At 43.8% G+C, this 72,089-nt stretch overlaps 1 protein-coding gene and 1 long non-coding RNA gene across 2 annotated transcripts; one reads left to right on the forward strand and one right to left on the reverse strand.

Moving 5' to 3' along the window:
* Window positions 1-3,275: 3,275 nt before the first annotated feature.
* Window positions 3,276-7,911, reverse strand: FZD7 (frizzled class receptor 7). Its single transcript, XM_017643668.3, has one exon. It carries the CDS (start codon window positions 7,101-7,103, stop codon window positions 5,379-5,381), a length of 1,725 nt encoding a protein of 574 aa, XP_017499157.1. The 5' UTR covers window positions 7,104-7,911; the 3' UTR covers window positions 3,276-5,378.
* A 23,959-nt stretch (window positions 7,912-31,870) lies between these two features.
* LOC140844991 (uncharacterized) lies at window positions 31,871-43,171 on the forward strand. The gene is made up of 3 exons (XR_012123608.1): window positions 31,871-32,082; window positions 36,901-36,984; window positions 42,082-43,171. It is a non-coding gene; the product is annotated as an uncharacterized lncRNA (long non-coding RNA).
* The last annotated feature ends 28,918 nt before the right edge of the window (window positions 43,172-72,089 follow it).

Consider the following 72,089-nt stretch of genomic DNA (forward strand, 5'->3'; position numbering starts at 1 on the left):
GGATGATTCACAAATGGACAAGCTGGTTCATACTGCCTCCTGGCTACTTGGATTCACAGGATGAAGGCCTTCCTCTCACAGGTCCCCTTTGGCTGAGGAGGAAAGCAGGGCCCATGGAGGTGAAGGAATGCAGCAGTGAAGAGCGCACAAATTCGGAGGATCACGTAGTCTGGGTTCCTGGGAAATGCATTCTTGCTGCATAGCCCCCACTGCGATTAGATGAGTCGTTTCCACCACTGAACCTCCACAGCTCTTTTCAAGAGAGGCTGTGTGGCATATAACAGAAAGTACACCGTGTTCAGAATCTGAGAACAGGAGATTGATCCCTTTATCTTCCACTTCACCTCACTGAACTAACTGTTCAGCTTCTACCTCTTTAAATCAGGCATTGATTCCATATTACAGAGTTGTTATAATAAATAATTACAAGGATAAAATAAATGATGAATGTGAAAGCAGCTTTTAAAAACAGTAAGTGCCACCAAATGTCAAGTAATATTATTCCAAATAGCATTTGGGCCTCTATAATGACACTCGCCAAGTTCTGTCTAGAAATAAAATTAGTTGCTTTTTCTCCCTTGGGGGGATGCTGTCCTCACCCTGACCTATGTCACAAGTTACTTCAGGTGTTCTGTATCTTTCCTACCTTTATCTGTAATCCCTCCAGTCCCTGACAGGGCAACTTTTATGTAGTAGCTGATCGATCAGTACTTCTTGAGCTGGATCACTTATGATAATCTACTGTTGTCTGAGGCAAACATCCTTTGCTCTATCACTGTGGTACTAATTGATAAAATTCTAAGTGACTGTGAACTTTTTTTCAGCCAAAGAGAATAAGAGGCACAATTTATGTTCACCAGAGGCCTGGCATTTTAATAGAGTCTTTTAACTAGTTCACTTTTATATGAGATATGAGGAATGGATTCATATGTAAGAAATGTCACAAATTGGAAAGGAAGAGTTAAAGAACCAAGTTTTATGAGATCAGTTTAATTCCACTGAGGATGAAGTAAAAGAAAAAGAAAACAGATCAATGAATTGTTTTAAGCACATGGTGGTATGCTTTTGGTCCCTTCTAGGATTTCTTGGAGCCCTGTAGACTTATTCACTGTCCATATATGCATATATAAAAATATACCATCTATAAATAGCCACCTGCCTTTTCAGTGAAATTAAAGATGGGAGAGTTAGAAGAGAATTTCCCAGTATAATTACAGGGTTTAAACTACAGCTGTTATACTCCTATGATTTTACCCAGAGAATGTCTAATACCACAATCTTCTATCAGGCACATATAAAAAAATTCTGCCTGTTCCTTCATGGCAAAATGTTGTCAACAGGACCTTTATTTATTTTTGCCAAGATTTCTCACATACCTACTTAAAAAGATTACGTGTTGTGTGAATTACGGTTTAGACTAGTTTGTTTTATAAACTGCAGAAAATTTTCACACAAGTGTTTCTGCTCCTTATCTAGGGATTAACACCAAAATCCTGCCAATGCTTTTCTTAAACGCTACACATGCCCTTTCACAAACACTCTCCCTCACATATTTTCTGCTGAAATGGGCCTCCTTAAAAATCCATGAGGTTCTAAAATTCTTAGGGAAAAATTGACTGCATAAGGACCCACTACAAATGGAAAGAATTAAACTGAACACTTTTATCTTTGCTTACAAAAAAGCAAGTAGTCATTTATTCATACATAAGTCTTTGTTCCCTCACTAAAGACCAATGCTCTTCCATCTAAGAGAGCCCTGAAGGATGAGGCAGCACTGACAAGAGGAAGGGTACACATTTATAATAGTCACACAGTTCTCTCCACAGAAGGGCCTAAGTGCTTTAACAGTTAATTTGTGAGCAAAAAACCCCGTTGGGAGCTTTCCACCCACTCTAAAAGCAAACATTCTTAACAGGAGGTATTAGTGTGGTGTTAAAAGAGGCATGCTTCAGCCTAAAAGGTGTCATTTTATGAGCAGAAACTGGATAAACCTTAAGGACTTGCAGTCACTGTTTTGTTCCTTTCTTGATGCTAAAACCTCACAGGTTAGATGACCTTCACACCCATTGTGATGTTCAAAACCCAGGAGGATTTTAAAGATGCTTTCCACTGAGCGTAGAGGCATAGCCTCCTGGTGGGGACTGTCACTGGTTTTCATTCTGTGTTTGTAAAACACACCAGCTATGTGTGTGAGCCTGTTAATTAAAACAAAAACAGCACTGTTTGAGCTTTAGAAGTACAGAAACTCAGAGTCCAAACAGGTAAGGAGAAACAGCAGAGTCCAGCCCACTGCTGGATCTTGATAGCTGCCAGAGGATGAAGTGACTACATGTTATGAAAAGCCAGAAAATGGGCACCTGAATTAAGAGGTGAATTTAAAAAAAAACAAAAAAAGCTAGGAGGCTAGGATTTGGAAGTATTTAGAATGCCTTTATCATTTCCCTGAGAGACTGTTCAATATCAAAGTGTCTGGATAGCGAAGGCTTCTCTGTCTAATCTGATTCCAAAGTTAGCCTCTCCGACAAGAGGAAAGAATAGCTTCAGTGGCTTCTGAGGCCATCCCGGGGTCAGGCACAGAGTCTATTCCTGACAGAGCTGCTGAGTCACTGCCACCTCGGGGAATCACTTGACCTCTGGTTCAGTTGACCTAGAAGGTAGAGTGAAGCCTATAGCAGACAAAGCTCCAGACGCAAGGCCCCTGCTATTATCTGAAATCATGTACTGACTTTCCCAGCCACCTGAACCAAAAGGATTTAAGTATTAACAACTTAGATAAGGTGCATTAGAACTCAGAAACACCAATCAGCAATCAGCTAAACCACACACAACACCCCCAACACCACAATTCACTAAATTCTTCCCAAGGAAAACACTGCCAAAAGACCAAAAATATCTTCTAGCTCTCTTTCAAATACGGACTTCATCTCTGAAGGGCAGTGAACACGTGGCTCAGACAGCACCTCTCTAGAAGAGATACTTATTTGGTCCTTCAGTAAGTTATCCAAAGCAAGGTGGGAAAAGGCTTAGGATTGTGTGGCAAGGTGTGGAGGGAGACAGGAAGCAGCAGCAACAGAAAAAAAAAAAATGAAAGAACAGTTAAGATACCCATTATACTGTATTTATCAAGGCCAGGAAAATAGACCTCAATAATATATCACATCTATATGAGGGACACAGCTAATGGCTCCCTTCATACCTTCATTCCATGACACAAAGTTCTGTTCTTTGGTTTAACTATATACAGGAACCGTTAACCAAATAAACATTCATTTTGTATTCAAAAAAAATTTATTCGTGATCTGTACATGTGATAAAGTGGGGCTTCCTTGCAGACTTTTAAAGGCAAAACGAAACAAAAATCCAAAGTAAAAATGTATAAATACAATATATATTTTCTTACAAAAATGGGAGATTTACAAAATATACATACTGCACTTGTCTCTATTTTACAAATTTCACATGCAAGAGATACACAAAAGATGCCAAAACCTGTGAAGTAGGAGTTTTTAAAATGTGACAAAATAAGACAATTTTGTTGGCTTAAGAAACACAAGGTCATTGTTAACTTTAATATAAAAAGCAGCTCCACTCAACTGAATACTAGATTTATAAAGTAACTTGCACTCCTGAAGTACCCTCTATGATTTAAAAACTGTTTAAAACATATTTAAGAACTGTTTTGAGAAATGGGATAGTGTTGCAAGATTGGAGGATGGCGTCAAAGGTGAAGTAAAGGTTAGCTTCTATGATTCTCTGCTCAGCTTTAGACCATTATGCAAAAGAATCAGTTCTATTATAGAAAAAAAAGTACATGATTTAAGATTAATAAATTTAAGTCATCCAGCACATTTCAAAGAACTCCAGAATTACTTTGAAGTTTACATTCTTTTAATGACCTTCCTTAAAAATGGGGCCCGTGGTTTGAATTGTCTGCTTCATTCACTATCATTTCTGCAGGTTACCTCCCCTCCCAGTCACACAAAGACAGGGTCAGCATACACGCACTGTTTTATAAGCGGATTTCTGGAACTAAGAAAATGGGACAAAATGTGTTTTGTTTTTTTTTAACTTTAACTTTCCTTTTTTATGGAGGCTGAAGGCATTATGCTTCTCCTTTCATCTTGAAGGAGTCAAATTAGAAATGAAGAAATAGGAGAAAAAAACCCAACAACCTAAATGTAGTCTTATAGGAAGAGAAAAAAATGAAAGGAGAGATTTCCCTGACCATTTTAACACTGCCTGTTGGATCATGTGTTGCGAATTAAATTTATTTAAAACAAACACAACAAAACCCCTTGTATTTCCTTTAGCCAAGTTAGAACCTCCAACTGAACCGGGTATGGAAGCACACTGGCCTTCACTTTTCCTTAAAAAGGAATGTTTATCTCAGCCAAATTAACATCCAAAGGGAAACCTCAGATTTTCACTACTTTGCATACATAAATTGCTGTCTTCAGTTTAGGGAGACACTTTTGTTTCCTCTTTTGTCTCTTACAACAAAGACAAGGGAAAAAATGCATTCCTGTCTTGAAAAGTAACAAGTCATCACTTCTTTTGAGGGTTTTAAACCAAATAAAACGGCGTACTTTCTTCCTCCCGCCTTCCCCACAAAATAAAGGAGTAGCAGAAGTACCTACTACCCGTCTCCTTTGCCTCATCTCAAAATGTTATCTTCATTTCTTTTGCATCTTCACATTAGGATTCTAGGAGGCAGGCCTCCCAAGTCTTCCAAATGCTTATTTTACAAGACTTGAAAGGAGTAGAAGAGGAGAAACAGGCGGGGAGGGCAGGGGAAGGGGCTGTAATGTCTGACCCTGGAAATTAACCCATCTGGGCTCCAGTTTGGCCCCAGTGAAAAGAGATTATGGTTTGATCACCGCTAGACAAGGACACCGCGGGGCGTCCTCCCTTTTCCCAACAAAGCGTCCGCTGCGGCCAGAGCCGGACCTTTCCCCGGGCCTCACAGGAGTGAGCAGAGGCCACTTGTCTTGCAGCAGGGGAATCGCTCAGTCCCAGCTCAGCCTCGGAGCTGGGAAGAACTCACAGCAGTATCTGCTGGTCTCAGTCTTCTCGATAGGCCTAGGGCGGCCCGGACAGCACATGATTTAACATCACCTTTATTATCATCACCATCATTATCCTGCAAATCTTTGCCAGAAGTATTTTCATCCAAACTGTCTTTCCACCCAGGCCCTTTTCCAAACCCATCCCTGTCCCAAATTACCTATATCTTCTCTCTCCCGGTCACTTCTCACTGGAGGGGGAGAACTTACAGACACCCCCGCCACCCACCCCACCCCCCATCCAGCAGCTTCTTCCCCACCGCGCCTCTCCCGGCTCCGGGGAGAGGGAAGGAAGCGTGGGGTAGGGCTCGGGGCTCATACCGCAGTCTCCCCTTTGGTGCCGTGGCTCAGTCTGTGGTAGAAGCGGCGCCACGACTGCAGAGTCTTGCCGGACCAGATCCAGAAGCCGGTGGTGATGCCCACAATCATGGTCATCAGGTACTTGATCATGAAGACGGTGAAGTCGGGGCTCATGGGCGGGAAGTGGCCGGGAGGGCAGGGCACCGCGTAGCTCTTGCACGTCTGCAGGAGCCAGGTGCGCTCCCAGTGTTCGCGGAAGGCCTGCTCATAGAAGTAGCAGGCCAGCACGATGGTCGCTGGCACGGTGTAGAGCACGCTGAAGACGCCGATGCGCACCATGAGCTTCTCCAGCTTCTCGGTCTTGGTTCCATCGTGCTTCATGATGGTGCGGATGCGGAAGAGCGACACGAAGCCGGCCAGCAGGAAGGACGTGCCAATGAAGAGGTAGACAAACAGGGGCGCCAGCACGAAGCCCCTCAGCGCGTCCACGCTGGAAAGGCCCACGTAGCACACCCCGCTGAGCAGGTCCCCATCCACCTGGCCCATAGCCAGGATAGTGATGGTCTTGACTGCGGGCACCGCCCAGGCAGCCAGGTGGAAGTACTGCGAGTTGGCTTCGATGGCTTCGTGGCCCCACTTCATTCCTGCCGCCAAAAACCAAGTGAGCGACAGGATGACCCACCAGATGGAACTGGCCATGCCAAAGAAGTAGAGCACCATGAAAAGGATGGTGCAGCCCTCCTTCTTGGTGCCCTGCGCCACCGTGCGGTAGCCGTCGTCTGAGAAGCGCTCCACGCACACTGCTCGGTCCTCTAGCAGGAAGCCGGCCACGTGCGCCACCGCTACCATGAAGTAGCAGCCCGACAGGAAGATGATGGGCCGCTCCGGGTAGCTGAAGCGCCGCATGTCCACTAGGTAAGTGAGCACGGTGAAGAGCGTCGAGGCGCAGCACAGCACCGACCACACGCCAACCCAGAGGCGGGCAAAGCGCCTCTCCTCCTCCTTGAAGTACATGAGGCCGTTGGCGCGGCCTGGCTCGCATGGGGCACCGCAGTCGCGCTCGCCCAGGAAGCGGTACCCCAAGTAGGGGGGCACCTTGAGCTGCCGGGGGCAAGAGAAAGGGAAGGCGGAGCGGCTCCTTCCGTCAGCGGACCCCGGGGGCAGCGCAGTGAAGGGCACGTCCGGCATGTAGGGTGAGGTGGGGTAAGCGGTGGGGCCGCCGCCGGGGCCCCCAGAGCCGTCGGACGTGTTTTGACCCACGCAGATCTCGCCGGCGCCGTGCACTGGGAAGTTCTCGCAGCGCAGCCGCTCCGGCCACTGGAAGCCGAACTTGTTCATGAGCGCCTCGCAGCCCTGGCGGGCACGCTCACAGAGGGAGCGACACGGCGGGATGGCCTGATCAAGTACAGTGCACACGGGTGCGTACATGGAGCACAGGAAGAAGCGCAGCTCAGGAGAACACTGCACCTTCACTAGCGGATAGAACTGATGGACTTCGAGGCCAGCGTCCTCTTGGTTCGTGTGGCCCAGCAGGTTGGGCAGGATAGTCTGGTTGTAGGCGATGTCGGTGCACAGCGGGATGGAGATGGGCTGGCAGAAGCCGTGGTCCGGCACTGAGATGCCCTTCTCGCCGTGGTAGGGTTGCGCCTCGGCGCCCGAGGGCAGCGCGCCCAGCAGTGTTAGCACTAGGGTGCACAGGCCCAGGGGCGAGCGCGAAGCTGTCGCGCCGGGCCCCCGCATCGCCAGTGGCCGGTGCAGCGGCGCTCTCAGCCCGAGGAACGCGACAAGGCAGCTGGGAAACGCTTGGATCCGGGGAGGCGCCGCCGCGCCTGGGGCATGAGAGTCCTCCCGGCGCCGGGGCCGGGCCGTGGGCGGTGCGGAGCCGAGGGTGCTGTAGCTGGGGTGCCCGCGCCGCAGGGGCGCCGCAGCCGCCTCCGCCCAGCACTCGGGAGGCCGCTGGGGGCCCAAAGTCGCCTGCCTGGGCCGGGGGCGCGAAGGGGGGCCGCCTTCTCCAGCCGCCACGTAACGGTGCGGCTTTTTCTGCGGCTAGGAGCAACAAGCGTCTCCGGATACCCTTCAAAGTTTGCCCAAGTCTCTCGACCCACAGCACACAGTAACGCACGAGCCCCTCACACCAAGTCGGGTCCCCGGCAGGCAAAAGCCGGAGCCGGCGCCTGCTAGCAGATCCCGCCGCCTTGGCGGTGCAGCTCCGCCTCCTCGCCTCGAGGCTCCACTCGTCGCCGCCGCCTCCTCTGCGTCCTTCACTCCCCGCTCCTGCAGATCCAAAAGCTCGGCCCCAAGTTTCAGCCAAATGGCTGATTCTCGCTGAGTCTGATCGGTGCCTTGGAGCCAAGAGCTCAACTAGTTCTTTTTGGAAATCCAGTTACACTGGGTCCGAAGCTGCGAGGCCTGGGCCTGGCCTCTCCAGCACCGCGTAACCCTGGCCCTAGAGTCCCGGCGCCCGCCGTCGCCCGCCGCCGCCCGCCGGGAGGGAGCGCAGAGTAACGCCTCGGAGCCGAGCAACTAGCCAGAAGAAGCGTCTGGCTTGCTGGGCTCCAGGCCGCCCCGCCCCGCCCCGCCCTCTCCCCTCCACCTCCCCTCCCCCCATTCACAAACCACTCCTGGGGCGGGCCCTAGAGCTCCAAGGTGGCCCAATGGCAGCCTTTGTTTTCTGTGTGTCCCTCTCCGGATTCGGTGGAAATCGGAAGGGGCGGACGAGAGAACCTTAGAGGCGGAGTCTGCAGCCCTCTGGGCGGATTCCTAAGGGGAGGGGCAGGGCTGGGACGAAAAAGTTAACGAAAAACTTCTACTTTGGGTCCGCTCGGGGATCGGTGTGTGTACGGGTAAACGCACCAGAAAGGGAATTTGCCTGAAAGATTTGCTTTTCTTCCAGGTATCTAAAATACACATTCACGAACAGGGGGCGCATCGGGAAATGCTTTTGCGCGGAGAAGCTGAGAATAGCGCAGCCCCTCAGTGTACAGAGACGTGACCTGGAGTCACGTTAGCCCTGCCTGGGCTGAAAGTGCTGGGTTTGGCGCTTTGGGGTAGCCGGATCCTAAATGTCGGCAGGGAGAGAAGGCGAGTGCTCCTCGCTGACTGTTTTGCTTTCCTGGAACCCATGCCGACCACGTGAGGCCACAATCCCCTCTCCCTCTCTCCAGGTTGTAAAAAGGAGGAGGGGCCGCGTCCGAGGAGAAATAAGAGTGCGGTGGAGGCGGTGGATTTAGGGCGGGAGGAACTGCAGACCCCTCCGAAGGGACACAGCCCTGGAGGGGCGGACGCGGGGGACCCCGGCCACGCCCACGGCCCAGAGTCTATAGGGATCTGTTGCGGCTTTAGTGAGATGATAAGAAAACGAAGACAGTGTTGGGGGGAATGGTTATAAAAGTAACCCTATACCAGTGCCCCGGAACATCTGCAGGGCTAAAAGTGCGTCTTGGATTGCCGTGTTTTTCTTAGTTTTGCAGCGTGTGGCCCTTTGGGATCCCATCATCTTTGCAGAAGCTGTGATTTGATCCATTAGTTGGAATCTGCATAGAAAAAGTTTTAATGCGTATTAGAAACCAGGGCATTTGCTCATTACAGAGTTTTCAAAACAGGAGGAGAGTTCATCTTAGTTCTCTGGTAGCGTTTTCTGGTTGGCCAGAGTTCTTTTGTTCCCGGTGAAATCTTCGCCCAGCTCGAGGTTCTGGGCACTCCCGCGCGCTCACTGTCTCCCCCCGCCCCGGGAGGTCAGAAGTTACCGGGCCTCTCCCCTCGGTGTGCACTGAGGAATATGAATTCCCATGCAGGAAAAGAACATCTTAAGAAAGGAAAAATTTCTGTCTGTCCTTGTTTCTGGCCCTCTGATATATACATACACACAGCAATCCTATGCGGTAAAAAACGTCATTCCTGTCTGCCTGTCCGTCTCTCTGTCTCTCTCACACAAACTCACACACAGCAATTTTATGCTATAAACCTTTTTAAAAACATTATTCCTGGCCAAGCCCTTCTGCCAGTATCAGTTCTGATCAGGTTGAGTGTTTGTTTGGGGCCTCTACCGCCCCCGGTGAGCCTCTCTAGCAAGAAAAAACTGATTCTGCAACTCAGGACAATTGATTGGGTTCCCTTCCCTGGGACGCTTTGGCTTCCTCTGCTTTTCTTGTATTTATTTTCAATTACTGAAGTTCACTGGGAATCTTTCCTTCCACTTCACAGTTCTTTGTTGTTTCCCACTCCTGTTAATGGGTCTGGAGAGCGGAATCCTTTGGGCCAGGATAGGGTGTCAGACTGCTCACATTCTCCATCTGCCCCTCAACAGGAGTCCTCATCTTTTTTTCCCTTCAAAGCAGTAGTTTCAGCCTCACACTTGGGCTGTGTTTTTTTTTTTTTTTCTTTTGGAGTATCAGTACAAAGTAATATGAAGAACTAATGATACTTGGTTTAAGTGTTTCACTCTTGTATTTTTTAAAGGACTCCTCTTTTTCTCTCTAAATTGTTATTCTTGTTACCTAACATGGGGGAGCATTGATACTGCATTGAAAGATGTTTAAAGACAATGCTGCTGTTTTGCTTTGTCATTTAAAGTGTGTGGTCAGGGGTTGGAAATCCTTTTTTCTTCTCTTTGAGCCAGGATATCCTCCTTCTCTAAATCAAATTTTCATGCTTATTCATCAGGTCACTGATCTAAGTCATCTTTGCTGCTTATTAAGGGAGATATTGCAGGAGAAATTTCAATTAAAATAAAAACTGACAGGATAAAATACTATGTTTCAACAACAACTAAAACCAGTTTAGTTGATGAGCTTCTTACTCCACATATTACAGCCCCATAACTAGAAAGAAAAAAAAGGAGAGTCCTTTAAAAAATTCGAGGGACGAATGAAATATTTTTAAAGCAATCTGTGCCTAAGATGCAGAAAACCTGTCCCAGATGGAAAGTATCACAGATGTGAGTCCTCTTGCTCTGTCCCAGGCAGACAAGTGCAAAAGCAGAGAAGCAAAGGCCAAATTTTTTGGACAGTGTTTTATTTTTTAAGATGATTTTTAAAAATCCACTCTAAAATTACTCTGAAAAATAAGAATTTGCTGTTTGTGAGGGCATATGGTAGCTTTCTGTGCCTTGCCTGATACAGAATGCTCTGATTTCAAGGAGTTAAGTAATCGCAGGGAGTAAATCAGAAAAGTAAGCTCACAAAATAGTCTGTTTTAAGCTCTATGGTAAGTGTAATAACATTGGTTCACATTCTGTTCAGGATCAATTTAATTCTCTTTTCCAAGCAACACTTTCCACACCCTACTCCCAAAGGCACTAACTGGTATCTTCTTTGGAGAACTAAGGGTGGAAAATTTTGTAACTGTCTGCAGCAAAACTTACAATTGTCCCTGCCCTTTAAAACAACAAAGGCTTTTATTTCTTCACATCATAGTCATATGGTCTTGCAGAAAAGTGATGATACTCGTTGGCTCCAGTTATTTAAATGCTACTTACTTTGGCCAGGTCCCAGGTTTATCTAGTTGAATTACATTCTGATGTCAGGCTCCATTTGAAAATGGCCACCTTCGTGGTGCCACAATTCTGTGGTTGTAGTAAAACTCCAGCTGCAAGAATTACTCATGCAAGACCAGAAAGGGCAGCTTTTAGTGCATACCTCCCTTCCTGGCCTCTCTTTTCTAGACAATTTGTGATTTTATAACATTAAGGATTTAGAATTTCCAGTTTGCTAGGTTGCCACTGAATTCTTTTCATTTTAGTTTGGGGTGTTGGATCCTTCCCAAATGGGAACATTCCTAACCTTAAGTGAGAGATGTCTAGATTGAATAAGAGGAGGGCCATGCTGAAGTCCTGTTAGGTGTGTAGGACCCACTCAGTAGAGGTGGCTTATATTATTGAATCTGACCATTTCCCTTGTGGCTTGGGGGTTGTATTAGTTATCTATTGTTGTATAACAAATTAACCTAAAACTTAGCACATTTAGTATTTTGTATTATCAGGGTACTGGGTGTGCTCAGCTGAGTCCCCTCGCTTGGGGCCTCTCACAAGACTGCAGTCAGGGTGTTGGTTGGGGCTGCAGTTACCTCAAGTTTAACTTGGAGGAGGGTCTACTTCCAAACTCATGTGCCTATTGTCTGGCTTCAGGAGTATCTATTTCCAAGCTCATCACATGGCTGTTGGCTCAGGTTCTCACTAGCTGTTGGCCAGAGACATCAGTTCCTTGACATGTGGACCTCTCATAAGGCTACTTATAACATGACACCTTATTCCCCCAGAGCAAGTGCTCAGGGAGAGAGCAAGAGGGAGAGAAAGGGCAGAAAAGATGACTACAGAACTCATAGTCTTTCTGTAAGCTATCTTGGAAGGGACATCCTGTCACTTTTGCCATATTCTATTCATTAGAAGCAAGTCACTAGGTCTACCCACACTCAAGAGGTAGCAAGGATTACTGTATGGTGTGAAAGCCCATTGGAAGGTGAGGATCACTGGGAGCGGTGTTAGAGATGATTTATCACAAGGGTATGGACTGATTCCCAAAGTATTATGGAGATAAAGCCAAAGAGAAAAACAACTCTTAGGTCTCTACCCTTGGGGAGTCCAAAGAAAGGGCCACAGATAAAGCCCCATGTTGATTGGTTATGATACCACTTGCATCTGGTAATCAGAACAGAACCCTAATTCTGGCCAACTCTTTTTCTAGACACATGCCATTGGACTTGAGGGAGAAAGAATGTGGAAGAAATTGATTAATAAAAGACCAGCAGCAATCCTGGGGAAAAATTTCCAAGTGGAAAGGGTGGGGCATTCAGGGGAGTCAGATTTGTACTCAAAGGACAGAGCATTTGGTACATTGTTTCGGTTATTTGGGTTATTAGGTAAAAGCACTGTTGGTAATTGCTACCCATCTGTACAGGATGTGGAAGAGGATTGGAAGAGGTATTAATACAGACTGTTTAGTTCTGCTTTTCACCATCAATTTCCTGTCCTGCCTCACACAAGTCACATAACCTTCCTTGTTCCCTTGGGGTGCTGTGAGAATTAGTGAGATAATATTTACAAAATGCTTTGTGATCTATAGTCAAAAAATCATGAGAGCAGAATCCTGGCTTGGTTAAATGCATGCCAATCATAGAGATAAAAGAGGAAATTAAGTGCATATTTTGCAGCTCTGGTTCTTTGCTGAGGCTGTGATTTTTTTTATAGTGGTATGATGGTAAACTTTTAACAACCAGCTCTCCGTGAAAAAAACTCTGATCTGTACATTGCCAATTTCCGTGGTGTAAATACTGCTGCCATAGCTGATTTCAAACTGACACTGTGTTACTAAACTAAGAGTTTGGAAAAGACGTACACAATCAGTTCTGACAAGTCCCTAAGAGCTGGCTCTAGCACACCACTGAGTTTATAGAACTTACTCTCTTCTGATTATTTTGAGCACCAAAATAGTTCTAATTTTAATAAAGTGAGAACCATTTATAAAGTGCCACATGCTTTAGGTACGATATCCCTAATTTTATAATAATCCCTTGAGGTTACAGGTTTAAGTTCCTTTATTTGTTTGTTTGTTTGTTTTGGTATAAAATCTACAATTATATGAGGAATATTATGTTTACTAGACTCCCCCCATCACCAAGTCCCCCCCACAAACCCCATTACAGTCACTGTCCATCAGCATAGTAAGATGCTCCAGAATCACTACTTGGAAGGGACATCCTGTGTTGCACAGCCCTCCCTGTGCCCTCCCCCCATTATACATGCTAATTATAATGCCCCCTTTCCTCTCTGCCCCACCTTATCCCTCCCTTCCCACCCATCCTCCCAGTCCCATTCCCTTTCGTAACTGTTAGTCCATTCTTGGGTTCTGTGATTCTGCTGCTGTTTTGTTCCTTCAGTTTTTCTTTGTTCTTATACTCCACATATGAGTGAAATCATTTGGTACTTGTCTTTCTCTGCCTGGCTTATTTCACTGAGCATAATACCCTCTAGTTCCATCCATGTTGTTGCAAATGGTTGGCTTTGTTTTCTTCTTATGGCTGAATAGTATTCCATTGTGTATATGTACCACTTCTTTATCCATTCATCTACTGATGGACACTTAGGTTGCTTCCATTTCTTGGCTATTGTAAATAGTGCTGAGATAAACATAGGGGTGCATATGTCTTTTTCAAACTTGGTTGCTGCATTCTTAGGGTAAATTCCTAGAAGTGGAATTCCTGAGTCAAATGGTATTTCTATTTTGAGCTTTTTGAGGAACCTCCATACTGCTTTCCACAATGGTTGAACTAATTTACATTCCCACCAGCAGTGTAGGAGGATTCCCCTTTCTCCACAATCTCGCCAACATTTGTTGTTGTTTGTCTTTTTGATGATGGTGATCCTTACTGGTGTGAGGTGATATCTCATTGTGGTTTTAATTTGCATTTCTCTGATGACTACTGATCTGGAGCATCTTTTCGTGTGTCTGTTGGCCATCTGAATTTCTTCTTTGGAGAACTGTCTGTTCAGCTCCTCTTATGACTTTTTAATTGGATTATTTGCTTTTTGTTTGTTGAGGTGCGTGAGCTCTTTATATATTTTGGATGTCAAGTCTTTATTGTATCTGTCATTTATGAATATATTCTCCCATACTGTAGGATGCCTTGTTGTTCTACTGATGGTGTCCTTTGCTGTACAGAAGCTTTTCAGATTGATATAGTCCCACTTGTTCATTTTTGCTTTTGTTTCCCTTGCCCAGGGAGATATGTTCATGAAGAAGTCACTCATATTTATGTCCAAGACATTTTTGCCTATGTTTTTTTCTAGGAGTTTTATGGTTTCATGACTTACATTCAGGTCGTTGATCCATTTCGAGTTTACTTTTGTGTGTGGGGTTAGACAGTGATCCAGTTTCAGTCTCTTACATGTAGCTGTCCAGTTTTGCCAACACCAACTGTTGAAGAGGCTGTCATTTCCCCATTGTATGCCCATGGCTCCTTTATCATATATTAATTGACCATATATGTTTGCGTTAATGTCTGGAGTCTCTATTCTGTTCCACTGGTCTGTGGCTCTGTTCTTGTGCCAGTACCAAATTATCTTGATTACTGTGGCTTTGTAGTAGAGCTTGAAGTTGGGGAGCAAGATCCCCCCCACTTTATTTTCTCTTCTCAGGATTGCTTTGACTACTCAGGGTCTTTGGTACTTCCATATGAATTTTAGAACTATTTGTTCCACTTTGTTGAAGAATGTTGTTGGTAATTTGATAGGGATTGCCTTGAATCCGTAGATTGCTTTAGGCAGGATGGCCATTTTGACAATATTAATTCTTCCTAGCTAAGAGCATGGGATGAGTTTCCATTTTTTAATGTCCTCTTTTATTTCTCTTAAGAGTGTCTTGTAGTTTTCAGGGTATAGGTCTTTCCTTGGTTAGGTTTATTCCTAGGTATTTTATTCTTTTTGATGCAATTGTGAATGGAATTGTTTTCCTTATTTCTCTTTCTGCTAGTTCATTGTTAGTGTATAGGAAAGCAACAGATTTCAGTGTATTAATTTTTTTTTTTTTGAGAGGGCATCTCTCATATTTATTGATCAAATGGTTGTTAACAACAATAAAATTCTGTATAGGGCAGTCAATGCTCAACGCACAATTATTAATCCATCTCAAGCCTAATTCTTCTCAGTCTCCAATCTTCTGAAGCATAACGAACAACTTCTTACATGGTGAACGAATTCTTACATAGTGAATAAATTCTTACATGGTGAACAGTACAAGGGCATTCATCACAGAAACTTTCGGTTTTGATCACGCATTATGAACTATAAACAATCAGGTCAAATATGAATATTCGTTTAATTTTTTTTTTTTTTTTAGTTTTTTTATTTTTTTATTTTTTTATTTTTTGAGAGGGCATCTCTCATATTTATTGATCAAATGGTTGTTAACAACAATAAAATTCAGTATAGGGGGGTCAACGCTCAATGTACAATCATTAATCCATCTCAAGCCTAATTCTCGTCAGTCTCCAATCTTCTGAAGCATAACGAACAAGTTCTTACATGGTGAACACATTCTTACATAGTGAATAAATTCTTACATGGTGAACAGTACAAGGGCATTCATCACAGAAACTTTTGGTTTTGATAATGCATTATGACCTATAAACAATCAGGTCAAATATGAATATTCGTTTGATTTTTGTACTTGATTTATATGTTGATCCCACATTTCTCCTATTATTATTATTATTTTTATTTTTAATAAAATGCTGAAGTGGTAGGTAGATGCAAGATAAAGGTAGAAAACATAGTTTAGTGCTGTAAGAGGGCAAATGTAGATGATCAGATGATCAGGTGTGTGCCTATGGACTAAGTATTAATCCAGGCTAGACAAGGGCAGCAAGACATCCACGGATGCAGAAGATTTCTCTCAAAGCAGGGGGGGTGAGGTTCTGAGCCTCACTTCTGTTGATCCCCAAATTCTCACCTGATGGCCCCCCTGCGACTGTGCCTGTCTTAGGTTGTTCCTCCCTTGAGGAATCTTACCCGTCTCTGGCTAACCAATCATCTTCCGGGGCCATACAGGGAAATGTAAAGTTGGTAAGTGAGAGAGAAGCCATATTGTTTGCAAAGGTTAGCTTTTTACTTCTTTGCAGATTTATGCCCTGTGGCTTCTATGCCCAGCACTTGTCTCGAGGTATCTTTACCACCTGGAGGAATTATGATACTCGGTAAATTCGATATGAGGCACGAATTCTATTTAAGGGTTGTAATTAGGAAGGAAGAAGAAAAGCTATAGATGTAGCATATGAAGGAAACATGGGAGGATTGATTATTTCTTTGACATATCTTCTTGTATAGTACCTTAAGTATGTATAGGTTTTAAACTACTAACTAATTTGCACACACATATTAACATAATAGGAATACGGTGACATAAACAAAGCAAATCTATAATTACCATCCATCTCCAGTGAAGCCAAGAAAACCATTTAGGCATCCTAGGCATTTGTGAAAATTTGTCTATGATATGATGGATATTGTCCAACTGTACTTGAACCATCAGACAAATTAAAGCAGCCCATTTCTGGGATCTGTTCACATCCCATAAGTTCTTTTAACCATAGATAGTCTATAGTCATGAGATTTTGGAGTGCTACAACTTGCACCCCTCCCAACTCCTGGTTGAGTTCCAACAGTACAGATCCGGTCAAATTCATTGTCTCACTGTATGCAGATGCCAGCCTAGACATCTCCTTCCTCATTCCTATGGCAAGTCCAGGAGATGGTGGGCTGGATGCAGCCACAACCTCAGCATCGTCCGGATACCTGTGGAGGCTTTTTGATGATCATCCCCCGGCACAAGTCCTCCAGAGAGTGCTGATGCCGGAAGCTCCTCCTCATATCGTATCTTACTTCATTTTCTGGGTATCCAAGGGTATTCTGCATAGAAACAAACAGACCCTTTGCCCACACTTTGACATGCCCTCTATACCACTGTGCAGAACTCATTGGAGGTCAGCACACAGTAACTGCTTTTTTTTTTTTTTTTAATTAAGAGAAAGGAATATTATCAGAAAAGAGTACCTCCATAGCTGATCATCTGACACCCTTTAAGTGATCAACATTAAGGATATTTAAAGCATGCGTTGATCTTTGATTTACCAATAGTTTTATCCTGTCAAGGAGTAATCCCCCTTTTCTTTCTTTCTTTCTTTTTTTTTTTTTTTTTTAGTTTTTAATCTACACTTACATGAAGAATACTATGTTTACTATGCTCTCCCCTATATCAGGTCCCCCCTAACAACCACATTACGGTTATTGTCCATCAGCTTAGCAAAATGTTGTAGAGTCACTACTTGTCCTCTCTGTGTTGTGCAGCCCACCCTCCCCTTTCTCCCTCCCCCCCATGCATGCTAATCTTAATACCCCCTTCTTCTTCCCCCACCATCCCTCCCTGCCCATCCATCCTCCCCAGTTCCTTTCCCTTTGGTACCTGTTAGTCCATTTTTGGGTTCTGTAATTCCGCTGCTGTTTTGTTCCTTCAGTTTTTCCTTTGTTCCTATACTCCTCAGATGAGTGAAATCATTTGGTATTTCTCTTTCTCCGCTTGGCTTATTTCACTGAGCATAATACTCTCCAGCTCCATCCATGTTGCTTCAAATGGTTGAATTTTTCCACTTCTTATGGCTGAGTAGTATTCCATTGTGTATATGTACCACATTTTCTTTATCCATTCATCTACCGATGGACATTTAGGTTGTTTCCAATTCTTGGCTATTGTAAATAGTGCTGCGGTAAACATAGAGGTGCATCTGTCTTTCTCAAACTTGATTGCTGCGTTCTTAGGGTAAATTCCTAGGAGTGGAATTCCTGGGTCAAATGGTAGGTCTGTTTTGAGCATTTTGATGAACCTCCATACTGCTTTCCACAATGGTTGAACTAATTTACATTCCCACCAGCAGTGTAGGAGGGTTCCCCTTTCTCCACAGCCTCGCCAACATTTGTTGTTGTTTGTCTTTTGGATGGCAGCTATCCTTACTGATGTGAGGTGATACCTCATTGTAGTTTTAATTTGCATTTCTCTGATAATTAGCGATGTGGAGCATCTTTTCATGTGTCTCTTGGCCATCTGTATTTCTTTTTTAGAGAACTGTCTGTTCAGTTCCTCTGCCCATTTTTTAATTGGGTTATTTGTTTTTTGTTTGTTGAGGCGTGTGAGCTCTTTATATATTCTGGACGTCAAGCTTTTATCGGATCTGTCATTTTCAAATATATTCTCCCATACTGTAGGGTTCCTTTTTGTTCTATTGATGGTGTCTTTCGCTGTACAGAAGCTTTTCAGCTTAATGTAGTCCCACTTGCTCATTTTTGCTGTTGTTTTCCTTGCCCGGGGAGATATGTTCAAGAAGAGGTCACTCATGTTTATGTCTAAGAGGTTTTTCCCTATGTTTTTTTCCAAGAGTTTAATGGTTTCATGACTTACATTCAGGTCTTTGATCCATTTTGAGTTTACCTTTGTATATGGGGTTAGACAATGGTCCAGTTTCATTCTCCTACATGTAGCTGTCCAGTTTTGCCAGCACCATCTGTTGAAGAGACTGTCATTTTGCCATTGTATGTCCATGGCTCCTTTATCAAATATTAATTGACCATATATGTTTGGGTTAATTTCTGGGGTCTCTAATCTGTTCCACTGGTCTGTGGCTCTGTTCTTGTGCCAGTACCAAATTGTCTTGATTACTATGGCTTTGTAGTAGAGCTTGAAGTTGGGGAGTGAGACCCCCCTACTTTATTCTTCTTTTTCAGGATTGCTTTGGCTATTCGGGGTCTTTGGTGTTTCCATATGAATTTTTGAATTATTTGTTCCAATTCATTGAAGAATGTTGCTGGTAATTTGAGAGGGATTGCATCAAATCTGTATGTTGCTTTGGGCAGGATGGCCGTTTTGACGATATTAATTCTTCCTAGCCATGAGCATGGGATGAGTTTCCATTTATTAGTGTCCCCTTTAATTTCTCTTAAGAGTGACTTGTAGTTTTCAGAGTAAAAGTCTTTCACTTCTTTGGTTAGGTTTATTCCTAGGTATTTTATTCTTTTTGATGCAATGGTGAATGGAATTGTTTTCCTGATTTCTCTTTCTATTGATTCATTGTTAGTGTATAGGAAAGCTACAGATTTCTGTGTGTTAATTTTGTATCCTGCAGCTTTGCTGTATTCCGATATCAGTTCTAGTAGTTTTGGAGTGGAGTCTTTAGGGTTTTTTATGTACAGTATCATATCATCTGCAAATAGTGACAGTTTAACTTCTTCTTTACCAATCTGGATTCCTTGTATTTCTTTGTTTTGTCTGATTGCCATGGCCTCCAGTACTATGTTAAATAACAGTGGGGAGAGTGGCCATCCCTGTCTGGTTCCCGATCTCAGAGAAAATGCTTTCAGCTTCTCGCTGTTCAGTATAATGCTGGCTGTGGGTTTATCATATATGGCCTTTATTATGTTGAGGTACTTGCCCTCTATTCCCATTTTGCTGAGAGTTTTTATCATGAATGGATGTTGAATTTTGTCAAATGCTTTTTCAGCATCTATGGAGATGATCATGTGGTTTTTGTCTTTCTTTTTGTTGATGTGGTGGATGATGTTGATGGATTTTCGAATGTTGTACCATCCTTGCATCCCTGGGATGAACCCCACTTGGTCATGGTGTATAATCCTTTTGATATACTGTTGAATTCTGTTTGCTAATATTTTATTGAGTATTTTTGCATCTACATTCATCAGGGATATTGGTCTGTAATTTTCTTTTTTGGAGGGGTCTTTGCCTGGTTTTGGTATTAGGGTGATGTTGGCCTGATAGAATGAGTTTGGGAGTATTCCCTCTTCTTCTATTTTGTGGAACACTTTAAGGAGAATGGGTATTATGTCTTCTCTGTGTGTCTGATAAAATTCCGAGGTAAATCCGTCCGGCCCTGGGGTTTTGTTCTTGAGTAGTTTTTTGATTACTGTTTCAATTTCTTTGCTTGTAATTGGTTTGTTTAACTTTTGTGTTTCTTCCTTGGTCAGTCTTGGGAGGTTGTATTTTTCTAGGAAGTTGTCCATTTCTTCTAGGTTTTCTAGCTTGTTGGCATATAGGTTTTCATAGTAGTCTTTAATAATTCTTTGTATTTCTGTGGAGTCTGTCGTGATTTTTCCATTCTCATTTCTGATTATGTTGATTTGTGTAGACTCTCTTTTTCTCTTAATAAGTTGGGCTAGAGGCTTATCTATTTTGTTTATTTTCTCGAAGAACCAGCTCTTGGTTTCGTTGATTTTTGCTATTGTTTTATTCTTCTCAATTTTGTTTATTTCTTCTCTGATCTTTATTATGTCCCTCCTTCTGCTGACTTTAGGCCTAATTTGTTCTTCTTTTTCCAGTTTTGATGATTGTGATGTTAGACTATTCATTTGGGATTGTTCTTCCTTCTTCAAGTGTGCCTGGATTGCTATATACTTTCCTCTTAAGACTGCTCTCGCTGCATCCCACAGAAATTGGGGCTTAGTGTTGTTGTTGTCATTTGTTTCTATATATTCCTTGATCTCTATTTTGATTTGTTCATTGATCCATTGATTATTTAGTAGCATGTTGTTTAGCCTCCATGTATTTGTGAGCCTTTTTGTTTTCTTTGTAGAATTTATTTCTACTTTTATACCTTTGTGGTCTGAAAAATTGGTTGGTAGAATTTCAATATTTTGGAATTTACTGAGGCTCTTTTTGTGTGTTAGTATGTGGTCTATTCTGGAGAATGTTCCATGTGCACTTGAGAAGAATGTATATCCTGTTGCTTTTGGATGTAGAGTTCTATAGATGTCTATTAGGTCAATCTGTTCTAGTGTGTTGTTCAGTGCCTGTGTGTCCTTACTTATTTTTTGCCCGGTGGATCTATCCTTTGGGGTGAGTGGTGTGTTGAAGTCTAAAATGAATGCATTGCAGTCTATTTCCGTCTTTAGTTCTGTTAGTATTTGTTTCACATATGCTGGTGCTCCTGTATTGGGTGGATATATATTTAGAATGATTATATCCTCTTGTTGGACTGAGCCCTTTATCATTATGTAGTGGCCTTCTTTATCTCTTGTTACTTTCTTCGTTTTGAAGTCTATTTTGTCTGATATTAGTACTGCAACCCCTGCTTTCTTCTCACTGTTGTTTGCCTGAAATTTGTTTTTCCATCCCTTGACTTTTAGTCTGTGCTTGTCTTTGGGTTTAAGGTGAGTTTCTTGTAAGCAGCATATAGATGGGTCTTGATTTTTTATCCATTGTATTACTCTGTATCTTTTGATTGGTGCATTAAGTCCATTTACATTTAGGGTGACTATTGAGAGATATGTACTTATTGCCATTGCAGGCTTTAGATTCATGGGTACCAAAGGTTCAAGGTTAGCTTCTTTAGTATCTTACTGCCTAACTTAGCTCGCTTATTGAGCTGTTATATACACTGTCTAGAGATTCTTTTCTTCTCTCCCTTCTTATTCCTCCTCCTCCATTCTTCATATGTTGTGTGTTTTGTTCTGTGCTCTTTTTAGGAGTGCTCCCATCTAGAGCAGTCCCTGTAGGATGCCCTGTAGAAATGGTTTGTGGGAAGCTAATTCCCTCAGCTTTTGCTTGTCTGGGAATTGTTTAATCCTGCCATCATATTTAAATGATAGTCATGCTGGATGCAGTATCCTTGGTTCAAGGCCCTTCTGCTTCATTGCATTAAATATGTCATGCCATTCTCTTCTGGCCTGTAGGGTTTCTGTCAAGAAGTCTGATGTTAGCCTGATGGGTTTTCCTTTATAGGTGACCTTTTTCTCTCTAGCTGCCTTTAAAACTCTTTCCTTGTCCTTGATCCTTGCCATTTTAATTATTATGTGTCTTGGTGTTGTCCTCCTTGGATCCTTTCTGTTGGGGGTTCTGTGTAATTCCATGGTCTGTTCGATTATTTCCTCCCCCAGTTTGGGGAAGTTTTCAGCAATTATTTCTTCAAAGAGACTTTCTATCCCTTTTCCTCTTTCTTCTTCTTCTGGTACCCCTATAATACGAATATTATTCCTTTTGGATTGGTCACATAGTTCTCTTATTGTTGTTTCATTCCTGGAGATCCTTTTATCTCTCTCTATGTCAGCTTCTATACGTTCCTGTTCTCTGGTTTCTATTCCTTCAATGGCCTCTTGCATCTTATCCATTCTGCTTATAAATCCTTCCAGGTTTTGTTTCACTTCTGTGATCTCCTTCTTGACATCTGTGATCTCCCTCCGGACTTCATCCCATTGCTCTTGCCTTTTTTTCTGCATCTCATCCCATTGGTCTTGCATTTTTCTCTGCATCTCTGTCAGCATGTTCATGATTTTTATTTTGAATTCTTTTTCAGGAGGACTGGTTAGGTCTGTCTCCTTCTCAGGTGTTGTCTCTGTGATCTTTGTCTGCCTGTAGTTTTGCCTTTTCATGGTGATAGAGATAGTTTGCAGAGCTGGTACGAGTGACCGCTGGAAGAGCTTCCCTTCTTGTTGGTTTGTGGCCTTTCTCTCCTGGGAGAATAGCTTATGCTTTTTCGCTGTGCACAGAGAGGGCTTCTGCTACCTGCCCGTTTGCTATGGAGTTTATCTCCGCTGTTGCTGTGGGCGTGGCCTGGCTGGTGTTGCTCCTCCAAAATGGTGGAGCTCCTTTGGAGGGGTAGCGGCTGGGAGGCTATTTATCTCTGTAAGGGGCCTCTGTGCTCCCTGTTGCCCAGGGGGTTAGAGTGCCCAGAGATCCCCAGATTCCCTGCCTCTGGTCTAAGTGTCCTGTCCTGCCCCTTTAAGACTTCCAAAAATCACTCTCCAAACCAAAACAACAACAGCAACAATGAAAGAGGAAAAAGAAAAAAAAAAAGGAAAAAACGCGCTATTTTCTTTGTCCTCAGGCGCCGATCCCAGGCACCCGCCCACCGGTCCTGCCACCCTGCCTCCCTAGCACTGGGGTCCCCGTCCCTCCAAGGCCTCCAAAAAGCAGTCGCCAAAAAAAAGAGGGAAAAACGCGCGACCCTCTCTGTCCCCAGGCACCAGTCCCAGGCACCTGCTCACCGGCCCTGCCGCCCTGCCTCCCTGGCACTGGGGTCCCTGTCCCCCTAAGGCCTCCAAAAAGCACTCGCCAAAAGGAAAAAAAAGGGAGAAACGTGCGATTTTCTTTGTCCTCAGGCGCCTGTCCCAGGCACCCGCCCACCGGTCTTGCTGCCCTGCCTCCCTGGTATTGGGGTCCCCGTCCCTCCAAGGCTTCCAAAAAGCACTTGCCAGAAAAAAAAGGGAAAAACGCGCTATTTTCTTTGTCCTCAGGCACCGGCCCCAGGCCCCCACCCACCGGTCCTGCTGCCCTGCCTCCCTAGTATTGGGAAAAACGCGCTATTTTCTTATTTTCTTTGTCCCCAGGTGCCAGTCTCAGGCACCCGTTCACCAGTCTTGCTGCCCTGTTTCGCTGGTATTGGGGTCCCTGTCCCTTTAAGGCTTCCAAAAAGCACTCGCCAAAAAGAAAAAAAAAGGGGGAAAAACACGCGATTTTCTACGTCCTCAGGCGCCAGTCTCAGTCACCTGCCAACCGCTCCCGCCGCCCTGCCTCCCTGGCATCTGGGTCCCCGTCCCTTTAAGGCTTCCAAAAAGCACCCGCCAAAAAAAAAAAAAAAAGGGAGAAACGCGTGATTTTCTTTGTCCTCAGGCGCCGGTCCCAGGCACCTGCCCACCGGTCCTGCTGCCCTGCCTCCCTAGCATGGGGTCCCTGTCCCCTTTAAGGGTTCCAAAAAGCACTCGCCAAAAAAAAAAAATCGCTCCGGTTTCTTTTCACCCGCCAGGAGCTGGGGGGAGGGGCGCTCGGGTCCCGCCGGGCGGGGGCTTGTATCTTACCCCCTTTGCAAGGCGCTGGGTTCTTGCAGGTGTGGATGTGGTCTGGATGTTGTCCTGTGTCCTCTGGTCTCTTTTAGGAAGAGTTTTCTTTGTTTTATTTTCATAGGTCTATGTGTTTTGGGGAGGAGATTTCCACTGCTCTACTCACGCCGCCATCCTGGCTCCGCCCCTGTCTGTGTATTAATTTTGTATCCTGCAACTTGGCTGAATTCCGACATTAGTTCTAGTAGTTTTGGAGTGGTGTCTTTAGGGTTTTTTATGTACAATATCATGTCATCTACAAATAGTGAGTTTGACTTCTTCTTTACCAATCTGGATTCCTTGTATTTCTTTGTTTTGTCTGATTGCCGTGGCTAGGACCTCCAGTACTATGTTGAATAATAGTGGGGAGAGTGGGCATCCCTGTCTTGTTCCTGATCTTAGAGGAAAAGCTTTCAGCCTCTTGCTGTTAAGTATGATGTTGGCTGTGGGTTTATCATATATAGCCTTTATTATGTTGAGATACTTGCCTTCTATACCCATTTTGTTGAGAGTTTTTAGCATCTATGGAGATGATTATGTGGTTTTTGTCCCTCTTTTTGTTGATGTGGTGGATGATGTTGATGGATTTTCGAATGTTGTACCATCTTTGCATCCCTGAGATGAATCCCACTTGGTCATGGTGTATGATCCTCTTGATGTATTTTTGAATTTTGTTTGCTAATATTTTGTTGAGTATTTTTGCATCTATGTTCATCTGGGATATTTGCCTGTAATTTTCTTTTTTGGTGGGGTCTTTGCCTGGTTTTGGTTAAGTTCCTTTTTATTCTAGCAAAATGAGGGCTAAAACCGAGATCTGTATAACATTTTTCACTTTTGCACCATACTGGTACTTGATGTCTTCATGGTAAACATCACTAATTTATGCCTTTTTCTGTGTCTTATCAAAAGTCATTCTAAAATTTAGAGAAGCCCCCAAATTCCTAGGCATGGGATATCAAGCCACATTGGTGATGACCCTCTGAATATCACACCTATATAGGTTTCAAACCCAGTTGGTAATGTCCACTAATTTTTTCTAATTCTCCATGGAATAATCTAATTCCCATTGCTGCAAATGCAGTGTGGATCTAGATTATATGTGGGGGCTCTGCTCCTGGCCAGTAGGGGAGGTGGGAAACTTGTGTGACAGGTCCTCTCCATCAGAGTATCTTGGCAAGTCATGGCACTTTGCATGAGCTATGAGGAGAAGCTGCAAGAATGAGACACAGTAGTAATGAAGGCCCCCAGGGGACCTTCAAGAAGAGTGAGGACAAGAGCTGGAGCAGCGGATCCAGGATCTGGCTGGTTATAGAAGCACCTAAGGAGTAAAAAAAAAAAAAAATTCAGAAGTCTGGGCCCCCTGCCTTAGGCATTTTGAGTCAGAATCTCTGGTATTGAACTTGGGGATTTAATTTTTAAAAGCTCACTAGGTGGTTCTTTTGAATTAGTCAGGTTTGAGAACCACTGACCCAGACTCATATTCCAAAGCAGAGTATTGTGTTCCTGGTGCCCTGTACATTGTCTCTAGTCTTGCAGAAAGTCCTCACTCTACTCGATTATGTTTTGAGCTGAGGGATGGAATAATGAGAAGCATAAGGGAGGATGACGTGTGTGAGGGGTGTGTGTGTGTGTGTAAGAGAGAATGGGAGAGAGAGAAGTGGTTGGAAAAATGTCTAGTAGCATGGTGTGATGTTGGGTCAGGGACTTATCTATGAGTCTCAGAAAGTTCACAGGGGCTATTCTAAAAGTAACAGCTGCTACTCCCACAGTTCTTTCAGAGTATTTCCTCAGACTGACGTTACCATCCTGTACTTTTACCACATGAACCCTCACCTCAGGTGATTGAGCTAGGAATAGGCAAGTATCCGAGCCAGCCATGAGGTTGCCCGGCTTGAGACCTTGGTCCAACAGATGTGCCCACTGGATACAGAATGGCCACCCAATCAGATCCTTTCATCTGGGGAGTCTGAGTTTAAAATATACAGGTGGGAGCTGAGAAACATTGAGTGACAAGGGAACAAGCAGAAACCAGGAAGCAGGAGGAGCCTGGTGGAAGCAAGAGACACAAGGCAGCGAGGTGTGAAGAGAGAGCCGTTTGATGGTGGCAGTAGAACCAGTAGATGGAAAGGCAAGACAGTGAAGCCCTGCTGCAGCAGAGCACTATGGGAGGAAGGAAGGAAGGGGAGAAGGGACACCTGTTTGAAAAGGAGGAGGCAGGAAGGCCAGGTCACACAAGTTATTTCTTAGTTCCTTTCCTCAGAGTCCTCCCATTAACATTAATGAAGCCACCTGTTCCTAGCAAGTAGCGAGAACCTCACTAACCATAGGAAAAGGATAGAATCAGGTCTCTTCTGATTTTTTCCCAGGGGACAGGCCCACAGCTTTGGAAGGCTACCTTTGAGGATCATCGCCAGCCCAGGAGAGGCATCCATTTAGGGTTGACTGACTAATAAGCTCAATCTTCTAAGCTCCTTCTTGCTCGATGGCTTGGATGAAGAATTTGAGAAGATACCTTTAGGTCTACAATTGTCCTTGAGTTGGTGCAACTGAGTAACTGAGTGACTGCAAAAGTGTTGCAAGATAGGAATTATCTAGAAAGACCCAAGAGACCTCTTTTTCCTGAGTTGTTATGAGAAATAAATGCTCTAAGCATATCAAGTCCTTAGCATGGTGTGGAGGCTGCTAGTTATCCCCAATACATGTTCTTCCTTTCTTCTATAGTAATGCATTCTCCAGTCTTTAGCGGGATACACGACAACTTGGAACAAAGACCCTATGTAACAGCCTCTTATGTGATCCACTAGGCTCTGGCCAATGGAACACCAGCAATTGTGTTGTATGCAATATAAAGGGAGTAAATGTACCTTCCTTTCCCTGCCCCCCCATGACTGGAATTCTAAAAGCTAGTGTAGACCATGAGGTGACCTTGGAAAAGAGAAGAAAGATAGAAGGATCCTGGTCCCTAACACTGTGGTGCACCATACTAGCCTGAAATGGACCCCTTTGGACTTCTCAAATGAGATCAAAATAAACTATTATCTTGTTTAAGCCCACATTATTTTAGGTTTTCTTATGCCTGTAAGCCAAACTTAATCCTGATTTTCTCATGGTGCCTGGCACAACCTAGGGACTTGTTAAATGTCATTTCCTTTCACCATCTTTCTTTGAAGGTTCTATAATTCTTTTGATATTACTTGTATTCTCTCATATTTTTGTGCTTACCTTACCCCACCTACTTATTGGAAAGGTCCTTGAGAGTAGGAATTGCATCTGTATCTTATTTTTCTCCTTTGCCTTTTGCAAGGTAGGTGTTCAATTTATTGAATAAAATTGTGCAATTCATTGGTTAAATGAACTTCAGTGAAAATGAAAAACTATAAATTACCGAAATATAGGATGGCAAGATGGTGAAAGGCTAGCCAGGGACAAAAGACTTAGGGCTCATGAATGCCCACAAGCTAAACACATGTCCCAATTGTGGGTAAAACTGTAATATTTCCAGAATATCTCACCTGGCTTTAGTACATCTGCATATCAATAGGCATTCAGAGGTGGAAAGAAGTATGGCTTTAGTGCATTTGTATTATTCCTCAGGGTGGAGAAAAGTTCATCTCTATATCAATGGGTAATTACCTGGGCAAGGAGGGCTTATCTGTACCCTAGAGGTGAGGGGAAGGCCGATTTTGCTTCTTCTGGAGCAGAAAGAGAGATGGCCCAGGACTGCAGTTTGTGAGGAGTAAACAGATTTTAAACTTTATTTCTCCCTTTGACTGATTTCTGTTTTTAGAGGTATTTTGCCCCAGGATTTCCTTTCCCTGGACTTACAGCAATATACCATTATTGTTCTTCAACTGAACATAACTTGGCATGCATGAATTATATTAAGTAGCACAGAGGCACCCATAGGAAGAATAAACCAACTAAACTGAAAAGGTGATTCTCAGAGGGAAGTGGGGGTAGTTGGCAGAGAAATTTTTTTTTAAATCTACTGAAAAAAAAAACACTTCCTAATCTCTGCCATTGCCGAATCTTCCTAAAATCTATCCAAGTGCATCTAATGTGCAGCCAGGATCAAAAATCACTGATGAGAAGACACGGTGAAAATAAAATATTTGGCTGTTTCACTTGGAAAAATATGTGAAATCATTTAACTGTCTTGTCAAGTGTACAAAGGTTTGTTTTGAAATGGATGTGGTGCATTTCTCTCTCCAGAGGATGAAACAGAGGAAAGGCCTCAGTTCCAGCCAGGCAAATGAGAATTCTGGAGGTCCTGGTCTAGCCACTAACCCTTGGGCACCATGGTTAACCTCTCTGGGCCTGTTTCTTCGTGTGTAATGTGAGGAGCTGGGCTCCGTGATCTGGCCCTGGCTCTTAGAACCTGTGGCTCCGTGTGGGCATTCCTCACCTGGACCAAGACTTCCCACAGTAGGGGCTGTAAAGTGCAAGTTATCCACAGAGTTGAGCCAGTCTCTTCCCAGTTCCTGATGACTGGCACAGTGGAGGATTGTGGCTCACTGTGCTGGGCACGTGTTATGCGGAGTGTGCCCTTAAGGGCCACTTGCCTGATGCCTTTCTTTCCTTCACATTTCCACTTAGTCTCCTCTCCTTCTCCCTCTCCCTGCCTCCTCCCCATTCGTGTAAAATAGCACTTTAAACTCTAGAGCCAGCCTCTTCAATTAAGGTGTAGACAAAGTAGTTTGACTCCACTTGATTAAAAACTTTGTGAAGGGGGAGAACCCAAACCTCAAAACACTGGGCCTTTCAAAGCCAGAAGAGGGGGGCAATAGAAACTGTTTGGCGATCTCAAATTTGGCAGATGTCTGTTTAAAAGGGCTAAAGAATTCCTAAGCCTTTGTTTACTAAATCCTCCCTCCCCTCAGTCAGAACCTCAGTGAAGCCAGGGTCTATGGCTACCTGGCAGGAAAGGCCGCCTGAGAGGCCAAACTGGAAAGGGAAGGGGCGGGCTGAGGGTTGGGGGAAGCATTTGAATTTTGTTTTTCCCTCTTAATTGTCTGGGGCCCTTTGAGAAATCTGTTCTCTTTGCGTTGGGAAATTAACTCTTAATCTCCACAAATGAGGGCAATCAACCCATTTACTAAATAAACACAGATCATTGCAGACTGGCTGCTCCTCTTTGTGATTTAATTGGAGAATGGCTTCACCTGAGGGAGGAGCCGAGCCACTCCAGGCCTGTGTAACCTGGCTGGGTCCCCAAAGGGAGGTGGCTGACTGTGGAGAAGGCCTGGAGAGGGCAGAGGGAGCTGCGCTGAGACTAGAGAGGGCTTTGCGATTTCCTTTCCCTTAGTAAATCAGAGGCCCTCCCTGGCTCAGGCATTACCTTCTGAATTTATTTGGGGCCTTCTGTCCTATGGTGCTAATTTTGGCTTTGAAAGTGTGAAGCTGGTTAAAGCAACTTTTATTAGAATGCTGACTTATCAGAAGTCTTTGGGGTGGGAACAGAGAAGCCCTTTATTTCTTGGCTCTTTCATTAATATGTTGAGGAATCTCACCTTGCTTTTCATTCCCTTTGTCAGTCACCAGTTATTTGGTTTATCATTAGTCACAGAAGTTTCTTCAAATCCTGGGTAGTGGTGCAAGGTGCATAGCGGATGCTCAGGAAATGACTGAGAGAATGCACGTGGGAATGAATAAGTTAAGGTGCATCTTAAGTTGAAAAGGATGAAATAAAACCATGTGGCCTTCCTTTATTTAAAAAAAAATGTACTTAGAGATAACCATGTGCCTGGCACTGTTCAGACTGCTGGGAATGTAACAAGTTCCTGCCATCATGGAACTTACAGTCTTGAGCAAAGGAATCTGATTTTCTGTGATGACCTTCAGTTTGTCTCAAAATTAGAATGGGAGTGTGGTTGTGGTATCAGGAGCCAGCCCATCCTGTGACTGAAAAAGTAAGGGCTGAGTTGGTTAATGGTCTGGGGATTCATTTTTCAGAAATGACATCAGTTCAGTAATTCTTCATGTTACAGATGAGAAAACCACAGCCCAAGATGGTGGACTGAATTGTCCAAGGCTTCACAGAAAGAACTGGACCTAGCATCTACCTTTAGCCTGTTCTTTAACCAAGAACTTTGCACATAATAACCCAACTTTATTTATCTCTCTATTTATTTATTTATTTGCCTCTGCTTCCTGCTCATCTCACACTGGCAGCAGCTTGTGGGAGCCTCAGAGTGAAAGGTCAGTGTGACGGGCTAAGCGAGGAGCGGCAGGGCGGCCTGCGCCCGCTCTAGAGATCCACAAGGTGCTGTGAGTATGGCTGCTCTGCTCAAGGGCCACTGCCTGAACTGATCCCACCGCCCAGCTTTGTCTGGAAGGAACTGGACAGGGGAGCGACCTGGGACTATTCCAGCTGGGAAACGGTGGTGGGCCTGTCCCTGTGGCCTCCAGCAGACTTGTGAAGAGCTGCTACTAAAACGGAGGAGTATTGAAAACAGCCCAGGAGGCGGGAGAGGAAACATTTAGAGAAGAGATAAACAAAAGAGGCGACAGACTTCTCACTCTAGCAAAAGGGGCTTTGGCTTACCTGTGAAACTTCACTCCTTCTCTTCCCCTAGCCTAAAATTTGTAAAGCTAGACCATAGCTCCCAGAGTTTACCCATTATTTTAAGGCCTTAGTTCTGAGGACCATATTGGTCTCGCTGTGTCTCAGAAGCCAGGATTGATGATATCCTGGTTTAAGTTCCAGTTGAACAGTTAAGAGAAAGCCAGCTGATGGTCTCCCATGTCTGGTATTAGTTGTATCGTTACTATTTTTATTAGCAGCTAACATTTACTGAGTACTTACCAAGGCTAGGCATTGTGCTCAGCTCTCAACCTGAGCTATCTCCTTGAATCTTTATCCTCACTATAGCCCTTTGAGGTGGCTCCTATTTATTGGACCCATTTGATAGATGGGGATATCAAAGTATAGACAGGTCCAAAATCATACAGATAGTGGGTAAAAGAACAGGAGGTCAAACCCAGTTCTTACTTTGAAGAAAAAACTTGTGGCAAGGTAAGAAGGAAAAAAAGTTGAGTCTGCTCTTTCTGGCGTGAGCCACCTAAGCACCCAGGGATGTTTGGCCTGGAGAAAGCACCCAGAAAGCAGGGAGGGTGAACTTGTGTTTTCTATGAAACCCTCTATGAGGACACATTTCTATCTCCTCTGTAGCCAGCCGTCCAAGAGGACAGCACAAGACGACGACATTCACAGGATGCTGGGTCACTGTGGGGTATAACGGATCAGGGCCTCCCCGAGTAACCACCTCACGTCATTCACTCTGCTTGGAGGAGGGATAAAGTTGTCTTTTCATTAGCTATTTTGAAAGATCTTATTTTGGGTATAGTGGGGACTCCTCTACTCTTTCTTTGGAGATGCACTCTGAGAGTGATGGTTGAAAGCAAGTTCAATGGCTGAAAGGCTTAGTGGATTGAATCCTTTATCAGCAGCTTATTAGCTACATGGCTTTGGACAAATTATTTGACTTCTCTGGGCCCCAGTTTTCTCTTCTGTAAAATGGTGATGATACTAGCATCTGCCTCGTAGGATTGTGATGATCAAACAAGAGAATGCTACAAACTTAGTACCTGGCATGTTATATATGCTAAATAAAGGATAATCATCATTGTTCTTTAATGGTTTAAAGAGACATTTGGGTCCACGCAGATGGGAGCTCAAGTTCCTGGTTTCTTCCATGCCTACAAGAATCAGCTGAGAATGAAAATACTATAGAAATGACAGGGCCAGGGGAAAGTCATGTTTCCGTCTGAGGATTTCCAATTAATTAATAAGCTGAAGAGATGAATATTTGAAAGATGCTACAGACAACAGGAACTACTGAAAAGAAAGCTTTCTTTTCCAAGTCTGGATGCCTATAACCCATAGAAAAAAGATATTTTGGGCATCCTATGTTTATTTCTACTCATGTCCTTTTTAGGCATAGAGTTTTCAGAACCAAGAACTGTGCTAAGCACAAATAAAATAAAAAAGGTAATTTCATTCCTAGGCAATATGCACATAGAGTTTATCAACATGATCACAATCTTTAGAGAAGCCAAAATTCTAATGGAAACCAGGAAGAAAATTTAAGTAGTACATTTCCCCCCATATTTTATGTTTTTGTCCTGCCCATTTCATTTGGAATACAAAATAGCCTACAGAGCATTTTATTTATTTATTTATTTATTTGCTCCTTTCCTGTTTCTTTAGAGCATTTTAAATTTATAGATCCTGTGGAACACTGCCTGTTTTTGCAAATAGAAGGGTCAGAAGCAGCTATTTGCTACATTCAAGCCCTCAGCAGGCAGCATTGGCATCCGAGGCATATTTGTATTTCCCAAGAAGCTTTGCACTATGTGGGTACTTAATAAATACTTGTTGAATAAATGAGTTGTTGTTTTCTACCTTTGTTTACCCTATGCAGTTCAATTTGCTGGCTTAAAAGAATTTTCCTCATCACAATTTCCAAAAGCTTAAATACTAACGTTTGTGTTTATGTATGCATGTAAAATAACAATTAAATACAAAATGCTGTTTTATGTTGTAGCTAGTGAAAAAAGGTGGCCTCCCTTTTATGACTTCTATAAACCAGTAAGAGCTTTGAGCATCCAAAAGCTTGAACATTACCTTAGTATTTAAAAACTACAAATTTTTTTGATAAACATTTTTTTTGAAAACCTCTTACAATTGCTTAGAAAGTTTAATGTGTTTTTATCAGCATTTTTAAGCGAGGCTAAACAACTTGCCCAAGATCACACTGCTACTATGTTTCAGGGCTGGGATTTGAGCCCGGTCGTCTGGCTTGAGAACTGGAGGCACTGCTTGGTCACACTAGCAAATATTAGGTGTGTGGGTCTCTGGTCATGGGATAGTTCTGGTAGGAGAAATCTTGCCTCTGCCTGAACTTCAGGGAGAATGAGGTTCCTATTTCATTTTTAGGACAGTTTAAATTGTTAGAAAGTCCTTCATCATACTGTACTGAAATCTGCCTTTCTAAGGCTTCCATTGATCTTCATAGTACAAATTAAATCCCTCTTGCACACAACCCACCCCTCAGATAAATATGTGCCACCCTTCCTCCCATGCCTCCTCCTCCTCTGGCCTGTTTGTGGGAACTGGTTATAGGCCCTCTCAAAATTCCAGGCCCCCAGTGCAGCTGAGGCTGAGGGGCATCTAGATGGGACTTATGCAGGAGCAGAATGCTAAATCAGATTTTGTAAATAGCTCCTAGGCAATGTTTAGAATGATGGGCAAATAATTCCCGTAGGAAGTAGCTAAGGATGGCTCACCAGCCCTGAATTATACACTTCCCTGTAATACAGACATTGCCATTGGATGTAATTGATCCTGAAAATGGTGAGCGCAGTGGAATAGCAATGACTCAAGCTCTCTGCTTTGTAGCTGAGTCTTTCTATTTCAACCTAGGTAGCGTTCAGTGGGAAAGGGAACCAGATACACAAAATTAGTGAGGATCAGCCCAGAAAATACATCATAATGGGGAGAGCCTGAATGGGGATGCAAAGTTGATTCTGTAGCAGGAATGATCATGTGGTACCTGATGGGTCTCAAATGGCAGCAAACCTTTGCTATGTACAAGGAGATAAATGAATAAATATACTGTCAAGAGAACCAGAAATGCTGATTTAAAAATTTTTTGTCCTCTCCATCAATTACATTGTAGAAATAATGCATGGGTAATATGTAGGCTGGGTATAGTAGTAAAGTAACTGGGGCCAGCTCCTCTAAGAAAACTTAGTTAAGAGGAATGAAGAAGCACTATTTGTTAGCCATTGTTAGCCCCCATTCCCATCCCTGCCTTTGGCTAACCTATGGCACCTGATGAATGGATGTCTTATCCTTGTGTAACTATATGGCTGAGTATCTCTGATCAGCAAAGAGGTGATAGCCCTAGAGCTTGGTGGAACCCAAACCTTGATTAGAACAGAGATCCCTTGGGGAGGCATCAAAGATGGCCAACAAGAGACCCCTTCACTGTGTCCAAATGCATAGGTTCATTCACCCATTCAAAACCATGTGTTCCAGGCCCTGTGCTTGGCCCTTCACATACAGTGGTAAAGAAGCCCAGCACAGTCTGCATCATGCCATTCAAGTCTCCTGGGCACCCACTGTGCTAGTATGAATTGGTACACGGACTCTGAATTTACCCTCTTTTTAGGGCTTTTAGGAAGGGAGTGGTGGAGGGTGAGAATCTTCTGTGCTGTTGGAATGGTGATGGCTCTGGGTACAGGAAGGCTGGATGTTGGGATTGCCCATGTTGGCTGTCTTCTCAGAAATGTGAGGTCTGCAGCCATGGACAGCTCCCCTTAGGACGTACACTCACAGGACCCCCAAGCCCTGCCCCCCGTGAGCTTTTACATCTGTCTTATTCTTGGAGACAATTCCCCTCTGTCTAAATTTGGATATTGTTCTCTCTAATGGAGCGGAGTAGAAGGCTAGCAATGCCAGCTTCCCTTGGAATCTCAAGCCAAGCCTTAGAGCAGACAGGCATTCCTCATCCTCAGTCTCTCAGCATCTCCCAGCGATTAACATAACATGACACCAGGCCCATCAAGATAAGGATCCTAATGGCCACAATGGCTTCCCTTTCTTTCCCCAGCCCTTCTTTATTGCTCTGCATGTTATGCTCACTTCCAACAGGGAAGAGTTTACAAGTGTGGGGTAGGCAAGCCCGTTCTGCAAGCAGCTTCCCGTCTGCAAGCAGCTTCCCTCAAGGCTTGTGCAAGGGCCCCAGGGACAGAGATGCATTTCCCTTTAATAAGCTTCTCACACTACATTAAAGATAAAAGGGGAAGGGAAATATTTATATTCTGACAAAGCAGCTCTTCCCTTCAGGCTCTTGTTTTATTTATTAACTTGCTCTGTCCTTCTCTCAGTCTTTCTCTCTGTTTCAGGGGCTAGGCATTTCCTCTCCTTTCCCCCTTTAGTCATTAATTTTGTCAGTGAGTGACAGTGACAGGGAACTTCAGAATGGTTGTCAGAGAAATGAGGTTTGTATGTGGGACCATTCCTGGGTGACACAAACAGCTGTCCTTCCGCCCTCTTGGGCATTGCTCCCCATTATCACCCTTGTTGTATAGCTCTTGGACGGCAGAATGCATCATGCTGGTTAAGTTATGTCATTTAAAATGAAGCTGTGTCAGTCCAACAAATTGTTCAGAGATACAGTAACCTGGATGTGTGACTGCATACACCTGGGACTTCTTAGACCTTTTGTTTATGATGCATTTTCATTTCTCTGCAAAGGTGACCCCTTTAAGGATTCGTATTTCCTCCAGGTAATCCTCCCAAAGCCCACAAAACCCAGGTGTGCTGTTTTGAGTTTCCATTCACCCCTTTGCAATGATTTAGCATTAAAGTTTGAGGCCACCTATTGTTCCAAAGCTGGTGCTTGTTTGTTAAGGAGTTGATCTTCTGGGCACTCCCCTCTGCCTTCAAGGCGTCGTCTAGACTGGGAGTCTGAAAAGGGGAGTATCGGGTGGCGGGATGTTTTAGGCCCCCCTCAGCTGGTCAACATGGCAGCTAGGAGTATTCGTCCTGTTTTCCAAGTAGAAGCTTTTTTATAGTTTGGTAATGACTTTCTTTCCAAAAGATGCATCATCATCAATTAAAAATTCAAAGGACAAGGAAAGCAGCAAGTTACTTACCTACTTGCAGACCATCAATATAGTGTGATGTTTAAGGGCAGAGACTGGAGCCTGAAGCCCTGGGTTCAACCCTTAGCTGTCCCTGTTACTATCTGTGCCACCATAGGAAGCATCCCCATGCGTGTCATCACATCTGTAAAATGGGGGTGAGAATAGTGTCTATCCTTTAGGAATCTTATGAGGATAAATATGTGTGTGTATGTAAGCACTTAAGATAGTGCTTGACACATCCCATAGTCCATCATAAAAATTAGCAATTATTATTACATCCCCAAATGATCAATAAATAGCACTTTGTAAATAGATTCCAAACTTCACTTTATGCTTATATATGCATATATGCATATCTCAAATAATTTTATAGTAGTGAGATCATATTATGCATGCTTTCAAAGATAATTTAAAACGTTAGATTTGGTTTTACCTCAGTTAACAGATGAGAGGAACTCAAGTGAAACTGATGGACTTCAAATGCCAGTTCCCAAGGGACAAGGTATACATTCCTAAAAAATAACTCCAAGGTTAAGACAAGAATAATAGATGATGAAAGTCAATTGAAAGTTCAGGTGGGTAAGTTTTGGTTCACTTGCTGCCGGGTGATTCAATGTTTTAATACTCAAGCTTCTCTGGTCTCCCAATTCTTTTATTTTAAATTTGTTCAGGTTCCTGGCACTGACGTTCTGATTTGCATCCATTTCTTTCTCCAGAGGTTTAGTCCTCTGGATTCAATGTTTACTGCTAGTCTTTTTGTCACTATGTTCTCTAATTTGATGAGTTCTTGACTAGCCATATTTCATCGTCAAATATTGTAGTTTTTTCCTCCCCTGTGTACCCTGCAGAAGAACTCACGGCTCTTCCCTGAGTTCTTTCATTCTTGAGAATGTCTTGCCCTCCTGCATGTGAATGACTCTTGCTGAGTGTAATATTCCTGGGTCACCTTTTCTTTCCCTCAGAACCTTGCTGGCTTTCTTCCATTACTTTCTGGCACTGAATATTGCTATTTAGAAGGACGAGCGAGGTTTATCATTTTCCCCTTGGAGGGCCCTAGAGTTTCTGTTTGGATACTTGCAGACTTCTTTCTTTATTCTTGAACTCTTGTTGATGGTTCTGTATCTCAAAGTCTCCTAATCTAGAGTGAGCCTTTTTAATCTGCAGATTTGTGTGTTCCTTGAATTTGGAGACATTTTTCTGTATTGTGTCCTGAAAAAAATTGTTTTTTTTTTATTCTATCTTTTGGGTTGGGGAGCAGGTTTTTCTTTCAGGTATAGACACCGATTTATCCTCTATTTCTATTCCTTTCTTTATAGTTGCTTTCATCCTTGTCTTGTTCCTCTGTTTTAACTTTTATTACCTTGAGTATTTCCCAGATGTGTTTGTTTCATTGGGAGGTGGGGAGGCTGGTCTTCTTTGTGCATTTATTTTTTCTCATTTATAGAAGTTGATGATATTTTGGTTCCTAATTGTTTCTTTAGCTGCCCAATCTCTCTTTTTATCACATTCTTTTCCTAGGTTTTATTTTCAACTTTGAGCTCACTGTGTCTCTGTCCCTGTGGGTTACTCAAGATGCAGAAGGAGGTCTCCACCCTGTCGCCAGTAAGTACAGCTTGCTGAGAGAGAGCAAACACAGAAAAAGATAAGTGACAATCAAAACCCTTTATAAATTTAAGATGAGTAACCTAGGCATCAGATGCTGTGGGTGTTCGAAGGGTGTACAGGCATATGTCTTAGATATTGTGCTCTCAGTTTCAGACCACCACAATAAAGTGAGTATTACAATAAAGTCATATGACTTTTTTGGTTTCCTAGTATATATAAAAGTTATGTTTACACTATACTGTAATCTACTAAGTGTGCAATAGCATTATATCTAAAAGTGTACACACTTGAATTAAAAAATACTTTATGACTTTATTGCTAAAAAATATTAATATTCATCTGAGCTTTCATCAAGTTGTAATCTTTTTGCTGGTGGAGAGTCTTGCCTCCATGTTGATGGCAGCTGACTGATTATGGTGTGGTTGCTGAAGGCTGAGGTGGCTGTGGCAATTTCTTAAAATAAAACAACAATGAAGTTTGTGCATCAATTGACCCTTCCTTCCATGAAAGATTTCTCTGAAGCATGCGATGCTGTTTGATAGCATTTGACCCACAGAACTTTCAAAATTGTAGTTAATCCTCTCAAACTCTGCCACTGCTTTATCAACTTAGTTGATATAATATTCTAAATGATTTGTTGTCATTTCCACAGTCTTCACAGCATCTTCAGCAGGAGTAGATTTCATTCCAAGAAACCATTTTCTTTGCTCATCCATGAGAAGCAACTCTTCATCTGTGGGGAAGTTGGGGTTCCTATGGCCAGGATCCTCACTGAACTTAAACCACCTGATGATGTAACTGGCCTGTTGCTAGGCTACCGCTTCCACACCTTTAGGCAATAAGCTATTATTGCGCTATATAGAGAGCTCGGCCCAGTGCTCTGGGTGGAGGCAGAGACGCTAGTGCTCAACCTACTGCTGGGAGAACAAGCCGGGTAATAAACCCTTTCACCCCAAAGGATGTTTTGCTGTCAATTTATTTGGTCACATTGAATCCATAGCTAACTTGCCTGGAGCTGAAACCCATTGGCAAGACATTGTCCATTAAAGTTTTATCATGAGATGCAATAATTCAGTCACATCCTCAGGCTCCACTTCTAATTCTAAATGTCTTGCTATTTCCACCACATCTGCAGTTACTTCCTCTGCTGAAGTCTTGAACCCCTCAAAGTCATCCATGAAGGTTGGAATTGATGCCTTCCAAACTCCTGTTAATGTTGATATTTGACTTCTTCCCATGAACCACAAATGTTTTAGTGGCATATACAATGGTGAATCCTTTCCAAAAGGTTTTCAATTTACTTTGCCCAGCTCCATCAGAGAAATCACTATCTATGGCAACTATAGCCTTATGAAATGTATTTCTTCAATAATACTTGAAAGTTGAAATGACTCCTTGATCCATGGGCTGCAGAAGGGATGTTCTGTTAGCAGGCATGAAGATAACATTAACTTCATGGAATGTCTCCATCAGAGCTCTTGGGTGACCAGTTGAATTGTCAATGAGCAGTAATATTTTGAAAGGAATCTTTTTCCTGAGCAGTAGGTTTCAACAGTGGGCTTAAACTATTCAGTAAACCATGTTGTGAACATATGCGTTGCCATCTAAGCTTTAGTGTTCCATATATAGAGGACAGGCAGAGTAGATTTAGCATAATTCTTAAGGGCCCTAGGATTTTTGGAATGGGCAATGAACCTTGGCTTCAACTTTAAGTCACCAGCTGTAGTAGCCCCTAACAAGAGAGTTAGCCTGTCCTTTGAAGCTTTGAAGCCAGGCATTGACTTCTCCTCTGTAGCTATGAGAGTCATAGACAGCATCTTCCCATATAAGACTATTTCATCTACATGAAAATCTGTTTAGTGTAGCCACCTTCATTGATGATCTTAGCTATATTGGCTGCATCTTTAACATGTATTAGCACTTGCCACTTCACCTTGCATTTTTATGTTATAGAGATGGCTTCTCTCCTTAAACCTCATGACCCACCTCTGCTAGCTTCAAACTTTTCTTCTGCAGCTTCCTCACCTCTCTCAGCCTTCATAGAATTGAAAAGCTTTAGAACTTTCTTCTGATTTAGGCTTTGGTTTAAGGAAATATTGTGGCTAGTTTTATCTTCTATCCAAACTGCTAAAACTTTTTCCATATCAGCAATAAGGCTGTTTTGTTTTCTTATCATTTGTGTGCTCACTGGAGGAGCAATTTTAATTTCCTTGATGTACTTTTTCTTTGCATTCACAACTTAGCTGTTTGGTGCAAGAGGCCTAGCTTTCAGCCTTTCTCATCTTTTGTCATGACTTCCTCACTAATCTTTACCATTTCTAGCTTTTGATTTAAAGTGAGACATGTGTAACTCTTCCTTTCACTTGAACCCTCAGCAGCCATTGTAGGACTACTAATTGGCCTAATTTCAATATCGTTTATCTCATGAAATAGGGAAATTTAAGGAGAAGGAGAGCAACAAGGGAATGGCCAGTCATAAGCCATGGAGCAGCCAGAACACACACAACTTTTATTGATTAAGTTCACCTTCTTGAATGGGCGCAATTTACAATAGTAATATCAAAGATATTACAATAGTAATATCAAATTACAGTAGTAATATTGTACAATAGTAATATCAAAGATCACTGATCACAGATCACCACAACTATATTAATAATGAAAAAAATTTTAAATATTGCAAGAAGTACAAAAATGTGACACAGAGACACAAAATGAGTAAATGCTGCTGGAAAAATTGCACTGATAGACTTGCTCGTAGCAGGGTTGCCACAAACTTTCAGTTTGTAAAAAACGTAGTAACACTGAGGCATAATAAAGTGAAGTGCAATAAAATGAGACATGCTTGTAGTTACTAAGAGTTGGTGGTTGGGATGTTCAAAGAACTGGGATAAAGAGCTGGGCAGCATTGCAGGGAGGGCTGCAAGGGACAGATGTGGGACACAGTGAGTCCTCCAGTCTGTGAGGATGGGACAGAAGGCAGATGTTGGGCAATGGGAACTGGTGTGGCTTGGAGCCACACTGTGGAGGTTCAATTAGCACAGTGGTTAGTCCCCAGGCTTCAGAGTCATACAGACTGGGTTCAGGTGTTTGCTCTGCTATTGGCCAACTAGGTGGCCTTGGGCAAGGTACTGCTGAAATTTATTTTCTTCATCTGCAAAATAAGAATATTAACATAAGCCATCTTGTAGCATTGTTAATGAAGATGAAATAAGATAATTCATCTAAAGACAAGGTGATTAGCATTGTAATAAGTACTCAATAAGTGGTGGCTGTTATTCTAAAAGACCTTGAGTCCCTAACTAGATTGTAAGGGCCTTGGGGAAGGGATTGTATCTTATTCTTCATCATATGCCTAGTACATAGTAGATAATCAATAAAAGAATGATACCTTTATTATATCAGATAGGCTGTATTTCCTTGCAAGAAGCAGAAACCCTAACTCAAACTGGCTCATACCAGGGTACTACAAGGTGTACTAGGGCCTATAGGCCAAATATGGCCTGTGGCCTGTTTGCATACAGTTTATGAACTAAGAATGGTTTTCACATTTTTAAATGATTGAAAAAAATCAAAAGAATATTTTGAGAGATGTGAAAATATGAAATTCAAATTTCAATGTCTATCAATAAAGTTTTATTGGAACACAGCCACACTTATTCATTTACATATTATGTATGGCAGGTATAGGCAAACTTTTTCTGTAAAGGGCCAGATAGTAAATATTTTAGGCTTTGCGAGTTATGTGTCTTCTGTCCTAATTACTCAACTCTGCCACTGAGCATTAAGCAGCCATACACAATAACCTCAGAAGAGGAGACCAGAGGACAGGAAACAGTGGAAAAGTAGAAAGGTTCCTACACAGGAAGCCAGGTCTCCTGGGCTCTAGGCTTGACTCTCACTGACCAGTGTTAGGATTATGTCATGTCACTAAACTTGTTTGAGTCAGATTGTCTGCAACACAAAAGTATTGGACTAGATTTTGAAGACTTTTTTTTAGTTCTGAAAGTTCTCTTTTTCTATTTTGGTATCCCAGTTATATATACCTGGACATTCCTGAAGGTATGTGCTGCAGTTAGAACATTTCAGGTGTAAGCAACAGAAACCATCTCTAGTTAAGTTAAACACTAAAGATATTTATTAATGATATGAGAGTAAGTCATAGAACTGAAGGGAAAGCAGAAAATACAGGCTCAAAGAGGACAGGAGCCAGGGCAAGTCCTGGGGTCCAGATAGCAGGAGCTAAGGAACATTCTCTTCAAGATACTGTAGTCTCAGGTGAACTCTGGCCATTCTCAAGAACATTCAAGATTGAAGTTCCGATGTTATGTTTTTAGTCAGCTTAGGTTAGTATAGGAACCACCATGATTGTATTTAATAGAGAGGGTCATTCTCAAAGCTAAATGTGGGGCTATAACTAGGAAAAAGGGGAATGGATATTGAGCAGATGTCCACGATTGAGTGAAGGGCATAGTTATCTAAGTGCTTAACACTGTAGCACAAGTTGCCAGCAGATGACTCAAGGAAATCAAAATAATTCTTGAGTTATTTGTCCATTCTTTCAGAAAATACTTACTGAATTTGTGAGCGGCATTTTGAAGGACACCAAAGAAATACAACAATGACCTGTAAGACTGGTGGAAAAGGTGCTTGGATTTTATTCAAGATGACCTGGGAACAGCATTATATTCCTTTTTAATTCGAATCATTAAAATACATCTGTGCATATGCAACTGCAGCTCACTATAAGAGGGATGTTAAGTAATTCTCTGTATGTATTGCACTACAGCAGGGAATCCTGAGACAAGTGACTTATCTCATATGTCAAAGGCAGAGCTAAAAGCAGGACTTGACTTCCCAACTGGAGAAACTGTTTTGTACCAGCTGCCTTGCAACCACGCCCCGCCCTCCCCCCCCCCCGTGCAGGAGCAGCTACCGTGTGAGGAGCCTGAGTACCTAGCTCAAGGGCAGGAACTGGGCCCTGTTCCTTGTTTCCCCCACAGCCTTACAGGGCACACAGAAGGCAGATAATCAGTAAGGAGCCTGCTTTACAGTTTCAACAGGCAAAGTGGAACCTGTCTATCTCCATGTTAGATGCAGGCTGGACATGAAGAGGATCGAAAATATCCCCGGCAGCTCTCAGAAAAGCCTGGTCTGGGGACATAGGAAGAAGGATTTATTTCGCAGTGGAAGAATTTCAGAGACGTCTTTTTCAACCGGATATTGAGCTGTAAGCTTAGTGGTGTTCGTGTTAGATGTCTTATCCGTCTCAATGTGTACATTATTACTTCTGGCAAATAATGAAAAATTATGACTTCACAAAGAAACCAGTGACTGTAATCATATCCATTCATCTCTCTCCTTTTCTATGGAAAAAAACTGGCCTGTATATCGAACTTTGGTCAGAAGGAAATGTTTATATAAATTTGTCCTTAAGCAAGTACTTGGGCACATGTGTGTTCTTTGTTAAGGGAAGCATCCCAGCTCACTTGACTTACCTTTGAAGTCTCTCAGCCAGGCCTGTCCCTGGCTGTCTCAGGTTCCAGTGTGGCCCTGGGCTCCGGCAGGCTCACCTCTCTAGGGCCGAGCGCCATAGTGTTAGCCCCATGCCCAGATCCTGGAAGGGTGGATCTCAGAGGCTATGAAATCAGATATTAAATCAAATTGCTTCTTTCCATTGATATTTACCCTTACCTGAAAGGTTTTGTTTCTCCATTTGTTTTTCCTGAGGCCATCAGCCTCCTCTGCCGGTCCTGGGCTTGTGGGGTGACAGGGCTTGGGGCTTCAGCTTCACACCAACCTAGAGTGTCTCCAATTATCTGAAGCTTGTTGAAACATCCTCAAAATTAAAGTAACCTCGGTTCACTTAGGCTTAATAAATCATCACTCTGCACTGTAGGGAGCAGAAAGGAGAACACTGAGAAGTCAGGAAGATTGGCGCCCTTGGAGATTATTTTGGGCTGGTTCATCACCACCTTTCTTTTTGCCATGGCAGGACTGCAGTGCTGATTTGGTTAAAGAAAGATGTGTTTTTTCTGAATCACATCAGCCAGCCCTCCCTCTATATTTACTCCACAGCCCTTCATTGTCTCATTGTATCCACGTAACTCAGCTTATTTCACTTTTCCCCCTTTGTCCTCCCTTGTTTTCCATATCCGTCACCCTATATCACATCGATCCCCCAGTCGTGTGTGTGACAGTGAATCTGAGGTATTTATTAATAAGGCCCATTTGGGCTGACTTCCTTCATGCCAGTTTCCCCAGCAACTCCAGTGTGCACTAAAGATCTTGCCCTTTACTCCAGAGAACTTCCTTGTGGGCCATATTTAGCTCCACCTCCCTTACAGTCCAAGAGATTCTCCAGAGAGCCCAGCTCCCCTCCTCAACCTCCTGGTTTTTCAATACTCACTTAAAGGAAAAACTGCAAGAAAATAATCATACTTCTACATCAGCTGGACTTCATTTCTCTCCAGATAGCCACAGAGATTTAGAATCACACGAATCTAAAGCAATGTTAAAGGAAGTCAAAAGAAATGTCCAGACAGAACGGTGACCACAATATTGACAGTCACCACGATCTCTGACAGGGCTGCCTGAATGCAACTCACCCACCCTTGCCATCTGGTAGACCACCACCATCGTCTGCTCTGAGATAACACAGGCTCTCCAACTTTTTGGACAGACAGTTCCCGCCTTGTTCCTCACCTTTTCCTCTTTCTCTCTTAAAAAAGTTTCCAAACTTTTTGATATCAGACCCATTTAGATAGTAATTCAAATACCAGGAGCATCCAAAGAATGTTTAAGGCTTCCATTCATCAGTTGGCTTTGAGGAAAGAGTAGAAGTTTAGGCAGGACGCACCCAAGGACGCAGGTGGAATCTACAGCCAGACCCTGGGGTCCATCAGCTTTCCCAGCTTGGTGCTTTGGAGGGGGTTTGCGATACAAGTCTAAGGCTTCTTCAGGGCAAAAGAAGTATGAAGCATCATAAGGAGAAGTGAATAGCAATAGAAAAGATGTATGTGCAGCTGATTCCAACATTGGTGGCCTTTTCTTTCTTTGAAACTGAATATTTCTTTCTCTGAAGGTGACCCTGCTGACACTCCAGTGCCTGATGATTAACCTTCTGTACATTTGGGCTTTTGTTTGGGGCTCTTTCCTCCAGGAAAGTTGTGAGAAAAGGGAACATTTGGGGCATGGATGAACCTAAAGAAGAGAGGCAAGACTAGTCTTTGTGCAGTTTTTTTGTTGATCAAATAAAAACCTTTGCCAGAGCCTGATTCCAATTTATCTTTGTTACATCAGAGGACAATCAGCTCTACAATATGACTCCTATGTTCTGAGAGAAGGAAAACAAAAAACCCCAAATCTTGTTCCAAAGCTTGTCAATGACTATATTCCTTTCATTCCACCTGAGTTGGTGGCCACCAAACATCTCTGTGAAAATTCATGACTGTAGTGTCCAGAGCTCTGCTTGTCACCAGCCCAGCAAAGAGTATTAAAACTCACCAAAGGGCTGCAGACAATTAAAATAATGATGAGCAGCTTCAGAAATTGGCATGAGTAACTTGGTGATACCAAAGAGGAAAAGAGGATTTTGAGCTTCTCTAGTAAATCAGCTTTAATGAGGATTTTCTTCACTCTTCCTGCCATCCTTTCTAGTTCTTAAATAAAGCTACCAAGATCTGTTAATGTTGTCCCCAGACAGGATGGCCCTCTCTCTAAAAGTTGCATTCCCTATCTTATCACCTCCTTTCTCTTGAACTGAAAAGGTCAGCTTGAATGAGGTACTGCATATAACCTTTGCAATTTCCATTTGATCCTATAAGGAGCGAGGGAAGGATTTGATTTGACTTGTGAGAAAATTTAATGCTTGCTTCATGTTTCTCTCCACCTGATCATGGGGTATGTTTTCCAGCCTCTTGGGGGAGTTCAGTTGATTAAACAAAGCTCATTCTGAGCTTGAATCAAACATGAGTTGAAGGTTGGGGAGGTCCCCAGCTGTTTGAAGGACCACCTGTTTGAAAAGAAACCTTAAAAAAAGAGTTAAAACATTTTTTGGATAGAGCTAGTTTAGGCAAGGTTACATCTAGAGGGCATATGCTGTAACTGAATTAGAAACAGGTGGATTAGCTTTTCTCGAAAATATCTTTCATTAAAACAATTAGGTGGAAATGCTTGGCGTGATGCCATTTCAGATTTGGTGCAACAGATACTGTTTGGGGGCAGGAGGCAATTCACTGAACCCAGCATCTATGCATCAGCTAAGTTTGATGTTATGGTTCATGAGTATATAATGTGTACATATTATGTATGTTACTAATAAAAACCTTTCCATGTATTTCAGTGGTCAGCAAATAAACCAACTCTTTGTGTTTACACATGTTTTTAGATCACTAACCTGTTCTAAAAAAATCACTACTACCATCATCACCACCACTACCAACAGAATCTCCAACTCTATCAATAATTAGTTCTAAACACAGAAATTTAAATACAAAGATGTCTTATTATCTCACCTTTTAACTTCATATCATTTGACATGCTCATAGTTCCTAACAAGAAAAGTGAAGATTAGTGAAATGATTAGGTTAGAAAAGGAAATGTCAATATTATAGGCCCACTCTACAAAAATGTCACTCATTCTCAAGTTATAGGTATGTATGAGTATGTATGCACAGATGAATAATCTTGTTCTCATACCTCTAAAATGCCCACTGAGTGATCCAGGAATTTCAGCACAAAGTTTTGTTTACAGCAGGTACACCTTACTTGGCTGCATTATATTGAACATCCACCACAAGAGGTAGGGCAAATAAACCTTGGAGTCAAGATTATCCTTGAGAAACCTCTCCAATAGATTATGAAATACAATACTGGGAGAGCCCTCACTAGGTCCAACAGAGCTAAATTTTTCTGCAACAATGGATCAGACTGCCGTTTTGCTTTGTTTTTGTTTGGGAACCAGATAAATCAGCTGGCTCTTATTTAGAGGCCCTGATGTACCCCCAAACACTTATCTTTCAAACCCTAGTCTTACATTCAGTATTACTTCTGGGAGGCACAAGGGAAGTAAAACCAGCAGGTCTGTGCCCCTCATTTCACTGACTCTGGGGCCTGTTGCTGAGTGAGCAGAGGGCTGGTTGGGAACATCCACGCTATGAAAAGTGTTATTTTTCTTTCTCTTTTTGATGGTGGAGAGATATGCTCATAGGTGAATTTGTATCATATGGTATGTTATAATAAATATTTATTGAATTAATGAATATTTGAGATGATAGTAGATATTATTTGGTTCAGTCTTTCTATTGAGTGTTGAATGAATATAAGCTATTTTTCCTCACTGAAAAAAAATCAATGGTTTGAACAGCTTTTAGAAATAGCAAAGTGTCATTTGTGGCAACATGGATGGATCTAGATGGTATTATGCTAAGTGAAATAAGCCAGGTGGAGAAAGATAAATACCATGTGATTTCACTTATTTGTGGAATATAAAAACAAAACAGAACAAAATGAACAAAATAGCGGTAGACTCAGACACTGAGAAGTGACTGGTGGCTACCATGGGGGTGGGGCTGGGGTAGATTGGGTTGGTGGGAAGGATGAGGGAGATAAAAGCACACAATAATTCTCAATCATAATGTACATTGGTCACAGGGATGGTAGCACAGCATGGAGGATATAGCCAATGATTCTGTAACATCTTCCTATCTTGACAGCAACTGCACTAGTGGGGGTGAAGATTTAATAATATGGGTAACTGTTGAACCACTGTGTTGTATACTTGAAAACAATATAAGATTGTATATCACCTATACTTCAATTAAAAAGAAATACTAAAGCATGTAGAAATGACTTGAAGAAGAAATTGCGAATCTCTTTTAAAAAAGGGGAAAGAAAAGAAACCCAGTCAGACTACTTAGATGAAGGCCTTGCCATAAATATTCTACATTCCTTAGAGTGCACTATATAGCAATACTGGCAATACCATCACTAATCACTTGGAATATTCAACATCCTTTCAGTATAGTATGTATGTGTTTAGTAGAAACTTTTTGAAAAGTTGTTCTGCTAGCCGGCCAAAGTCATTTCATAGTTATGATGTAATTGTAAGGTAGTATTTCAGGGCTGTCAAGATCAAAGACTTGAAATATGATTTACAAAAAAAAGTTTAGAAGAGACCCTTCCAAAGAACTTCTTAAAAGAACTAGCCAATAGCTTCTCATCTTCTGTTTTCCTTTGGATTTTGGAAACAGAACCATATAAAAGATATATTCTCTAGAGGCACATGATTTCAAATTAAAGAGTAAAAATAAATAATCCTAGATGAAACTTCTCCCTCTGATTTAAACAGTGAGATATATTTATAGGCAATAAAAATAGGAACACTGTATTCAAAATTGTGAATTGGGCTCAATACCAGCATCTGAAAGTAGATGTTATGAAAACCACTTTATGGTTATTGTGTTGATTGAAAGATTTTTTTTTTTTTTGACGTGTGGGGTCTCTCTGTCTAGCTTAGCTTCTAGGCCTAAGAAGTCAAAACTAGAAATTACCTTTAAAAATGAAAATAATTTCTGTACTATTAAACCTAAACTGACCTGTAAGTTTTTCAGTATTTTTTTGTTGCCAACTGCTGCAAGCTCAGCTATAAACTATTGCTGTGGTCAGAATGAGCTGATTCCTGGGTAAATTCAGAAAATTATTTATTTTCTCTGCTTGTCTAAGGTAATGAAGAAAGGAGACATCAAGTTGTAATTCTCGCAGTACTCCCTGACTTCCCCAGCTAAAAGAAAGGAAAAACAAAATAAAAAACCAAACAGTACTTTGCATAAAAAGCGTTATTAGATGATTAATTTTTTCTTTTTTTTTTATAATGGTCTGCCAACCCTTTAAAAGAAAAGTAAGGAAAGAGAATTGCTTATGGTGTCTTCTTCCCCTCTCTGACTCCAACCCAGTGTCTTTCCTTTAAAATCTGATAGATTTGGTGGAGAATGCCTTAGTTTTCTTGAAGAAGACTGATCCCTATGGGAGGAAGAATCAAATGAAAAATCATGTGTAAGTAAAAACAAAACAAAACAAAACAAAACACCCTAATTAGATTTTTCCTCCAGGAAAATAGAACACTGCTTTGTCACTGAAAAATGCCACCCCCAATGAAAAACCCACATTGGTACAAAGTGTTATGCCCCCATGTAAGACTTGCAATATGCTGGTTCCTAGAAAGGATATTATCCAAAGATTTCCCCATATGATTTGTCACTAAAAGGAAACTCTCCTCACAGAGCATACATAAGGCTGTTGATAACAACAGCCATTGCAATAGTAATAATAATATATATATATAACCACTACATAATAGCAGCTACCTTATGACAGGGTCCACTACTATGTGTCTGGCTCCAAAACTGGCAACCTGCAATTGTTAGCTTGTTAATCATCACAGACTCTTTACAGAAGGTTTTTATCACCATTTTACAAATGAGGAAACTGAGCTCAGAGATGTTAAGTAGCTTAATGTCTCATAATGAAGTAATGAAGCTGCAATTTGAACCCGTGTTTGATTTAAACACATTCTTTAAATAATTTTTTATTGAGATATAATTGACATTCAACATTGCATTAGTTTCAGGTGTACAAATAATGATTTGATATTTGTATATTTTGCAAAAGGATCACCACAATGTCTAGTTAATGTAACCATGCATAGCTACAACTTTCTTTTCTCGTGATGAGAACTTTAAGATTTACTCTTAGCAACTTTCAAATGCAATGCAGTTCTACTAACTATAAACACACTCTTTTGTATTCCTGTTTTCTAATACTCTAGTCCACTGTTATGGCTATTCCTCTTTGTAGAGAGAGTCAAATAGACAGGAAGTTTGAAGAAAAAATGACTTGCCCTGTCTGGGACTTTGAAGGTCTGCCCCATTTAATATTGTGGTCCCACTAGCAAGTACATAAGAGATCAATAAATGTGAAGTGAATTGAGATAATAGATACTTATTATATTTTTTCTGAATTGAATTGAATTTTCAAAGCACTGCCGTTTCAACAATTAGGGCTCCACAATTTCTGCACAGGAGGAGTTTAAGGAATGGCTATCTGGTTGAAAGGGGCCTAGGTGGACTGTCTTAGAGCATATCAAGGGATGGATGGCTTTGGCTACAGTGTCAATTAATGGGAATGGTGGTAACTCTGGGCACACCAAAGTCCCCAAAAGGCCCCTCAGCCTGGCGACTGAGCATCTGATCTGGCCCAGCGAAGGGTCAGTGGTCTCAGAGCCCATGAGGGGCCTGCCACCTACCACGGACACCGCAGCAGGGCTGTGAAGGACAGGAGGGTTTGGCTGGGTGCCCTCCCCACTACGGTCAGCTCTCTGCCGCCAGCAGTGCCGCAGCTGGGCTGCGCAGGGTGTTTTCTGCAGCGTGATGACAGTGTGATGGAAGAGCCATTGCCTCGCAGCCGTGCGGCCTGCCGAACCCCGGGAACGCTCATGCTCACATTTGCCTCAGCTGCTCTCCTGGGAAGCCATTCAGCTTGGTGGGGCCCACAGATCGGGGGGAGTGAGAGGTGCCTTCCCTAATGCAACATCTTAGCACATTAATCAAAAGCAAAATAAAAGCAATTTCCCTTAAACATAAACCTACGTCCATGACATAGCTCTCCTCAGAACAGGGCAGTGGCCGAGTCCACCTGGACTCGCCGGCCCCATGCCCGTGGATGTAACCAAGAAGCGTGCAGAGGATGTAGGAGATAAAGTTTCTCTGTCAGGGAAGAGGGTCAAAACTGGCTTCAAAGGAAAGGGAGGGGCCTTATTGCTGAGGTTTGGGTCTCAGAGGAAGACATCTTTCCAACTGAAATACTTGTCAGACCCACAGAATCAGAAATTCTAGGCTCTTTGGTTGAGAGCACCTGGGACCCAGGTCTTCCTGATCTCCCTTCTCTGAACTGCGGCACTTGCGGCTTGTCTCTCCCTCTGAGGCCTGGATCCAGTGAGGCCTCGCACCCTTCCCTGCAGGTGTCTTCTCTGCAACCTTACCTCCTTCTCTAGTCTCTACGTATTTTGGATTGGCCCGGCACATTCTAATCTGGAATGTACTTTACAAATGTTAGCTCCCCCAAAGGCACCTAGACCCCTCTCAGAGCCTGTATTGTGGTAACCTGAAGCAGAAACTCAACGAAGACCCATCAAAATAAATAAACCGCTTGACTGGAACAGCTCTCTTTTTGGCGAGTTTGAAAACTGAAATCCTCATAGGCTGCTTCCTGTTTTGCTACACTGGCCTCCTTTATGGAAGGAAGGAAAGGTGAGAAGTCTGATATTAAATGGAACTGTTCCCTGAGAAAGAGAGGCCACAGCACAAGAAAAGTTTCCACCTTTCCTTCTCTCCTGGGAAGCCTGGTTATCATGTTTCTAGGGAGAATCAGAGATGTTTTCCAGAGCAGCCCCGAGAAGAATTCAGGAAAAACCTGGGCCTCCAGGTGCTTTCAGCCAGAGTCTACTGGACTTTTGACCCTTCAGATACTACCAAAAAAAAGGTTTTTGTACCTTCTCATCTATAAAGTATATCAAAGTAGGACAAACATAAAATAAAATTAAGCCCCTAGATTAAACAGTCACACTTGCTTGCTCTTAGAAGCCTTTAAAAATTTATGCCCAAATTTCTATTTTATCTTCAACTATAACTTTGTTTTCACTGGAAGGGGAAGTTCCTCCAGCAGAGGGTAATTTAATTTTGTCAGTAACCAGACACATTCTGTTTAGATTTGGAATCCTTTTAAAATGGGAGCTTTCTATCAATCACCCACTCCAAGCATGTTTGGATTATGGGCTCTTGGACAAAGGGGGCCCTCTGCTTATTGATGACGTGGTGGCCGAAGGGGACAGGCTGCCTTATCAGCGGCAGCTTCCCAGAGAGAAATATTATCAATAACCATGTGTTAATTAGCAGGAAATGGCCTGGCCAAGACTTTCCTGGCCACGTGGCTTTCCCCTGCCCCCATCGGGCCCAAGGCTGCCTTCTCCGTGAGCCGCCTCCGGACACCGGAGAATTCCGACAGTGACAACATAACTTTCTACTCCATCACAAGAAGCCAAACACAGAGACCATAGTCAAAGAGTTCTTTGTCCACAAGATAACGTTTGAATAATCGGAAACTTGTTTAGCCAGATTCTCTTGTTACAATTTACTGCTTCATCAGGTGGGGGCAGGGACAGGCACAATCCATCCTTTAAATAATAGGATGATTCCCACAGGAAGGTCGGCAACTTCTAATGTGTGGTTTTTAAAATCCCTCCTCTACCGGAGGCTCATCCTCCACTGTGGAAAGTGTGCCTCCGACTGCTGGTGGGTGTTCATTTGGGAGGAGGGATCAGAGCACAAATAACCACACTCAGGAGCGTGTGACTCTCAAATTGGAGAGGAATAGGTAGCCAAGAGCAGTCATATTTAGAATACCTTCCCTCCCAGGATTACAGGTTGGGAGCAGAGACAGGAGGGATGAGGAGACAGGGAAAGGACAGACAGACATCTCCCTGCAGTACATCCCAGGGAGAACAATCGTCTTTGTTCAAAGCAGACTGGGAGAGCTGCTTGGGAGGCACCGAATCTGGGCCCAGGGCAGGTTAGGGCCTGTGTGTGCCTGAGAGGGCTCCTAGTGACCAGGGCCCAGGTGGGTGGGCCTGGAATGCTGATACTAGAGCTGGGCCAAGGGGGTGTTTGGGCCATTTTTTGCCCACCTCCACCCAGAGTTCCAACTGTTGCCTTCATGAAGCTGCTCCAGCATTCCTGATGGGGAAAGCATGGATTTCCTGTCTCCCTGGGGAGAGCCAGGTTGGCTGTTGGGGACAGACTAGGCTTCTGACTGCCTGACGTGGGGGCTCTGGTCCCAGCTCGGCCACAGTCACCCAGGGAGTTAAAACAAAACAAATTCCCGGGCCCCTAAGGTCTTTTGAATCTGAATCTCCATGGGGATGAGGTTGGAGAATTTGCATTTTCCAAAGCTGCCCAGATATTTCTCAGGCCACTGGTGAGGAGACTGATACTGGTAAGGTACCTTCGGGAATGAATACAGTCTTTGTTCTGTTTCAACTTGTTACTGCATGGGAACCACTGGGGAATTCCACATCCAAAACTGGCCAAACTTGTAAGGGGCCTGAGCGGACCCCAGGACAGACTCCCCACTAACACCTTTCCCAGTACGGGGTTGAGGAGAGTCACTCACTCAGAATCCTTCTCTGGTCTCCCAGGAGAAGGACTCATAGTGTCATCAGGCTTCTGTTTTCAAGAACTGATGTCCCAGGCACGGCTGATCGCAGACGCAGGGCAGCCCACTGGAAGGTGGGAGAGGGTGCAACTAAGAAAACACAAACCTTCTTAGTCCAGGATGTTTTGTGCAGCATGGACCCTCTTGACTGAGATTTCAAGTGGTATTCTCATTTACTTAGAGTCGATCTTTTGGTTTATACGTATTCTTGCAAATGTATATTGTTGTCTTTTTTGTTGATTCATTCAACCAGTATTTTTGAGATCCTACTGTATGCCAGGCATTTGGGGATACATTAGTGAATGGAACCATCAGCATCCCTGCCCTCATAAAATGTATGTGCGGACAGGGGCTGAAGGACAATAATCTATAAGCACAAAAATAAGAAAATGATCAGTGTGTTAGATGGTGGTAAGTGCTGTGGGAAGAATAATCCAGAAAAGGAGAGTTTGGAAATCTGCAGTGCTAAATTTTCTCCATGTCCATTTTTTACTTACATAAATAATATTATTACATATCTCATTTCACCTTTTGCTTTTTTTTTTTCATTCAGCACCAAGTTTTCACATGCAGCAAAATATTCCATGGTACCTTCCCACAGTTTATTACTCTTACATTTTTACTCTGCAGGAAGGACACTCAGTTTGCTTCCAGTTTCCCATTCCCCATGAATAATGCTGCAACAGGCATTATAGGCTGGAAAATGTGCTTGGGATTTACATGCAGGATAAGGTATGCTGTAAGGTCTACCTGTATTTAATGTCCCCGAATGTGCCAGATTGCTCCCCAGAGTTGTCACAAGAGCCCACACTCCCCCTAGGCACTTACAGGGTCCCTAAATTGCCAATCCCCTGCCAACACTTGGCATTATTCCAGTTCCTGGGCTTTGGGGTAGAGCATTCTGGCTTCTTTTGTCAGAACTCCTGCTGAAACAACCCTCTGCCAACGCTCTTCCTGGCCCTGTCCTCCCCGGCTCCCCAAGCTCTCATCCTCACCCATCCTCCAGTTCCTTTTGCCACAAGAACATTTTGCATGCCTTGCTGGGCTGTTTTTCTAATCTCAAGGTTCCTTCTTTTGGACTTCATATCCTTAGGGCAAAATCCCACCTCCTAGTTGACAGGATAGTATCCTACCCTCATCTGGTGTAACTGTGTTGCCTCTACACCACTTTTAGGAGGTCTGACCCTGCTTAGAGCCTGAAGTGGTTTCCCCTGTCCTGTCTCATCAAATCTAAACTCTCCCTTCTGGCTTCCAAACCTACCAACTTCCCTGCTCCTCCATCCCACTTGCAGCTTTGCGTATATTCTTCCCGTAGCAGGAACTGTCCTCTCTCCCACTTGCTTACAAGGCTCATCAGTCCGTCTCAGTTTAGACCCTTCGGTCTCAGTGAGGTGTCCTTCAGGAGTCCCCACAGCACTCTGTGCCTTCCCCATTGTAAGGCTTTTCTGACCTCTTTGTTCTGGACACCATGAGGCTCCCCGCCCTTTGAGGGAGGGACTGTATGTTATTCAGTACCACAGCCCAGCACCTACTGCTTTGTGGGGCACATGGTAGGTGATCAATCACTGTTCATTGGCTGAATGGAAGGGTGAAGGAGGGCGGGTTTTCCGTCTGTCGCATGTACAGTTGTTGCCAGCATCAGGTCTTCATGCCCACTTAGAATACTTCTCTCTTCTACCGGTTCATCTGCTTTCTCTTTTTTCAAAATTTCATTTAAAACTCAGCAATTCCACAGATCTCACCCACACCTCCAACATAATCTCTCTTCCTCCCTTTTTTTGGACTCCTACATTCTTTTTCTATAACAGACAAGAGGCAGTTTTCCCACTGGATTCAGGGTTAGCTAATGCTGCAGGCCCACATTGTAGAGGAAATAAGCTCTAACGGGGTCCTTCTGCTCTTTCCCATCCACTGGCAATCTCTGTCCTAGCGGATCTCCCTGGACTCCATCCCCCATACACAGTGACACTTGTAACAACAATTTGTAGCATGCGCTGCTTCTGGCTCTCAAACATCCACACATCCACCTACCCCACTTCTGGTTATAGTCCCCAAATTTCCTTTGCAGGGGACGATCCCTTCCTTCCCTTTTGACCCGGGTCTGGAAGTCGGAGTTCAGGGAGGGCCCTAACTCTGGCCGGGCAGTTCCTCCGTTCCCCAGGCCACAGTGACTGGAGGGCTGTGGGCACAAGACCCAGGCAGAACCAAGGAGAATAGTGAGGCTTTTGCTGGGAAGTGAGAGAAAGAGAGACAGACAGAGAGGACTGTTTTCTTTCTTGCTGGACTTAACCTGAGGGGATGATGTTAGGTATTGCGATTTTGGCAGCCACCTTGACACCATGGAACCGGAGAGTCCATCTGAGGAAGAAGCCTGTCCCACAGGAGCTGACCCAGGAGAGGCGGAGAAAGAAACTAGTCCACTTCTCGAGCTGCACCTGAAGTCAGCCCTATTTTCAGGTCTAGATTCCAGTCCCGCAATTTTTAGGACATGAGCCAAAGTTATTTAGAGACCATGGGAATTCATTATTTGGTATTTATAGTTGATGGTTAATTTTAAACAAGGAACAGTATTGTGGTGGGAAAAGCACTAGTTTTAGCTATTATGTGATCACAGTCAGGTCATTACACCTCCCTGGGCATCAAGCTCCTCGTGTGGAAAATGAGGGAGTTGGACAAGATCAGAGCTGATATGGAACCAGTATGCACCAGCCCAGGGCTCCGGCTGCCTTCTGATCTGACACTCCAGTCATCACATATCTTAAATCTGGGCCAGATAACCTCAACATTCTTGTATATCTGTGATTCAGTGATTGTAGGCTGGGAAAATCTGATCTTTTTATAATCTCAGATATTGTGATCCAAGCACACCTTGTATAAAGTACAGCATAAAGCATGCTACATTAAAACCAACAAATAGCATATTTATGCTCCTCCCAAGATATTTTTATCCTCACCAAGTTTCATTTAGATCCACCCATCTTACCTCAGTAGTGTCTGATTGAGGAGAAAAAGGGAAAAAGAAGGTCTGAGCCTCAGCCTGGACATTATGCTAAGGGTGGAAATGACAAGATAATTCACAGTGGCATTAGTAACCAGTTATGAGACTTTTGGCTGGTTTTATTTTTGCTGATTTTATCTGAAACACTATAGATTTTTCCCTTCGTGTGTTTAGACTTTTAAATTTTCTTTTTAAAAATAAGTGTTTTCCCATAGTTTCTATTGCTACAAAAATCACACGCTTTTGTCATAATTCCCATTAATATTAATGCTTTCAATTGTTGTCTTCAAGTTTAGCAATCCGTTTTTCTAGACAAGTTAAATATTTCTAGGCCTACTTATCTCAAGGTAGCATATCGAAGAAGCAAATCAGCAATAGAATTTCTGAAGAGTGAGTTTGTGAGGTCCTGGCAGCCCCCTGGACCTGGCATGTGAGCACCACAGCTAAGGAGAGTTTGATTTGGGGATATAACTGAACTCCCCTTATTGCCACAATAAATCTAATAGCCCGTGACTGAAGAACTGAGTAAAAAATTTTAAAGTGAATATGTAAATAGAAAGCCTCCACAGACATTTCTCTCAGCTCAGAGGTCTGGTTGACTTTTTGGTTAAGAGATTTTTTTTTTAAGTGGCTTTGATTCATTCATTCCAATCTCCTGGCAGATCCTGTTGGCTCAGCCTGAAGAATATGTCCAATGTATAACCACCTCTTACTCTCCGCTGCTTCCACATTGGCCCTATGCAGTTATTGCTCACCTGGACTCTGCCTTGATCTCCCGTCTTCTGTTCACACTCCCCTGCAGCTTGTTCTCCATAATGTAGTCATATATCACATCCCTGCTCAAAACCCTCCCCGGTGGTTTCCAACTCTACGAAGTGTAAAGCCCAACAGTTTCCTGTCGGCCTTTAAGACCCAGCCTGTTCTGGCCCTGGGCAGCCTCTCCGTGGTTATCTCTTCCCTCTCTTCCAGTTCTCCAGTCCAGGCTTCCTTGCTGCTCCTCAGATACGCTGAGCACACCCCTGCCTCAGGGCCTTTGTCTTTGCCAGTCTATCTGCCTGGAATGCTCTTTCTCAGATGTATTTGCAGCTTCCTCCCTCACATCATTCAGTTCTTCACTCAAATGTCCTCAGAATTTCTCTGAGATAGTAGCCACCATTTCACTCTACTGACCGTGTCTAATTTATCTTCATAGCACATTTCTATTTGTTTGATATCTAATATTTATTACTGTATAATATTTAGAATGTATTTATATAATATAATCAACCTGTCAACTATGTAATATTTATTATATGTTTATTTGCTTATTGCTCTCTGACATCTGGAACTTTTGTCTGTGTTACTCACTGTACCGTGCCCCAAAGCTCAGAAGAAGGCCATGAACATAGTGGGCACTTAGTAAATATCTGTTCAATGACGATTGAATTTATCTTTAAAATAAATTTTTATTGCACACCTACTAATGTTCTGAGCATTGGTCTTGGGTTTTTAATATTACAACCAAGAACATTTTAGACTGTAAAAGAAAAAAATTCTGAGAACACATTTATAGAGAGATTCCAAAATTGTAAGGAGGAAATGAATGAAGGAAGGGAGGGAGGGAGGGAGGGAGGAAGGAAGGAAGGAAGGAAAGAAGGATAGAAAGGGAAGGAGAAAAGCAAGCTATAGCTCCAGGCCTTGGTGGGCAAAGTGGCCTTATCTGATAGCTTAAGTGGTGGTTAAGTATGGCTTGGGACTTGTTAGTCTTAACCCTGGGGAACGGCTGCTTAGCCCAGCTGTGCCTGAGGTCACAGGTTCCTGTCTTGCGTGAATATGTCAGCTTTGTTCTCGCAACAATTCCAGATCTGTGGCTCCTGCCCTGACCAGCCTCCCCTGGCCAAACCTGACTGTGACCTCCAAGTAGACCACTTAAGAAAAGATGAGTGAGTCTGCACAGAACAGTCACTGGTCCTGGAAACCCAGCTTTAGTCATTTAAAAGCCAGCTGCTATATCTGAAGTTCACAGTCATGGTTAAGGAGGAAGTATGATTGCATAGAAATGGGGTGCAGGGGATGGCCTCATGGTAGCAGTTTGGTCTGTGAAGTCCCTTGAGCCTCAGAGATGGTACCTGGTAAAGAACCACTACCTGACTTCCTTTACCAAGTGCACATAAATGTCAGTGAATTCCCAGGGAAATTTGGGTACCAAATCAAAATTTTCTATCCCTCGTTTATCAAAGAAAGACAGCTTTAACATATCTCTGGGATCTTCAAGAGGGATTTTGTCTTTATTGCCTAAATGCTTGCCCTGGTATATCATGTGCTTTCCTATCATCCCAAAGAGTGAAAGAGACACACATCTCCATATTTTGCAGGTAGAGAAAAGTGAAGTTGAGACAGGAGTATGATTCACTTGCTTATCCCTGCTTGTCAGACCCTGGCTGTCCCATGCCTACAGAGATGATAAAGAGTGACTTTGAATCCTTGGACCCCCGTCCTTCTCAGTAATACCCTTTCCCTGCCGTTGGCAAGTGCAGGAAACAGGAGTCACTGGGCAGCAAGAAGGTGTGATTGGGAGGGACCTGGAAAACATTCTAGGACCGTTCTCTCTCTCTCTTTTTTTGTCTTTAGTGAGAAGATGCTGCATCATGTAGAAGGGAGAAGGGAATTAAGGAGAAGCCCTGACTCTACCTGTGGCTGACTAACCGGTCCCTCAGGTCATTGAAGACTGGAATTTCCCTGGCACTTTGTAACTGGGCTCCAGGGGTCACAGAGATCAGCATCTTTCACAGGTGGTTCATTTCCCAGCTGTTTCAGAGAAAAGGTTGTTCTGTTGAGGTAAAAAAATCAATTCCTCTAAGTTGGATCAGGTCAGTCAGACACTTACTAAAGCCTCCTCTATTTCTGAATCTCAGGGACTCAGGCCAGGTCATGAGATCAGCATCAGACAAGAGTTGATAAATAGAAAAAAAATTTTATCTAATAAAAGTTCAGGTCTAGGAGGAAATCCTGCCATTTGCAACAAAATGAATGCAACTTGAAAGCTTTATGCTAAGTGAAATAAGTCAGAGAAAGGTAAATACTGTATGATCTCACTTAATATGTAGAATCTAAAAAAGACAAACTCAGAGAAACAGAGTAGAGTGGTGGTTACCAGGGGCTGCCGAGGGTGGGGAAAATAGGGAGATGTTGGTCAAAGAGTACACACTTTCAATCATAAGATAACAAGTTTGGAGATCTAATGTACAGCGTGGTAATTATAGCTAAAAATACACTATCATATACTTGAATGTTGCTAAAAAGAGTAGATCTTAAAAGCTGTCACCGCAAAAAAGTCATGGTAGCTAAGTGACAGGATGGAGGTGCTAGAATGGTCAAATCAACAAGTTGTACACCTTCAACTTATACAATATTATGTGTCAATTATATGTCAATAAAGCTAGAAAAAAACAATCAGGTCTATGTAATCTGGTCATGCTGGCCCTGGTTTTATGTTTAGAAACCTCTGAGCTATCCCCACAGTTAAGCTGGCCACAAATTGGACTAGGCGTCGCTTTACTCTGGGGGAAACTGAGGCTAAGGCCTCCGCTGAAGGTTGTGCTGGGAGTTGGCTGGGAGCTAAGTTACTCTAACTGTGGCTGTGACTCTCCTTCCTGGTATGTTTATGACAGCTCAGAAGGTAACCCCACATGTCAGTGTGAGCCTTCCAGAATACGTGCTTCTCCTGTTCTGGGAGGAGCAGGCAGCAGGGGTGAAGGTGAGGCAGGAAATCTTTCTGGAAGCTCTGGAGCCATTCCAGCTTTGGAGCGTCCCCGGCAACACCCACGAAGTCGAACGTTTGCAGTCGCCTGTGGAGCGACGCATGGGGAGCAGGACTGCCTCAATCTGCTCTTGCCCTGTTTCCGTTCTGTGGGTCACTGGGAGAGGAACGTGCATTACCCTGGGGAAGATGTGAGGAGAATGTGCTGATTGAGGGATGTGGGCACTGGGCTGGCGGGCTGCCATCTCAGTGCCTGTCAGCAGGCTGCAGGGTGGCTTTCTGCTGGGTTTGCTCCTAGAGCTGGGGAGGCTGGGTGCCAGGAAGAGCGTTTCCTCTGTTTGGGAAAGGCCGTGTCCATCCTGCCCACTCTGCAGCCTGTGGCCTCTTGACGGAGAAGCTTCCTCACTGGTCAGAGACCCCACAGGCCAGGCCTCTGCTGTGACCAACAGGAGTCAGTGACCCTGGATGGGACAGCCAGGAAGGGTGTGTGCGGCCGGACAGACTGAGCCACCAATTCATCTACCTCACAGACATTCATCAAGGGCCTCCCCCACTGGAATGTGGCCGTGGCCGTGGCCTGTTGAAATGGCCTCAGGTGGAATGGTCAACAACGGCAGTCCAATATTCTTAGGCCTGAAGGGGTCTTGTGAATCATCCTGTGCAGACCCTTTATTTTTTGCAGGTAAGGAAACTGAGATTTGGAGTTCTGAAATAGCTTGCCCAAGGTCACCTGGAAAACCCAGATTCAAGGTCTCGCTTCACCACCGCCTTGTCACGTGGCCTTGAGCCTATGACTCACATTTGTGGGCCTGTTTCCTCGCCATGCATAGGCGGATGAGTAAAGTACCTGACCCGCAGGGCTGACGTGGAGTTAAATGAGATAATCCCGGCAACGTGCTTGTCTTGGGGGCTTCTGCTCATGTCCGTCTCAGGATCCGCATTATCAGCATTTTATTACTGCTGTGCTGTGGGCAGCGACCACTGTGTCTGCTCCGAGACTGGAAGCCAAGGGCCTCGCAGCCCAGGCGCCACACGTGACTGTCTACCAAGCGGCTCTGTAATCACCGCCCTCTCTGTCCTCCCCATTTTCCATGAGGTAGAGAAGGCAAATCTTTTTTCCATTTTTCTGATGAGAAAAGTTCAAAGATGGGCCTCCAAACTGAGTCCTCTACTGCCCAGCTCCCCGTGCTCGTCTACCTCTACCTGCTGCCAGTAAGATATTCCTGCTAATAGAACAGTCCAGCTCTGTTGAGACTGTGGGAAAGAGGGAATACCTATCCCCCAAAATGAATGGAAATAGCCTCAGACTTCTTAAATTTTTCTTTTTCTCCTGAGTTCATACCCACGGTGCTAGGGGTTCCTCATCACGCTGTATCTGAAGGAAGGATACAGGGTACTTCCAGCTCTAGGACGGGGCCAACGGTGACTTCCACAGCAAAGAACTGCCATCAGTTCTGTGATTGTGGCCCAAGGGATTTGTTTCCTGAGCTCCTATGAACATAGACTCACACTGAAGGGGGCCTAGAGGAGACACAGTGGCCTCTGTTAAACAGGAAGAGTGAGTTTAATTTACACAGGGTGAGGGTGAGGGGTGGGGTGGGGAGAAAACAGAGGAAAAGGGGACTCACTCTGTTAAATATTTACCATTTGAGCCCTGAACTTCCAAAGGTTGTGGCAGGGGGATCATTTCTGTAATATATCCTTCCCTCTAAACCCACTTTGCAGGAGAAACTGCAGCAGGCGCAAAACACTGTTCATGAATATTAATCACTAAACTCTCCCAGCCACTGGGAAACTGGGGCTGGTGCTAAACTGCTCCTTCCCCTTTTCCCAAAGGTAAACAGCCCCCAAGGAAAACCCTGAAGTCAGATCTGGAGGCTGAGAGAGCAGAGGTCTTCCATGTTGAGGGGTCAGAGGGCACAGCCAGGGGAGAGATCAGCTTTGTTTCCATGCTGTGTTTGTGACAGCCAAAGCTTTATGGAACTTTCCTAGCTGCATTTTGGGCTATTTAGCTTCAAAAACACATGATTTATTTTTCCCCCTTCTCCTTTTGGGTTTTGTCCTCCACTGACAATGGTGACATATGTGAGTCTGGAGGCTGTTAAGGCCAAGCCAGGCTCTCCCCCATCCTGAGGAAAAGAAAAGATAGGATCTTAATTAAAAGAGAACCCAATGTGCACTGAGCCAGCACAAACATTCCCAATATCCACCATTGCTTCTCTGATCTTTTCAATAGAAAAATGAACAGTACACGGTTCTGGTGGGGTGTGCCTTTCATTATGCACTGAAGAACCTTACATTTATAAAGCACTTCCACATGCTATACCATACTGTATAATCCTTGCACCCTTTATGTGACAGAGGGATTATGGTCCCCTTCTACAGATGAGAAAACTGAGGCTTCTAAGTAAGTTCACCAAGGTCAAAGAGATATTAAAGAGGCAGAACTAGCATTCCAACCCAAGTTTCTGTCTCCAAACAGAGGGACCTTCCCAACAGATACACTATCTAATGTGATTTAACTTTTCTGGGTCCAAATTTCCAAATCTGTAGAAGAAGGCTATTCTCTAGTTTCAGTTCAGATCTTCTAAATGGCTTTCTCACTTTGGTCCTTCATAAGAAAAAGTCAACCAAGGGGGTGTCAGGAGTATGGCAATACTGTGGGAAGAAATTAAGTTGTGTATCTTAGTAGTTTCTAGGGTTTTGCGTCAAGTTCCCAGCATGGCAACAAAGATGGGTTTTGTTTTCATGCTGTTCTCACATGCAAATCAGAATGGTTATAAAGTTAATGTGGACTGTCTCCATATGGGCCTTCTGGCATTTTGGGTATAGAAGCCGCTGCTAACTTTACTGGGTTGCTAAAAGTATCTGATTTTGGAAAAAAATACAGTCCTGTTTTCAACCCCAATATATTGTTTGTAGAAATGTGACTGAGGCATACTATTGGGCTTCTGTACCTAGCCTGCCCTTTAGGGAGTGTGCTCATGGCAGGGATCTGGGGCAGGAATTTGTAATTAAGTCCTTTGAGAGCAATGGGTGACTTAGGAGGTAGTAATGCCTAGGCTCGGAGCATTTTATGTTTTAGTTCTTGGGTAGGAGGCCATATCTCAGTTTCTATAACTCCAATGGAAGTGCTCTAGTGGCTTTTTGGTGGCCACCAGGATATGTATTTAAAGTCTTGATCCAGCTACTATTATACTGCATGTATTGAAGGGACTGGCCTGCAGCTATGACAAGGTGCTTTCCTAAGGAGCAGGTCTGGATTGGAGAAACATGGAGTGAGATCCTCTGGTCTGAGTCTGCAGAGCCTCAGTGCCCTAGTTTGGTAGAGAAGTGAGTCCTTTGGTGTTGAGCTCAGCACCAGTCCCTCTCTTGGGCCTTTTGATTCTGGACATCTGATATTTGTAGGCAGGACAGACCAGAGGGCATTAGGGAACAATCCCACTCAGTTTCATTCACTTCTCTAGACTCAAATCTGCTGGGAGTGACATCATTGGATAGGAAGGCGGAGGTGAGCACTATGGGAAAGTTTATTTTTCATCCCATTTCCCCATACTGCTTCTATAATAACAGCAATGAGGCAAAGGATAGCAGAAATGGCATAGTGTAGGGGTTAGCCGTTTGGGCTTAGGAGTTAGATCCCCTGAGGCCAGTTCAGCTCTTCCACACTGGAATCTTGGCAAGTGATTTTACCTCAGTGTTCCTATTTCTTTATCGATAAGATGATGATAATAGCAGTTCCTACCACATAGGCTATTGAGGGGATTCAGCTAAGTGATTACCATGGCTCACAGCACAGAATAAGCACCCATGTCATGTTAGTTATTGGGAGCTGCCACTCTGGCTGTGGCATAGGTGAGAGCTTCCCTTTTCCTTCACACCCAGTAAGGACCACATACTCCTCTCTGGCCGCAGAATAGTAGGGAATTAGCCCGCCCTTTTTTTTTTTTTCCCCAGAAGTGTGGGTTTAGCAAATCTGAAATTGTGCAGACAGATACACAGCCTCTGCACCTCCATCCTGCTGCTGGGGGAAGGGCGGGGATGTGTGCGCCCTGCCTGTCCCTCTTTGGGTTCACTGCCAGAACCTGCAGCTCTCAGCAGAGCCATGTGGTGCACACTGGGCCTCCCACTTTAACAGGCTGGCTCTAATCAGGCCTCCAAGTGGATGAACTCTCTGATCAAACTCCAGCTGACTCTGCACCAGCAGCCAAGATGGGAAGCAGGACACTGGTGTCCCAACAGGAGTCTTAAGGGAGCCCGCAAGCCAGTCAGAGCAAAATTACAAGGAAGAGTTCATTCTTTCTCCGGATCCTTAAAGGAGTCTGTGACCCTAAAAAAGGAAAGAGCCATTTCCCTTCAGCCTGGGAGGTGAGAGTGGGGTGGACAGCCAGAGAGGAAGATGGGAGAGTGGGAGAGCCGCAGCCAGAGCGGAACCTAGCGGAACATGCCAGCACAGGACGGTCATTGGTCCTTAGCCCATCGAGGTCCTGCCGGGCTCAGCTGTGCGGGATGGTCATGTGTGAGGGCACTGTGGGGGCTGGTGCTCTCTGACCATGTGGACCAGCCGCACTGTCTCCTGCTGACAGGCCCTTGGGACAATAAAGCAAGGATTCTTCTGGTCAAGTAAGTGATGTGGATGGATAATATAACACTACTTAATACATTGGCTAATGGCTGTCCTCTTTAAGGACCCCAGGTGGAGATCATGACGGCTGTGAGCTTCTAGGGATGCTGTGGAAACTTACCGAGAGGACAAAAGGGTACTGGTTTCTTTCAGGAGTGGGTATATTTCCTTCATTCGATGGTTCACCTGCAGCCTGGGCACCACCCATTTCCTTTCCCTTTGCCTGCCCTATTCTCAGTGATAGTGAAAACTACTAGCAGTGACAAGCACTACCATTTCCTTTTATAGGGGAAGGGCTATGTGCCAGGCACCTTTGTTGAATGTGTTCTAGCTATTATCAAGGTTAATATCAGCAACACTCCCCTAATGTAGGCATTATTATTTTGCAGACCAGGGAACAAGTGCACAGAGGTGAACTCCTTGACAAGTTCCACAGCTAGTACATAGATGAGCCCTGATTCACATGGTCCCTGTAACTCCAGGGTCTACATTGGGTCCTGCCAACTTCCTTCACCTTCATTTAGTCCTACATCACAGACTAGAGTTAAGACTGTGTCCCTGTTAGGGTCTGTCCTACAAAAGAAGGCAGAGAGGGAGGATATAGGGAACAGCACAGCTTTGTCAGTGTCTATGTGAGTTGAGGTATTACGTGGTGTCAGGGGCATTGTGTGCACTGGGGTGGCATGTTCATTGAGGCTGTGTTCGTTGAGTGTGGTGTTGACGTACTGTGTAGTGCCAGTGGGTGGCATGGTGTTGTGTGTGTTAAGGACGGTGTGTGGGTGTGGTGGAGAGTTGTGCAGTGTTGTGTGTGTATTGGGGGTGTGCCAGGGGTTGTGTGTGACAGGAGAAGAGCATGACTGTCTCATGCTTGCTTGGTCATCCTTGGGTGGGGACTTCACTCTTCCTGCCAAAATGTCCGCTGTTGCTGCTCTCTGCCACCACATCCTCAAGACTGAAGGAGAGGGAGCAGCTGAGCAGCATCTCTTTCCTCTCTGACCTTGATGTGGAGTGGAGATGCAAAAAAGGAGGTTGCCAGCTCCATGCCAGGAAGCAAGAGGACAGGCTTACAGCAAGGCTTTGGGTACAAGCATCTCAGCCCATGGATTAATAAAGGCCCTGCCCTTGGGGCCACACTTTGTGCATGTAAATATCTGAAGAAATAAAGGATTTGCCCAAAGCTTGCTTTGTACAGTGCACTGGAAAGACATGTGCTTTTTATGTATTATCAGACATTACCACAATGATAATAATAAAAAAATAACTAATGCTTATATAGTGTATATGATGCATGAGGCATTGTTTTAATCGCTCTACTTATATTATCTAATTTAATCTTTGTAACAACCCTAAGAAGTAGGTAGTTACTTTTATTATCCCCACTTTATAAATGAGGAGCCTGAGGCACAGAGATGTTAAGTAACCTGCCCAAGCTAGCACAGGTAGAAAGAGGCTGAGGCAGGCTTCATGAACCAAGCATGTGCTTTGTAAACCCTGTGCCTATACCCTTAACCGTTAGATCACCTGGTCACGTCATATCAGGCACAGCAAAGGGGAACTCTGACTTCTGTCCCCAAGGAATTCAGTCTCACCTCCATTTCTTAAAGGTCCTGAGATCCTTGAGGCTGGTGAGGCCTGATGCTATGGTAATAAAGACTTCGGCTGGTTTTTATTTAGACCAGAGTTTCCATAGCAAGGTTGAACATCCCAGTTCTCAGCCTGCTGGTTTCTAGTGTTTGCAACAAGAGCCTTTTCTATGAAAGACTGAGGGTTGATGGTCCAGCAGAGCCCCGGACAGAAGACAAGGAGGCTTAAGAATAGCTATCTTTCTCCCTAGAAATCAATTACTTTGCATCCTAAATGCTGAAAGAGAAGACTTATGCCACTAAAAATAGTTTTTTAAAGAAAAAAATCTCTTTGTCTCCTTTGTGCATCTCCACACCCTCTTAGATGTGTTTTCAGAAAATCTCGGTTAAATGATTGCATTCTTAGAGTTCTAAGGGATAAATGGAACAGTAAGTGGACTGGCTGCTTGGCTAGTTGACAATTCTCTGTGGGGGAATAACTTAGGACAATGTCCTATAAGGATCTTGGAGATGCAAAAAAGGAGGATGTCAAAAGAGGAGGGGATTCTTAGTTGGGGGTAGCAAGGGAGGAATGAAGGAAAGTACCTAATGAAATTATATCAGCCTATAAAGACCAGGAAAAAACAAACCAACTGTTTTAACCGCTGAGGAATTCATAGTGAGCTCAGGCAAGACAATGGATGTATTTACAGGTGCCTGTGGTGTGTGCTGGGCCAGGCAGTGAAGCGTGCTTTTGTCTCCAAGAATTTTCCTTGACTAGAATGTGGATTTCTTGGGAGAACTGGAACCTGGCTAGTTTCTGATTCCCTAAGGACAGCAGAAATTCCCCTAGGACTCACACAAAAGCCTGTGTTTCTGTTGGAAAGTCATGAGGAACTGCCAATATATTTGTCTCCAGAGCAGGTGCATGAGGGACGCCTCACCTTTTTACTGGTTCACATTCTTGGGCCCTCTGCCACTTCCTCAGGGCGACAGAGAGGCCATTAAAAATCCCAGGGGTCTGAGTGGAAGCCCCACACCCAGTTTGAGGCCATTACTGGTATATTTAAGGCAAAGGAACCGAACCAAACTCAGATACAAATGTAGAAGAATATGAAAACAAATCCCACACCCCCCCACCCAAAAAAACAAAACAAAACCAGAAGGCCTAGACCCGGAGTAAATGGATTGATAACAAGAGTGGTTATCTTGTTATCAGGACCATCCCAGAGTGGTTTGGAAGGGTGTGGACGCTTCCCTCCTGCTCTCCTCTAACCTCCATCTCAAACTCTCCCCAGCCAAGAACTAGACAGAGGAGGGTATCTTCAGGGTCTTTCTAGAGTAGCCTTGACCCTAGCTTGCTTTGCAGTGTATTTTTATCTCCCTGAGATTAGGCTAGTACTAGGTGAGTCTTGTAGGATATCAAGAACTTGAAAAAAACCTTTGAAATTTTCCTGCCTGACTCTTGAACTCAACATGGCCCTTGTATGTCATCCACTTTCTAAGAGCTAGGGAATTTTCAGAGTTAGGGAGCCTTGTATAACCTAGGCCATCTTGTGCTATTAGTTAATAAATATTCCCCATTTGGGGATCTGAGGAAGAGTCCCTCCCAGTCTTTTCCCAACGCCAGCCTCTCTCCTTGTGTGACCTCTGTGTGCAGAGGCAGGTCTGGCTGACAGTCACAGATGGGGGTGGTAGACATGGTGCTCTTTCTGTCACAGAACCACAGGAGCAGAGAGCTTTGAGGGACACTAGAGGGAATCTGGTTGCTTGAGGCTTGAGAAAGCAAACTTCAGAGTAAAATCAAAGTGAGATTTCTTGACCCACTCCCCACCATCCCCATATCACCTCTCAGACATCATCTCCTATTGTTTTTTATGTCCCTTGCTCTGCTCCAGCCACCATGACCTCCTGGGTGTTCCTTGAACACACCAACATGTTTCCAGCCTCAGGGCCTTTGCGCTGACTGTTTCCTTTGCCTGGAACTCTTTCAAAATGCTCAAGTAGCTAACTCCCTTATTTCCTTTGAATCTGTTGAAGTGTCACTTTCTCACTGTGGTTTACTCTGACCACTCTATCTAAAAATTACAACCCTTTCTCCCTACCCTCTGAGGATATAAGGATATTTGGTTTATTCATTTTTCCCAAGCCCTAGAACAGTCCTGGAACATAGTAAGCGCTCAATACTTGTTTTATGAATGCACAATATTTACTAGACTTGCTTCTTGATAGAAAAAAGGGTACTTATTATTAGTGTATGGCACTCTGAGATGAGGTCACTAGCCAAGGTTACACAGTTAATGAATGCCAGAGGCAGGGTTTGAACCCAGAGCGGTTGAAATCCTGGTTCTCTGACACCTATTAGCTCTGTGACCTTGGGCAACTTCCTTAACTTTGCTGAGTCTCCATTCTCTCACTTGTAAAATGAGCATCAGTTAATCCCTCCTCACAGTTAATTGTAAGAATTAAGGGTTATATCACCCCATAAACCTGATCTTATAGTTCAGCTCTCAGCTCAAATGTATTTCCTCAGAAAACCTTTCCTGGCTACTCAGGCTAAAGTAGCCCCCTAGATAGTGCCTGGCACTCAGTAGGCACCCAATAAATATTTAACAATTGACTTTCCCACTGAAAACATAACTCTGCCCCATAGTGTTGCCAGGCAGCTGCATCTGGGGAGGTCTCTCCCTGCACACTAGGTGAAACCTCAGCCTGCATGGGGGAGGGTTTTGACTCTGATCAAGAAAGAATTCATGAACAGGTTGGACGAGTGTACTTAAGGAAGGGATTTATTAAAGAGAGAATGGTAGTGAATGGCAGCAGCCATGCAGGCAGTAGAGAGCAGAGAAGAACAGAGGGAGGAAAGGGAAGTTCTTTGAACTCCTGAGCAGCATAGAGCAGATCCCTTGCCAACTCCACAAGCCAGGGTCACCTGGCATCCAGTGTCTGCTTGAATCTGCACAGCTTGGGAAATAAGCCTCTACCACCCCAGGATTTGGGGGAGCCACAGAGCACTGGGTAGAATGAGATTATGTTCTGAGAATTTCCCAAAGCAGAAAAAGTAGATTTTCAGGCAGGCTACTGAAGAGCATGATTGTACAGCTATGGTCTCATCCAGGTCACCCAGGTGACAGGAACTTGCAAGCCCAAATCAGAGATCTTAGTAGTTCTTCCCTACTTGTCTGAAGTAGGACAGAGAGAGTGAAGACTTGTGCTTAAGTCTAGAAAATTGAATGAAATAGCAAAGTAACAAAGATGCTTACCACTGGGAAAAGGGGTTTCTTATTACCCTCGCAAGAGGCTTGGAGGACACAGAGACAAAATACAGTGAGTTGAACAGCAAGAAGTCTTTATTTAAGGCAAAGTACCCACTGGAAGAAAGGGGAGTACATGCAGCCTCAGAGAGGAGGCATACTTAAAGGCTTAGTATTCATGTCTTTTAAGGATTTCAAGAATGGGGAAAAGGGCCAAGGGAGAATAGGCTTGACTTGTGGTCTCATGATGTCTATCTTTGGTGAGAAACTTTATATCATCATTCATAGTCCTCTAGATATTCTGTAAGATAAACTTAACACAAGGAATTTATTGATCCTGTTCTTCTCCAAGATAATGGTTATCCTCAAGCACTGGGAACATACCATTTAGGACTGCTTGCCCTACCTTTAGATAGAGTAGGTTATTGGCTGAGTACCATAAAATATGTTAGGAATCTTACCTCCTAACTCCCTGGATTTTAAAATTAATCTTAGCCTTAAGATGGAGTCCCTCCTGCTCTCCTCTAACCCCCATCTCAAACTCCCCCCAGACAAGGATTTTTTTATATCTGGGCATTTTTCATCATAAGCAGGAAAAATTAATCATGATGCTTGTCCTGTGTTCCTGCTCTACATCAATAGGATAAAGTGCAAATTCCTTTCCAGGGCTCACCAATCATCTAGGGTCCCATCTAGGCTCATGTCCTTTTCTGCCACCCCCAGGCCACCCCAGACTGGAAAACCATGAACCCCATCCTCCACATCTGCACCAGCACCCTTTAGCTACATCAGAGGTCAGTAAACAAATGCCCATGGGCCAAATCTGGCCCAGAACCAAGAATAATTTTTACATTTTTAAATGGTAGGAAAAATATCAAGACAAGAATACTATTTTGTGACCCTGAACATTATAAGAAACTCAAATTTCATTGTCCATAAACAGTTTGATTGGAACAGAGCCACACTCATTTGTTTCTGCATGGCCAGTGGCTGCTTTTGTGCTACTAGAGCAGACTTGGGAGTTATGACAGATACCTAAAAACAAAGCCTAAAATGTTTACTATCTGGCTGTCTTACTATCATTGGGCTGTAGGTACCTTTACAGAAAAAGTCTGCTGACCCCTGATCTAGATGTTTCCCACCTACCCTTTAGGCCACATCTGAACCACTGCTTCCTAGGAAGCTTTCCTTGGTGCACTAAGACTGGGGTAGGGGCCATCCTGCTGTGTGTCCCAAAGTTCCTGTTTGCTCATCTGTCTCCCCCTGGGCAGGGACAGGTCGCCGCATTCCCAGTGTCTAGAACCATGCCCGAAACAAGGTGGGTGATGAAGAAATATTTCTTGAATGAATGAATGGCATTTAGGTCTCCTCCTTTCTAGCTGAAGAGATAAGATGTTCAAATGTGCAGCCCAGAGGCAAGGGCTTGAGCCTCTGCAGAGGCCTTGAGTCTTTGAGAAAGGCCTGATGGAAGCTTGAGCTGCTCTTCTCCAACCAATGGATTTGGGAGCTGTGGGGACCTTTGGGGAAGTGAGGAGTCTGTCTGGATGAGGGGGACTCAGGGTTGGAAATGAACAGGATGGAATAAATGCCTCCCGAGAGACAGCAGCTGTAATGCTTTAACTGAACATTTGTATGATGGTGTTTGGAGGCTTTGGCAAGGCTCGCTGATTATTCACATTCTTAATTTCTTTATTCTACGCATAAAGCAACAACCTGCAGAGGCTGCTGTTCACTTTATGTCCTCAGTCTTAAAAGGCATTTCACCACAGAAATTACCTCCCAACAACCCACGGAGGATTGATTCTTTCTTGCTCTCTTGTTCCCTGTACAAAGAGATTGTGATTGTTTTGATAAAATCAGCTGGGCCATTTAATGTCACTCTGAGACGCACTCTGAGAAGTTCCATATGAAGTCCCAGCTACAGGCCGTGCTCTCAAGGCTGAGCAGGGAAAAGCCTTACCATTATCCTGAATTCAAAGGCAGCAACTGAATCATAGCCAGCTGGAACACTTCACTTTATAAAGCTTTGCCTCTGACGCCTATAGGTTGGTCCAATTAGAGCAAACTGAAATTTTAAGAAAATGCAGCTGAGTCTAATTTACCAAACAGTTGTGATAATTGTGCAGAAGTTTGAATGTCTAGGCTAGTGTGACAGTGCAAAGATCTGACAACTGAGGATGAACAGTCTCACCACTCTGAGAATTAACTGGGTCCAAATAACACTTCTTTTACAGAAGGAGCTTACAGAACAACATTTCTCCAAGGTAGCAAGATATACCTAGAAACACAGCAAGACATAGTCCAGGTTGTGAAAAAGTATGCTGCTCACTCCACCCCTTGGCTTCCTTGAGATTCTGGCCTTTGCTTTGCAGACTGCCCCAGATGCTCTTGGAAGCTCTTGCTGCCTCTGACCCTTGCAGTGGCATGCTGGTAAATGTTTAACAACTGACTGGGGAGAAGGTGGAGCTGATTTGTAGCATTTGTGGATTAACAGAGTTTAAATACTCCCACCATGGCTGATTTCAAGCCACCAATGAGACGTCAACCATCTCACAGAATTTCTGAAAATTTAATTGAATTCCTTGAGCCAGTACTGGCTGGGTCGAGGGCCACTCCCAGGACCTTCTGTGCAGGGGTTGGGACATGGAATCTCAAAGCATGTGTTTGCCCAGGACTACCACCCCAGCCTTAATCCAAAGGCCAGTTTCTTATGTGCTAAACCACCCTCACAAAGGTGAGGCCCAGGTGTGGATGAGAGGCCTGAGGAGAATCCAGCACCAGGCTCTCAGGGAGGCCTGGATTCCCAGAATTTGCACAGGCCCAGGCCCTGAATGCCTTGAGGGGGATGTGTGCACAGAGGGTTCCCTCCCAGGTCTGATGGAAAACCCAGATTGGCCTGCTTTGTGCCTGATCTTTAGCTCCTTGTGCATGAGAATGGGTCTGTGGCAGGTGGCCTAGGGATGGGTATGAATAGACGTAATTGTCCCTGAGTCAAAAGGATGACCTAGGAAACAAGAATGGGACTGGAGGAGGGGTGCAGCTCTCAGTGAATTAGGCCTTTTCTATTGGTTCTATAATGAGCTGCTTTTTCAGCCTCGTGCTTGCCCAGCTACAACTCTGACCTCCTGGGGACTGGGGAGGGGGACTGGGGAGGGCGTCACCCCTCCCCTGCTTAATGTGCTCTGCCTTTGTTTACCTGTTATTGCTCTGGGAAGGATCCCTGCCTTGGGAGCAGGCTGCCCTACTGCCTCGGGACACCTTTGGCAAGGAGCTGCACTGATCTGAACTGTTTCCCCATCTGTAAAATAGGAACCGTAGTAATCCCAGCCTCCCCAGGCCATTGCCAGGACTGAGGGAAGCCATGCCCATGGCCGCCTGGTATAGTCTCACTAAAGCACTCAATTGAGGGCAACCATTATTTATTTTTCTGACTTCTGGACAAGGCCTCAGCACAGACTATAGCTGTGTCTTGTGATGAAGTGTGTGACTGGCGCAAGAGCCTTGTCCCTCCTTCCCTCCCTCCTCTTCTCACTCCCATCTCCCTCAGTGAAATGTGGGTGATGGCACCAGGCCCTCCCTGCCTCCCAGGGATGGGAGGATTAATGAGATAATGTGAGAAGCTGCTGCTCTGGGGAAGAATGGTGTTATGTACATACAT

Source organism: Manis javanica, chromosome 12, assembly GCF_040802235.1.
Source record: "Manis javanica isolate MJ-LG chromosome 12, MJ_LKY, whole genome shotgun sequence".
In the NCBI taxonomy this organism is placed as follows: domain Eukaryota; kingdom Metazoa; phylum Chordata; class Mammalia; order Pholidota; family Manidae; genus Manis; species Manis javanica.

What these genes read in the sequence shown, in the direction of transcription:
- FZD7 (XM_017643668.3), bottom strand. Translation starts at nt 7,103, where the DNA reads ATGCGGGGGCCCGGCGCGACAGCTTCGCGCTCGCCCCTGGGCCTGTGC.